We start from the raw sequence: 60,948 nt of genomic DNA, 5'->3' as shown, positions 1-60,948 counted from the left end.
AACACAGACACGCACACAATTTGTAAGGACACCAGCAAAATCACTGTTCCCTCTGAAAACCTGTTTTGGCTACGTTTATTATCTAACAAATATAATTCTAGTCGATACGTTTGGAGTAAGTTCCACAGATCCTCACTATCTAAAATAATCTGATCAGAAATTTTCTCACTCATGGTACTAAAACAATACCTCTCAGATTCATCAGATTAGTTAAAGTAGAGTTGAACTCTATCTAGACTTCTTGTAGACCCGTCCAAAGGACTGTGATCCACCTCAGGATAGTCAAATCATGAAGCGGTGAGATCATAGTATTGTGCCTCTGAAGTGGAGCTAAGTGCTAGGAAGCCTTAGAAATGGAGGAGACGCAGGAATATTTTTTCGCATATAACCTATATGAAGCCGAGATCCATGTGGTTCAGTTTCAGAATGGTGTCAAAGAAATACAGTCCATCATAAGAAGGAATTTCAAAGACTCACATTCTTTAGCTGAGGTTCTTGGAAACCATGAAGAGAAGGCCAATATACAGCACACTGCAACATTTATCTACCCGTGTCACTCATAGCAGGCTGCACTTGTTCTGAAGCATCTCTGGCCGCAATTTCCCCATGCCTTTTTCCAAACCGAGTCCCACACTTGGGTCTTCCCTCTCTTTCCTTCCTCTCTTTTTCTGTCTCTTGATTGTGTACTTTGATACAACCCCTTCTCCAGTAATTAAAAAAGGAATAAAGCCATTCCCCATTTAGGAAGGGAAGGAGGGAGGAAATTGGACAGGCATGACAGCATTATTTTTGTTATCTGGGAAAGGGAGGGAGGTTGCAGAACAATCTTGATTCCACTGAACATCCTCCCTGCCAAAGAGAGATAAGAGAACTTAATTTATACTGAGATCAGGGTGGGGAACCCAATTCTGAGATAGAAATGAATCCCGGGCCACACATTCATAAAAAGTGTATCTTACAATCATCTCTGTTGGTTGATGTATTATTTCTTTATTGTAAGAAAGTGAATATAAGATGTTAAACAGCTCATGCTTCGAAAATTAAGAGGGGGCTACATAAAACTCGTCTTAATAAGTGCACCATATAAAAATAACAATAATAAACTATAAATGCTGATATATAGATATACAGATATAGATATATAGATACATCCAATTATCTCTCTTACCTTTAACAATGTGAATAATAGAGACAAATTAACTTGAAGAAGGTCAGATAAAACAATGTTCTCCCTCACATAAAGGCTACACCCTAAACTGAACAGGGGAAAACATCATGTAATTTATCTCTCGTAAATCCCAGGAACTATGCCAGCTTTTAGAGCCAAACGAATGTTCCAACATTTGTGAAACCAATTTTATAATGTTTTAAATCAAAATTTCAAGTAGAATCTTCTTATTGTGCACACACACTGGGGCAGGATTTTACTTCCTTGATCCAGGTTGGGTCTGGGGAGGGACCCCTTGAGGAATGAGGTCTGCTGATCTCAATTGCTCAGCTTAGCAGAGGCATCAAAACTGGCAGAGGAGAGAGGCCAACTCTCCTCTCTCAGAGGGTTGGGGCCCCCACAAATTACTGGAAGCCAGAAAGGTGTGGAGAGAAAGAATAGCAGGAACCTATGTCTGAAGTGGCATTTCCAATGGGCATTCAGGCAGCTTCCTTCACCTGAGTGTGGGTAAAGGCCTCCCTTACACAGAACTCACACTTCCCTCTGTGAACTGCTAAGCCAGGGCAAGATGTGCAGCCTTTGGAAGCAAATAAAATGCCCCCAACTGCAACCTAACTTCCAAACAACTCAGCCCAGCGTTGTGCTTCAAGGGCCCACAGCTCTGCCCTGCAAAAAAGCTGAAGAGCCCTGCAGCCCAGCCAGTGACTTCATCCTCAAGAGACAAGGACTTGATCCTGGCAGGAGAGTGGTGACGCACTACAGTGCAGTTTTAGTCTGCACGAGCTGCTATAACAAATTGTCATAGGCTAGGTGTCTCAAACAGTAGAAATATTTATTTCTCACAGTTCTAGAGGCTACATATTCAAGATCAAAGTGCCAGCAGGGTCAGGTTCTGAGAAGAACCTTCTTCCTGGTTATGGCCACCTTCTCCCTGGGTCCTCACATGGCAAAGAGAAAGAAAGAAGCAAGTTCTCTCATGTGTCTTTTTATATGGGCACTAATCCCATTCATGAGGGCTCCACCCTTATGACCCAAACACCCTCCCAAAGGCCTCACCTCCTAATGTCATCATATTGGGGTTAGGATTTCAGCATATGGATTTTAGGGGTAACCAGTCAGTCCATCACACACACACACACGCACACACAACTTACAGACACAGGACTCTAAAATCACACAGTGTGGATTCTCTTGACAGTCAGCAACATTCTCTGCCTGCCTATCTAAGCAGAGGTCTATATTAAGGTCAAAAGTTTTGGGGTTTTGTTTTCAACGAGGGGACACTGCACTTTGTGAAAGAGGCATCGTAGGCTAAAGGCAGCCCTAGTGGTGCTGCTATTTATTTTCTTGGGGAAACCACTTACCCACTCAGAGCTTCAGTTGGCTCATCTGAAAATTTGGGGATGAGAAAATCCACCTTGTAGGATTTTTATCAATATTTAATGAGTTAATTAATCTATGAAAAGCAAGCAACCAAAAGTGGTAACAAGCGACAGCAGACTTTAGAAAAAGGATTTGCTTGGCTCTACCACATGGTCTCCAAAGGTGAAAAGAATGAGGTTGGTGAGAAGGCGGTGGCTGGTTACTAACAAGGTTTTGAGAGCTGCCTGCCTGCCAAGTCTAATTTTGAATCTTGGGCTCTTAGAAGCTTCTATAAAGGGACAAGCCATCACAATGCCGCACCTTGTAGTGCGGCTGGCAAAAATGCTTGTAAAACGGGGGGGGGGGGGTGTGTGTGTAAAGCTCAAGTGGTAGAGCGCATGCTTAGCATGCATGAGGTCCTGGGTTCAATCCCCAGTGCCTCCTCTAAAAATAAATAAACCCCCCTCCCACCTGCCAAAATAAAATAATTAAATAATACAATAATAAATGAATTAAATATTTTTTTAAATGCTTGTAAAACACTCAAAGCCTGTTAAAAATTCCCAGCAGATCTCTTCTCCCGGAGCCTTCCCCACCCCACACCAATGCGCCACTGCACATCTAAGGGAAACAAAGAAGAAATTCTAAAGCACAAAGTAGCAGCCCAACTGTTGCAGTGGTTTCCCCCGAGGGGGAATGTGCCTCCTCACACGCTTGGCTGGAGCTGACTGGGAACCAGACTGCATTCACTGAGCAAGTGGAGAAAGATCTGTCTCTAGCCAGGGCAAATTATGACATCATCTTTTGGCATTTTAAATATTCGACTGTTTACCTTGAAAAGCCTCTTGCCATTCATTTCTTTTCTAGGTTGAATGGCGGAGGCTGACTTTCAGCTTGCATTAATTGCAACTCTTAAGGAAAGAAGACTTATCTAACCCATTTGAGAAAAACTGCTCATGGAATATTGGGACGAAGCACTGGAACAGAAGACCACAGACCTGGGTTCCAGATAACTCCATCGTGATGACCTGAAACAATCCAGGACACGTTCCAGCCTCCATTTCCTTGTCTGTGAGATGGATGGAGACATCCCTAAGGTTGCTTTCAGCTCTGAGAGCCACAGAACTTGGGGCAAATGAACCATACAGCTAAGGGCTTGACTGTCACCTGTGGTTTCTGCTCCTTGAAAGGAGTGGTGATTAGCTATTTAGACACAGGAATGCAGCGCTTTGATTATTCTGGTGTCTGTTTTCACAGGCATTGAAGCTGAACCCATCGCCAGCCGTGAGACCTGATGGGACCTCTCCTCTCCTTTGAAAGTGAGTAGGCCTGGCTGATACATGACACCACAGAGGTGCCCCCTCCAGCCCTGCGGTGTAAACCCCATCTTGTTGCCTACTGGGTGTGTGGCCTTGGTTAACCACAAACCCGCCTAACTGCCTCACTGACAGGCCAGCTGAATGCCGTTACTTCTTAGCCAGCCCGGAAGGGATACGACTAGAAGAGCTACTCAACTGTTAAGATGTTACATTCCTAAAGCCCTGGCTGTAACCCACAGGGACTCCAGGCAAGATAATGTCCCAGCCACTTCACTCCTGGATGACATAGAAGTCACCTGGTGTCCTGCGGGTGGCATGGCATAGAGAATGGTGAGTGAAACTAAAGCTCTTGGGGCACTTAACTGAGGTCCTCTGAGCAGGTGGCAAAGGAAGAAAGCACTGGCCTTACTTAAAGAGGCAATTAAAGTTCAGGGAGGAAAGGAAGTGTTGTTCTTTTTAATTTTTCACACCCTGCCTGACCCCTACCTCCATTCCACAAATAGCCAAGGGTACTGTTTGCTGCCAGCAGAGGTATACGGATCCCTCTGGAAAGCTATGAATGATTTACAAGCTGGGTCAATAATTAAGTTGCTGGGGAATGTGTACAAGGCATAATCAACCTTAACTCTTTAAGTCCCAGGAGACACTCCCAGGGCTGGCAAGAGAAGAATGGAATGGAAACAAAGCAAAATCCACACAGACTTGAGATGCTTTGAGGTAGTAAAGTGTATCAGTCTGTTATTGGGAAAGGCTGATGAGTAGATGGTATTTCCCATCTTGGTCTGAGATGAGATCCAGAACAAAGAAAACACGGTGTATTGGTTAAAGTACCCAAACCCCCCAATTCTCTTCTAGCTCTGTGCTGGGAGGCTGGGTGGGTGCGAGTGGGCCCTTCTCCTGGACTGGCTGGAGCTCCCTCAAGGACCTCTTCAATGACAATTTCAATGACATGGAAGACCCAGATGGTTCCTAAGGGAAAATCACCTACACGTTCGCTTGGGAGAAGGGAGCAGCCTCTCTGTGCCTGGTCCGTTGGAGGCGCAGCTCCAGGCATCCACTCCAAATAAGGGGTCACAGATAAAACCCCTGAAAGGGTCAGCAACAGGACCTGTGCACAGCGTCGAGAAGTTCAGAGAAGTCAGCCAGGTTTGGGGAGGCCTGTCAGGTTGGACAGGACTGGACCCAGGCCTCAAATGATGGGTGGGTGAGGGGCAGGACACTTCAGGGACAGACAGTAACTTCTTTCATATAATCATTCCAGCCACAAATCCATGTAGAGTCTTGCCTTCCAGAAACCAGACATGGAGTTAGGAGTTGGGGACACATGAGTGAGAAAGGTAGTGCCTGTTACAGGCTATGTTCCCTCAAATTCATATGTTGAACTCTTGGAATGGACTCAGTAACTCAGAACGTGACTGTATTTAGAAATAAAGCCTTTAAAGAGGCGATTACATTAAAATGAGGCCATTGGGTGGGTCCTCAGCCAATCTGACTAGTGTCCTTATAAAACCCAGCAGGACCCTCTGGGGCCCTCCTGGGCACAAAAGCCTTTCCACTTCTTATTGGCAGGAAAAAGCCTTCAGCCTCCTCAACCTTCCTGAATACCAAAGAGCAGATTCAGACAGTTACTAGTCAGAGAAGTAAAGGAATGCAGAAAGAAAAGAGGAGCTGGGGAAAGGGAGAAGAGTATAGCACGTGTTTAGCACATACGAGGTCCTGGGTTCAATCCCCAGCACCTCCATCAAAACAAACAAACAAACAAACAAACAAACAAACCTAATTACCTCCCCCCTCCAAAAAAAAGAGTAAATAAAACCAAAAAAAAAAAAAGAAGTATTAAAGAAAAAGAAACAGGAGGAGCAATCAAGAAATGCTAGTGCAGCAACTAAAGCAGGATCCTGGGTTCTTCCTGAAGGGATATACATAACAGTATCTTTGAGTTCTTCTGCAGGAACTAAGGCCCCCTGCCCAGGTGGAGGATGACAACTTCAGGCTGAGCACAAGATTCCTGGAGCACCACCCTGTGACCTCACAGCAACCAATCAGAAGAAAGTCACGCAACCTGCAGCCCTCACTCCACATTTTGCCTGTAAAAACTTCTCCCTGAAAATCATCCAGGAGTTTGGGGGCTTTGAGCATGAGACACCGTTCTGCCTGCTTGGCCCTCTAATAAACTTTCTCGGCTCCAAATTCCGACATCTCTGTTTGCTTGGACTCAGCTCTTCATGGGGCATGTGAACTTGCATTCGATAACTCGTACAAGAAGAAACTTGGATACACAGGGAGACAGCAGGAATGCAGGTGCACAGAAGGAAGACTATGTGAGGATACAGGGAGAAGGCAGCCATGTGCCAGCCAAGGAGGGAGGCCTCAGGAGAAGCCAAACTGGCCAACACCTTGGTCTTGGACTCCCAGCCTCCAGAAGTGTAAGAAAATAAACGTCTGTTGTGTAGCCCCCTAGTCTGTGGTGTTTGGTCATGGCAGCCTGGCAGACTGACACAGTGCCCCCCTCACAGGGCTTGAGTGTGTGGAGGAAGACAGACAATAATTACACAATCAATTCTTTCATGACCACTGTGCCAGGTACTAGGAAGGGAAAGGACAGGGTGCTTTGAAGGCACCCAAAGAACAAAATTGGGCAGAGGGAGTCCTGAAGCCCAGCCGCAGAGGGGCAGGGAGCTCAGAGAAGAGGCGGACCTGGGTGGACCCCGCAAGTGGTGGGCAGAGAGGCTGACCAATGGGGAGCTCCAACTGCAGAGCCCCCTGACGTGGCCGGATGAAGTCATGCTCCATCTCCCCGGCAGTGTGGAGCTATTTCTGGTTTCCAAGCAGAGAAGAAGCACAAGGACAGCAGGACTTTGAGGAGATTTTTCTTGCAGGCATGTGCTGAGGGGCTGCAGGGCTCAAGGCATGGAAAGAGGGGCACAGGGAGGAGGGCTGAACCAAGGTGGGGGCCGGCAGCAGGATAAGAGGGGAGAGACTGCACACAGAAAGCATTGTGAAGAAGTGACAGGTATTGGTGATTGACGGGAAGCTCTTTTTTAATTGCCTTGTCCCTGCACCAGTCCATCCAGTGATGCTACTGACCTACAGGAAGGCCCTCCACAGACCCATCTCCAGGGTCGGTGGTGACCAGGGCGCCCAGTGTCGTGTGAGGGCCTTAAAGACCAAATGGGGAGTTTACCTGATGCCTTCCTTCTCCATCCCCTGGGTTGTACAGTGCTGAGACCCACAGAGCTTCCCAAATCTGTGCAGTGGGTATCATCTGAACAGTGGTGGGAAGGTACTGATCATGGCTTGGAGACTCAGTAAGGATACTTGGACAATGTCCATAAAGTCATATTCCAGATTTCTCTCTAAGGATCTTCCAGCATCTTGCTGCATTTTCAGCTGTTCACAGCGGGGATGGGGGCGGGGGTTGGGTTAAAAAAAAAAATTCTTGAAGGAACTGAACCTCCCATATCTCCCCATGAAGGGACACTCCTATCTGACTGACAGAAGTGGCCAGGAGTCGCTTAGATCTGCTGGAAAGGAAATGAAAACAGGAAAAATACTGAGCTAACATTTCAGAGTGCCTGGTGGCAGCCAAAGCCCATTGACTTGCAGAAACAGCCAGATGGAGAAAGCTGTAAGACAATGTGTCCTGGACTGTCAAGTGCAGGATGAAGTTTGTCACCAATGTCAAGGAGGGGGGTTGCCAAGCCCCTGGTCAGGAAACCATGGTTCTATAAGCCAAAGTTCACAACTGTAGAGAGCTACCAAGGCCAAGACTACCACTGCAGGGCACAGACAGGAGAATGTCAGCCTCATCTGCCCTCCGTCAGTGGCTGATGGCTAATCTGGAGATCAAGTTAGAGACACTGACCTACTGTAGAGCACAGGGAACTATATTCAATTTCTTGTAATAACATATAATGGAAAAGAATCGGAAAAGAAAAAATATATATGTATGTATATGTGTAACTGATCACTTTGCTGTACACCTGAAACTAACATCATAAATCAACTACACTTCAATAAAAAAATTTTTTTAAAAACCTAAAGACACTGCTCTCTGAGAAACCCACATTTGAAGTACTAAGTAAAAGCTAATACAAGCAGATGTGAATAAAACACAGGCAAGAGAGTCCAGCAACAAATCGTGGCCTGGTGAGTGACCCTAAATGCGTCCTCAGGACCCTGCTGGGGATGGGAGGAGCATTTTTTAAAGAACAGACCATTAAATAAACTATTTGTGCATGGTTGGCAGAGTTTATTATTTTACTATTACTTTAAAAAAATCTCTTAGAACTATGTGGCTTTAAGATGCTCCATTTGCCCTGGCCAAAAAAGCTGGTAAATGTTATTTGTAATCAGTGCCGTCTGAGGACCAGCTTCATTGGCACTGCCCAGGAGCCTGTTATAACTAGAGAGTGTTAGACCCTAGCCCAGACCTACCAAACCGGAATCTGCCTTTGAACAAGATCTCTGAAAGCTTCACATGCACATTAAAATTTGAAAAGCACCGCTTTAGAGGAGGTTAGGCAACTGGAGGGGTGAAGGGTAATAGCTCAGTAGTAGAGCATGTGCTTGCATGTACAAGGTCCTAGGTTCAATCCTCAGTACAAGAAAGAAAGGAAGAAAGGAAGAAAGAAGGAAGGAAGGAAGAAAAAAGAAAGGAAGGAAGAAAGGAAAAGGAAGGAAGGAAGGAAGAAAAAAGAAAGGAAGAAAGAAAGGAAAAGAAAGGAAGGAAGGAAGAAAAAAGACAGACAGACAGAAAGAAAGAAAGATTTAATAAATAAAAATTAAGATCATTTAAAAAAAAAAAGAAGAGCTGAAATGGACTGATAGCTAAGTGCTGGCTGGCTTTAAACAAAGAGTGAGGTTACAGCCAGCTCAGTGCCCACTTCCACTCACTGGGCAGGAGATCTAGCAACAGCTCCTGGGCTGCATCAAGGTGGCGTAGGCAGTAATGAAGAGGCAGAGGAAGAGGGCCTGGCTTCAGCGTCTCAACTCAAAGGACAACACAGGTGCCTCTCCCTCTAGATGCCGTCTTACATTCTCACCCTTTGCCCACAGAAGGCCAAGGCCCCTCTGATTATAGTTCATGCAAAGGAACCCCAAGCAATGTAAAAGAAAACATATATATGTGTGTTTTTCCACTTAACAAAGGGTAATGGGCCTCTTCTGAAACTTGTGCTTGGCGGTATACGCATAGAAGTAATTTTCCTTTTGCTTACTTTTCCAAAGAAGCTGCACTATGCAGTCGAGCTAATTACTTCGCTTTCAGTCTCATTGAGCAGTAACTGTTCATGGCACGTAGGCTTCCTACCTGTAAGATTCACTGAGAAAGGGATTTTGTTCATCCAAAGCCGTGCTTAAATCCTGGCTGTCCCAATTGCCATGTGACCCTGGACAAGCCTTTTATTTTCTGAAATGGAGACAGTAAACCATAAAACGCTGAGTGTTAATTACAATCCATTACTCATCGCTAAGTGGAAGCACAGCAGCGCAGCTTAGCCTGGCCTGACTGATAGTAGCCACTATCACCCCAGAGTTACAGTCCAGGAGACTAAAGCTTTCAGAGCTATGGCGCAACATCCTCCAGCAAGAAAGTGACAGAGCCCCAGGATGGGAGATGCCAGCACCACCTCTCTTAAGACCCCTGAAGACGGTAACCTGAAATCATCACCCTGATGCACAGAAGGCACACAGTCTCTCCCAGTGCCTTCCAATCTGCCTGTAATTGATGCTCCCACACTTTAAGATGAAATCACAAGTGAACCAGATTTACAAAGGATCATCATCGACAATTTAAATGTTAGGAGAGTCATCAATGTTCACATCATTTCTCTTACTACCCTTCTGACTGCAAAAGTCATCACTGATATTTTAAATTGTGACCTGTTTGATTTTCACTCACCTTTGCTTCTGAGTCATTTGATTTTTCACCCTGGAAAAATCTAACTCTTCATGTCAACAAGAAAAAATCTCAAAACAAGATGGTAAAACAAACATACTATTGACTTTTAGACTATAAAATAACCTCTCTTTCTCCCTCCCCACCCCTCTATTCCCCCTCCTCCCTGCTCTTTTTTTTGTTTTGTTTTGTTTTTTAAATGAAACCAAGCATAGATTCCAGTCACCCAGACTGGAGAATAAGCATACTCTTAGCTTGAGTGAAACAGAGAAGGTTGAAACTAAAAGATTGAATAGACTTGAATTAAAAAAAAAAAAAACTTTCTCTCAAACAATAGCATTTAAGAGAATGCAGCAAAGGTTAGGCATGCTGAGAATGCTGTATTTTCTGGTATCATCTGATTCGCTTTTAAGATAATAAGTGGAGATGAGAGTATTGCTTGAATAACAAACACACTTCTGGAGAGAAGCAGGAAGGAGACAGCTGAGAATCCTGAGCAGTAGCTCTGCCGGCTCACCCGCCTTATTTGTATCTCTAAATTCTCTCTGTGGCTTCAGTGATGTCTGGGTGACCCCAGGGGCAAGACATTGATATGCGGGCTTGGTGGCATTCAAACTCTGAGTACTTTGCAGGCATTACCCTTAACTATGCATCACTCCCCTCTCCTGGGGGAGATACGTGCTATCCCTATCGCAGGAAGAGGGAAATTGTTGCACGCACACTCACAGTCCTCTTAACAATCCAACATGGTGCCTACTATTATTATTTCCATTTTGCAGATGAGGCAACTGAGGTCTTGACAGATTTAGTAACTTTCCCAATACAGTTCAATAAGTATTGAAGCTGGAGTTAAACCCAGCTCTCTCTGACTCCAGAGTCTGAGCTAGAATAACAAGTAACATTTCTGCCTTATCTCATGTCCTTGTTTTACATCTGCATTTCCACAACTGCAAGACAGCAGAGAGAAGCAAAAATCATCACAACAAAAATGTCGTGAGTATTCCCAATAAACAAAAGGCCTCTTTATTTACCATCTGGCTGGCCAAGCTGCCAAGCAGGTGCCACCGGCATAAATTTTCAGCCAACTCTGGTTTCTACCTATCTTTTGTCAGATGTGAACTACTTCTGAGTAACATTCATAATTTTTCATTTTTAGAAAAACCTCTCCCAACATTGCCACATTGTGAGAGAAAAAAAATTGGCAGTTGCTGAGTATTTGGTGTGAGCTGTGTTAGCACACAGCCTGCCACTCAACCCCTCCCACACCTCACCAGACACCATTAATCAGTCGTACTACACTTCCTAGTAAGACTGAAACAGAGCTTCAGAATCCTTCCTAACAAAATTCTCTAGATAAAAACTAGCAACCAATTAGAGCTGGCACACAGACAGGGTGATACCTGTTTGCTCTTCCTTGTCTAAAAATGTAGCTGGGTACTTTCCCATGGTCCTTGTTATGTGAGCATTCACTACCCAAGTTTCACTTGTGAGGCTGCACAGAGAAAGCAAAAGTCATCACAAAACAAAGATATTCACTAAAGGAACTGACCACTTTTCTATGTCACACCTCCTCAGCCATCCCTCCCCCACTTTTTACACAAGCCAGCTCCCCTAAAGTAAGAATGTTGTGCTCTTTGTCAACGGTTTTGCAAGTGCCTGTTCAAAAATATAAAGATGGCTATTGTTGGGAAATATGAACTTCTCGTGAGGTGGCTGAAAGTGTTATTGGCAGACTGCTTAAATCAGACACATGAAGCCACTAACAAATGAGAATTTGGGGAAACTACACCAGCCAAAAATTGAAGAGAAAGTCTGTGGGTGATGACAAGACAGGTGCTTCAAAAGAGATCATTTAAATATCAAAGGATTGAGCTCAAGCTCTTGGGAAAACTGATAAAGCCCTGGAATATTTTTGCAAAAAAAATGACCTTGTTTATGCACATCCTGTGAAAACCAAACATAATGTGAAAGATTGTGCCATCCTCCTGCACAAGTGTGTCAGAAAACAACTCTGCTGCCAAAAAAAAAAAAAAAAAAAAAATCAACATGTCACTAATCACCACTGAATTCTTAATGAAGTCTTTCTGCAGGTAATTCTATACAAAATGAAGCAGACTCAGTCTTACCACTTACATTACATTTGGAATTTAATACGGAGTTTGGGATTAACTGGGGGAATTTTGATGTTGTTGTTTTGTTTTATTTTGTTTAAAAAGAAAAAACTTTTAGTCCAAAATTTTTTGCAGATGACGTGTAAAAAAAAAAGTCACACAGAGAATCATCAGTGATTTGCTGACATCACAGCAACCTAGAGCCCATAGTCCCAGAGACCCTGAGGATTTGTTAATTTAATGTTTTCTCAGTCATGTCTCTGATCTGAACCTAAATTCCTTAGTTCCCCAGAGGTGATAATGGAAGTGGTGAGACTGGATCTAATTCATTTTGTATAGAATTACCTGAAAATAAAACTTCATAAAGATTTCAAAGAAAAGCATATGTCCCATCTTCTGCCCCATCACATTTGTTACCTGTCATATCTCACGAGAGATAGGTGTTTCTGGATGGTTCCTTCCCAAATTGGGTAAGGCAGGGATGTGAAACTCAAAGGGAACCTTCTAGGTGAGGGCTCCTGGGTAGTATGCTGAATGGTTAAGACCACGGGCATTGAGTAAAACAGAATAGAGTGTGGCTCCACAACATATTAGCTGTGTGACCATGGGCAGGTGAACTAACCTCTCTGAGCCTCACTTCCCGCATCCGTATAGTGGAGATAATAATAGCCACTTCACAGTGTGGTTGTGAAGTGTAAGTCAGCAAATGCCTGCCAAGCAACCAAAGTAAGATTCAGTCCAAGGTAGACTCTTCCCATCCCACTTCTCTACTGTCTCATTTCTCTCAGTCTTGGTCCAGACCTTTAGAGATGCCGCCTTCTCCCCTGTTATAATGCTGCCAACTCGAGGCAGAGATCTGTGATACTGAAGGTCAGTGAGATGCAAGAGGCAGAATGAGCCTGCCTGGGATCCCACTGACCCCACAACCTATGAGCCCTTCTGACGGGCAACAGCTGAGCCCTTCTGTTAACCAAGCAGGATGCTTTTCCTAAGCTCTACTACTGTGCAGGGTGCTGAGTGGAGCCTCTCAAAGTCTCAGGCCCCAAATCCCATTTCCAAATAGCCTCTGCCCTAGAGCCAGTTCCCACAAACCTTGCCAGCATGGCCTGAGGAGGAGGCTGGGGCTAGGCTCCCTGCAGGTGGTCACATGCCTGCCTCCAAGGTCAGGAAACAAGGCGCTTGAGCGAAGCTGCATTCCAAGGCTGCTGTTCAGTCACACACAAGCACTGCAGCTGAGGGAGGAGGTAGGTGAAGGGTAAGGGTCCAAGAGGGTCCACTGTTCTTTGTCATCAGCAAAAGGGGTGGGGGGGGGACACAAGGCTATAGAATTTCACTGGGACACTGGCCTGGCCCTGGTGTACAGAGCCCTGTTCTGTGTGCTTGATTTGGTGACTATCTACCAAGTGTCTATTTCATTATCTGTAACGGTGGTTTTCAAAATGTGGTCCAGGGCCCCTAGAATGGAGGTCATACAGTCAAAACTATTTTCATAAGAATATTAAGATGTTGGTGGCATCTTTAGGATTTTCTGTGTATAGTATCATGTAATTTGCAAACAGTTACAGCTTTTCTTCTTCTTTTCCAATTTGGATTCCTTTTATTTCTTTTTCTTGTCTGATTGTTGTAGCTAGAACTTCCAATACTATATTGAATAAAAGTGGCAAGACTCAGCATCCTTGTCTTGTTCCTGATGTTAGTGGAAAAGCTTGCAGCTTTTCACCATTGAGTATGATGTTAGATATGGGTTTGTCATATACAGCCTTTATTACGTTCAGTATGTTCCCTCTATTCCCACTTTCTGGAGAGTTTTTATTATAAATGGATGTTGAATTTTGTCAAAAGCTTTTTCTGCATTTATTGAGATGACCATACGGTTTTTATTCTTCAATTTGTCAATGTGGTGTATCACACTGATTGATTTGTGGATATTGAAATATCCTTGCATCCCTGGGATAAACCCCACTTCATCATGGTGTATGATCCTTTTAATGCATTGTTGGAGTTGATCTGATAGTATTTTGTTGAGCATTTTCGCATCTATGTTCATCAGTGATATTGGCCTATAATTTTTGTGTGTGTGATATCTTTTTCAGGTTTTGGTATCAGGGTGACGGTGGCCTCACAGAATGAGTTCAGAAGTGTTCCTTCCTCTGCAATTTTTTGGAATAGTTTGAGAAGGATAGACATTAACTCTTCTTTGAATGTTTATCAGAATTCCCCTGTGAAGACATCTGGTCCTGGACTTTTCTTCGTTAGGAGTTTTTAAATTACTGATTCAGTTTCATTACTGGTCATTGGTCTGTTCATATTTTGTATTTCTTCCAGATTCAGTCTTGGGATATTGTACATTTCTAGGAATTTTTCCATTTCTTCTAGGCTGTCCATTTAATTGGCATATAATTGTTTGTAGTAGTCTCTTATGATCAATTTTATTTCTGTGGTGTCCATTGTAACTTCTCCTGTTTCATTTCTGATTCTATTGACTTAGACTCTCTTTTTTCTTAATGAGCCTGGCTAAAGGTTTATCAATTTTTGTTATCTTTTCAAAGAATCAGCTCTTATTTTCATTGATCTTTTCTATCATTGTTTTTTTTTTAGTCTCTATTTCATTTATTTCTACTCTGATTTTTATAATTTCTTTCCTTCTAACTTTGCATTTTGTTTGTTCTTCTTTTTCTAACTTCTTTAGGTATTAGGTTAGGTTGTTTATTTGAGATTTTTCTTGTTTCCCAAAGTAAACTTTTATCGCTATACACTTCCCTCTTAGAACTGCTTTTGCTGTGTCCCATAGATTTTGGATCATTGTGTTTTTATTTTCATTTGTCTCCAGGTATTATTGATTTCCTCTTTGATTTCTTCAGCAAGTCAGGCTTGTTTTGTGGCCTAGCATATGATCTATCCTGTGCACTTGAAAAGAAAGTGTACTCTGCTACTTTGGGACATAATATATATATAAATCCATCTTGGCTAATGTGTCACTTAAGGTCAGTGTTTCCTTATTGCTTTTCTGTCTGGATGATCTGTCCATTGATGTAAGCAGGGTGTTAAAGTCCCTTCCTATTATTGTGTTACTGTCAGTTTCTCCCTTTATGCCTGGTAATATTTGCTTTATGAATTGAGGTGCTCCTGTGTTGGGTGCTACAAGGATATATTGTACAGCACAGGAAATACAGCCAATATTTTATAGTAACTATAAATGGAGTATAACATTTAAAAATTGTGAATCACTATGTTGTACACCTGAAACATATAATATTGTACAGCAACTATACCTCAATTTAAAATAAGAACACTTAGATGTTACTTGGGGTTTTTTACTCTTAATTTCTCACTAATGTACCGTAGAATTTTCAGTGGCTACACAATGCTCCAACATCATCAGTTCTCTGATGGATGATAGAATGTGTTTGTGTTTTCTTGTGCTTTCAAAATTTCTGAGCTTCAGTTTTTAATATGGCAAATATCAATAAAGTAAGCCCATATAAACTAAAGTTCTTTGGGATCAGTAATAATTTTAAAGACTGTAATATACAGGCACAAATGTGTAGACAATGAAAAGCAGACCTTCCCTTTCTATCCTGTTCCCCAGACACCATGGTCCTCTCCCCAGAGGCAAGCATGTCATCACCTTCCTGTGATTTCTGAGATGTTCAAAGCATGGACAAACATATATGTGTCCCTGTGATAATGACACTAATAGCATGGCACCATACACCTGCTCTCATCTGTCTTCCAAGTCATCTTGATGATGGCTTCCCACCACTGCAGGTCTGTACCACAATCTGCTCAACCAATCCTCTGTTGAAAGATGCCTGGGTTGTCCTTCCATCTTTTGCAACTTATAAACAATGCTGCAATGACTATGCCTATTAAAATACCCTTTCACATATGGGGCAGTACATACCTACCTCTATCTTGCACAGTGTTCCATCATGGAAAGGTATATAATGTATTTAGTCAACTCACTATTGAAAATCATTCAGGTGATTTTAAATTTTTTGTGTAACAGCTCTGTAATGAACATCTTTGTACATAAACCTCTTAGAATAACTCCTTCCAAAGAAATTACTAAGTCAAAATGTGTTTGAATTTAAAATTTTTGTTAATATTTTCAATTTTCCCTCCAAAGAGATTATACCAATCCACATATCTCCCCACTATGTTTGAGTGCCTCTTTCCATGAAGCCTCCCCTAGACTGTTCGCTATAAAACCTTTTTGATTTTGACAATCTAACAGGTGAAAAATATTACTTTGCTGTTGTTTTAGTTAGGATTTAATTATTCATGCACTTGGCATTCTTCTTTATGTTTATAAATCATTTGTATTTCTTTTGTCTGCCTCTCGCTGTTCTTGACCCATTTTTCTATTGAGTTGTAGGCCCTTCACTTACTGAGCTGTAAAACTTCTGAAATATATACTCAGTAAATTAGTTCTTTGTCGCCTCCATATATGTCTCAAATATTTTCCTGAGCTTTTATTTGTATTTTGAATTTCTTTATGGCAATTCTTTGCTATGCAGAAATTAAAATTTTTGATGCAGTCAGACTTACTGGTCTTTTCTTTTATGGCTTCTAGATTCTGTGTCTTAGCCTCAGAAAGTCTGGCCTCTGTGTGGGATTATGAAATTTTAAAATTCTTTCATGTTTATTTCTAACATTTTAATGATTTTGCTTTCTTACACTTAAGTTTGTGATCCATCTGGAATTTATTTTGGTATAAGGGGCACCCTGTGCCTCTCCCTCCTGGGGCTCACACTACCAGCCTAAGGTGGTTCAGAGACTATTTGGCAGCCACAAATAAAACTCCTAATGACAATATCATTTCAAAAATGAGCACTGTGAATGATGTAGGAAGGGCAATATATGAAACTTCATTCACAATCTTGATGTAAAAACTTAAAGGAAATGGAATTTGGAGATGTCATCAACAGAGAGGCAGCCAGACAGGATACAAAGTGCTTGGGTGAAAAGTTGGATCCTGGCCTTCTGTTCCAGCCTTCGGGCCTTGACACGTCCCCTCCCCTCCTCATCTACAAAGTGTGGAGCTTGTGCTAGAAAAGCCTGAGTTTCCTTCAGTACTGACACTTGAGATTCCAGAATTGCCTTGGAGCCTCTTTCCAAAGTTTTTTCTCCATTTACATAGACTCCTTGCTGAGATTCCCCTGAACTCACTCTCATGCTCTGGGGCTTCCTTGACTTTGCCTTGCCCTGGAAGCCTCAGATAGTGACCTAGAAGGAAGACCCTCCTTTGTCCTACCATTATTTTCAAAAGTCTTTTCAAAAACTTCTCATGAAATTAGCAGAGTCTCCCACCTTCCTGGGTCTTGCTCTTTGAAAGAAACTGTAAACTAGGGTGGCCACCCCAACTTTAACAAGCTTCTCTTTTTGGCTAAGATACTAGAACTGAGCGACATGAACATATATGGTCCCTGGAGAGCATTCAATACTTGGAAAAGAGGAAATGCTGAGTCCATTTCTTGATGAAGAAAAAAGGCCACTTCTGGGGACCTTCGATGCAGGCTACATGCACAGTCAAGGGTGCAGAACCAGGTTACGGTTGTTTCCACCCTGAGGCAACCAAATCAGGAAGTTCTCAAAGCAGTTACTTCACATGGCATTTTGGGGATTTGGAGTGTGGGAAAGATTACTGCTTTTTTTTTTTTTTTTTAAATAATTAGGATTGTTTTCTAGGCATCCAGAAGTACACATTTCACATATAAGGCTGAAATTAAAAGCCCCAAGCGTTCCTTGAACCAATCTTGCTAAGGGTTCATTTCAACAATGGGCTGCACAGATCCAGATGGGACTGTGAAAGAGGAATGAGGAGCATTAAATACTGTGAATTTTGATGTGTGTGAATTTCTGAGCAAGTGAAGGTTCTCTTTAGACATATTTATTAGGACTTCACATTTTTAAATAGGATATAGAAGTAAAAGAAAAAAAATGAAAAGAACTGAGCCTTCACTGCCTTGGTATTGATAACTTGATGGCATAGTCTGGTTGTGCAAGAAGCTTCTGGATTCCACATTTGTGGATACAATGACTCAGCACTCAAAGACCTAAGTGCCATTCATTCATATTGCGCAGTAAAAGGTCTGGAAGGACTCATTTCAAACACCAGCAGTGTCTCCCTTGGGGAAAAGGTGAATGGAAACCTTTACTTTTTACTTTATTGGTGTCACATGTGTTTTATTTTTCATAACAGATATTTATTCCATTAAATGTTGCAAACACATTTTTTAAAGACCTCATTGAGGTTATTCAACTCCAGGAAACAAAGAGGTGCTGGAACAACGCATTGGGAAAGAGGGTTTGGCCAGAACTGATGGTCTCTGATTCTCTAATCAGAGCTTCTGGTGTCAGCTGAGGCCACCCCATGCCTTGGCGCTCCTGTCCCCTCTTCCACAGAGATGATTTGCAAATGAAGTTCCTTTGCCAATCTGCCCTTGAGACGGAGGCGTGAGTGCAGGGGGAGGAAGGGCAGTGTGGAAGGTGGTCCTGGTGGGCTGGGCAGGGAGTCTGGAGGTAAGAGAGACAAGGTCAGCCAGCAAGGTCACAGCTGGAGACACCACACCTTTCTGGGACTCTCCACCTCTGACTTTGCCAGATTCTAGTCTAGCACTTTCAAGGCAGAGACCAGGACCCTCCTCACCTCCCGTGAGGTTTCCAATCTCACAGGAGAGTAGGGAGCAATTGGAAGTGCTCCCCCTGTTAGGAGGCCAGCGAAGCTCTAAGGTGCTGCAGATTTCTTGCTAAGAGAAATGAGAGACTGGTCTTGACCCCAGACCTAGCACGCAGCACTGAGAGGGGCTCAAGGTGAAGAGAACAAGGTAAATCTCTGACTCCAACCCCCAGTGACTAGGAGACTGAGTAGTTCTTTCAGGGGCCCTGCTGCCCAACTAATGGGTGTTGTTGTTTTTTTTTCCAGATCATTAACTCTCTTTTCAAAATTCTGGGTTAAAGTGTACCCTCCACACAATTTTTTACCTGTCAGGGAGGAGGGTACAGTGGGATTTATGTGGTTTAATTCCCATGTAATTAGTCTGTGTCTTTCTCCCCTTTCCCCAATAAAAGTTACATCATCCTTGGATGTTTTTTGCATGTATATTCTACATGTACAAACGCACAGAATTCTCTTCTGGGTTAGACTTCCCTATGTTTCTGCTGCCCCAACAACCCTGCTCTTTGTCTAAGTTCGTCTCTGATGCCTTCCTCCTGCTTCCATCATCTTTAGCCTCAAATCCTGCACTCAAATATTGAGACTGGATATTTTAGATAGATCTGTAACTTGATACCCAACCCCTCAGTGTTCTTTTAAAACTTGAATCCAAGGTAAAAACCCTTCTACTTCAACAATCTCTTCTGAAACAGAGTCTGTTTCAGACTCATCAGTGGCATCAGATTGATGACACTGACCGTCCTTTTTCATGAGTTTAGATGGTCTTGGGGATTTTCAGGTGGTCTCTGATAGAAACACATGTGGTCCTCCCATAGAACACCTGCCTCTTAGTCTTGCCTCTTACAGAAGAAAAACGGAAGTTGAACTAGAGTTTCACGTCTTGCATCACGTCCGTGGAACCCTCAAGGGACTAGAGAATGCTGAAGACCAATGCCCTGACCAGGCAGACTCCCAGCTCAAGGATGACAGGAGGGACTTAACCTCAGTGAAAGGCCTAATAGTTGCTGATGGGACCTATCCCATTCTTCCAAGTTCCCAGGCCTATTTCTGCTCTGCTTCTCTATGCCACACCCCATAAAAGCAACAACTTAACCAGAAGCAGACTTGAAAATAAACTGCAAAACATAGAAGCAACAATGTCTTCAGCGCCTAAACCCAACGTCACTGTAACATCATACCCCAGACAAATAGGTAATACAGAATTAGAATTTTCTTTCTTTCTTTTTCTTTTCTTTTTTTTCTTTTTGTCTCCTTTTGCATCTCTCTCAGGAAAGCTGAGCTAATTAAAAAATAAAAGTAACCAGCCGGTAGAGATCTTGGATCTGTGCCTTGAAGCCAAGGTAATAAGCGTTTTGAACAAACTGTGAAATAAAGGACAAGGGGAAAATTCAGAGGACTTTTGCACAGATTCTTTCTTATCATTTCATGACAGATATTTAACAGCCCATCAATCTGATCGTGGTACAATTAGTCCCACTTCCAAACCTGATTAGCTACTCTGGTCTTGTTTCTTACAAAGATTAATTTTAGATTTTTCTCAATTAGGATTAAATGTCAAGCAAAATGTAGTACATGAAAAGTATTATTAAAATTATCATAATAACAACTTATGCTCCCTCCACATTAAAGCACATAACACATTTGCCTACAACGTGTGGTTGAAACCCTTTTCTTCTCAAACTTAAAAGAAAAGCAAAAGATACTGGAACTGAATATGAATGAAACATTCTGTCAAAAGCTTTGCAAATGCTGCCCTAATTCATGCAAAATCAAATTAATCTCCATTGGATTAAGGTTAACTGGTTCAGGTCCACACATGGTTGCCAAAGATGGGGTGTTAAACTCCTTAAAAAAACAATAACTTAGGAAATATCCTTTGGATTCTCACACTTTGCTATTTGAACAGTCAGGGACCCTTTATGCATTAGCAATGAGATTGAACAGTGCTGATTTTCCCTGGGAATTATAGGAGATATTCTATTTTTAACCAGAGGCTTAAAAAGTGTGATGAAATCAAAGCTTTAAATTCAGTCTGCCTAAGACCTCAAGAAAATGTTCTCTTGAAAGTAACCAACAAGACTGCAAAAATGAGGAGCAGATTGAGGAAATCCTGGCTAAAATTCTTGATAGACAATAGTTGCTGTTATTTCTCTTTGCCATGAAAGTCTGGTGTCTGAATGATGGTTTAAGAAAAGAAAGGAAATGAGAAACACGACTTCCACGTGATCAGCCAGGAACTAGCAGAAATCCCCAGCTGCTGGCACTGACGCTAACCTCAGCGTTTTTATTCCTAACCAGTTCTAAGAATGAGATCTCAAAGGTAAGGCCTGGGGTTTTAGCTGACAGAAAAATTGAGCTAAAGACATCTTCAATTTACATTTTGGAAAATGAAGGAAAGTATCAAGAAAAAAATTAAAATTATGCGTTATTCAACACCCCAGGAGTGTAGCTATAACAACTAATTCTAATACTTCAGGTGTCTCCAACCAACATTTTTGAGAAAGAGAGCTAGATCAGAGAGTGTGTGTGTGTGTGATCTTTTAAAAACAAAACTGGGATCCTACCACGTATAAATTTTACCATCGATAATCATTAAAGGGCTGTCCCTACAGGCCAAGCTGTGAGAGGCTGTTCCTTCGTCTCTAACACCAAGGGATGCCAGTCACAGCACAATGGTGCAGGTACAAAAACAGTTCCTATGTTTCTCCTCAGAGCACAAAGGCTGATAGGATGAAGTGACCGTAAGAGTTAGTGTCCGATACAGATAGCCAACCGCACATGAAAAAATGCTCAACATCACTAATTATTTGAGAAAATGCAAATCAAAATTACCATGAGGTATCACCTTACACTGGTCAGAATAGCCATCATCGAAGAGTCTACAAATAATAAATGCTGGTGAGGGTGTGGAAAAAGGGGAACCCTTCTACACTGTTGGTGGGAATGCAGCCACTGTGGAGAACAGTAGGGAAGTTATTCAAAAAACTAAAAACAGAGTTGCCATATGATCGAGCAATCCCACTACTGGGCATATAGCCAGAAAGAAAACCAAAAACTCTAATTCAAAAAGATACATGCACCCCAATGTTCACAGCAGCACTATTTACAATAGACAAGTCATGGAAGTAATCTAAATGTCCATCCACAGATGACTAGATAATGCAGATGTGGTATATATACACAGTGGAATACTGCTCAGCCATAAAAAAAAAAAAAACAAAATAATGCCACTGGCAGCAACATGGATGGAGCTAGAGATTATCACACTAAGTGAAGTAAGTCAGAGAAAGACAAATATCATATGGTATCACTTATATGTGGAATCTAAAAAGAATAGGACAAATAATCTTATTTACAAAATAGAAACAGACTCACAGACATAGAAAACAAACTTACAGTTACCAAAGGGGAAGGAGTGGGGAGGGATAAATTGAGAGTATGGGATTAACAGATGCACACTACCATATATAAAACAGATAAACAACAAGGGTTTGCTGTATAGCACAGGGAACTATATTCAATATCTTATAATAAATTATAATGGAAAGCAATTTTTGAAAGAATATATACAATGTATAACCGAATCACTTTGCTATACACCTAAAACTAACACAATATTGTAAATCAACTATACTTCAATTTAAAAAACATTTTTTTAAAGTTCGTGTCTAAAGGTGGAAATTCAAGGTGATATGGAGCCCATCACCTCACAACAGAGAATCATCAGGTTCGCCATGTTCAATTAAGCAAATCCTACCCTTACAAAGCATGGCAAAGTCTAGTCCTGGGAGGCTGTGATGTGTTCAGGAACCTGGTGGCTGATATAGGAAGAAATGGACACACAGAGGAAAGGCTCCCTGCCTTTACTGTGAGTCTTAGGACCAAAAGTGGAGGAGAAAAGAAAGCCATCATGAGCACCACTCACCAAGTGCTCAGCCAGCCATTCTATTAATACCATTCCCTGCAGCCCTTATGGCAACCTTGGAAAGTAAGAATTTCTTTTGCTGTTAATAAAACCAAGGTTCAGAGCCCAAAGTCACCAGCTACCAAGTGGCAGAGCCATAACTTAAATCCAGATCTCTCCATCACTGAACCTCACCATTATTCAACTTGTTAACACCGGAACTGGGTCCTTTTGTCTCCTCAGTTACACACAGGATGAAAAGGGGACTCCAAGCGTCTGCAGAACCTCATAATCCAATAATATCATCAACCCATTCATTCACTAATCACTAAGCAGCTTCTGTGTACCAGCCACTCTTCTAGATGCTGGTGATATAGGAGTGAGCAAAGACAAAGCCCTTGGTTTGCATTCAAGATAAAGAATATACAAATGATTAATAGATAGATAGATAGACAGACAGATATAATATGTCAGGTGCTGGTTAAGTGTGCACCTTATCAAAGAGTGAGGGTAAAGGGGACAGAGAGTGGTGGGGAGCACAGTATAATGTATAGTTTCCTGCAGCTACCATAACAAATTACCACAAATTTGATGGCTTAAAATAACTTACTCTCTTGAAGTTTTGGAGGCCAGACATCCAGCATCCACATGATCAGCAAGGCCTTGCTTCCCTGGGAAGCTCAGGGAGAGCCCCTTTCTGGCCTTTTCAGCATCTGGGGGCTGCTGGCATTCCTCGTGGCTGAATCACTCTAATATCTTCCTCTGTCTGCACATGGCCTTCTCACTGTTTGTCTGTCTCAAATCTCCCTCTCAGGGGAGGGTATAGCTCAGAGGTAGAGTGCATGCTTAGCATGCACGAGGTCCTGGGTTCAATCCCCAGTACCTCCATTAATCTCCCTCTGTCTTTTGTAAGGATATTTGTCATTGGCTCTACGGCCCACCCAAATTATCCAGGATGATATCCTTACCTCAAAATCCTTAATTACATCTGCAAGGACCCCTTCTCCAAATAAGGTCACCTTTATAGTTCTGGGGATTAGGATGTAGACATAACTTTTGGGAGGCCACCACTCAACCTGCTATAGGTCGCTGTTACTATTTCTCATGGGGCTGTCAGGAAAGCCCTTCTTATTAAAAGGGCATTTTGCAGAGAGCTGAATAAAGTGAGGAACATATGGGGATACCTGGGCCAGTGATTAGAGGGAGGAGGAAGCCCAAGAGCCTTGAGGTGGGAGTGTGCTTGGGGTGTCTGAGTCGTAGGAAGGAGGTCGTGTGGCTGGAGTAGGGTGAACAACAGGTGAGTGACATGAGGAGAGATACATTGTGACGAAGGACCCTGTTGCCACATATGATGGCATAATGCCTGAAGGTCACAAGCTGTTTCCATCGTGTGACCCACAAGAGGCCAGCGAATCTACCAGTTGGTGAGATGACCATCCAAGGACAGCACACAGACACATTTATTCAAAATCGTTCAAGAGCTCTGGCAGTAAACTTTATTATCAAATTATAAATTCCAGTCTATCAATTATATCCCTACTATTTTATAAATTGACACCTCTGAAAGAATTGCCCTGACCCACATCCCTGACCGAGTTAGATAATCTTCATTTTCGTTTCCTTAGAACCCTGTCCACAGCTGTCTCACACCCATCGTGATGTGCTGGCATGGGTTGTCCCAACCCCCTTAGGCTGGTGTGTCTCCCTGTCTCATCTCCAGGCTTCTTGAGAGCAGGAAATAATTTTTATTTATTCCCCACACCTATACATGTCTAGCATACAACAGGCAAACAACTAACGCCCATTGAATGAGTGAATGAATGAATGAATAGTGAAGATCTTGTTTCGTCCATGCTTGGAATGCCACCCAATCACACTCCAAAGAAAGTTTTAGCACTGAAGGGTTTATTTAACCTAGTAAGTGTAACTAAGAATACATTTATCTTCATAACTGAGATGAATAAAACAAGAGACAGAGCTTTGCTTTTTATTATCACAATACGGACACTAGGAGGCAGGAGACCTTGGTTCTACTTCTATCTTTGCCAATAACTGTGTGACCTCAGACAAATCACTTAACTTCTCTGGGCTCTGGGTCCTCACTGGCAATAAGACCCAGAGTCAGTTATTTCAGCCAGCTGCCCTCAACAATTCAGGCCCTTTCTGAACATCCAAACTGAGCTTGAGAACCTCCTCCTCCATGATTCTCACTGCCTAATCATCTCATTTGGTTTGTTTCTCACACTTCTCTGCTGAAATAAGCCCCAAAGCAGAAGAGAGCGAATGACTTACAATTCTGAGCTGCCCTCAGAGGCTAGAAATCTATGTATATATTTTTAAAGGAATAAATGTTTAAATCTGAGCTGAATATTTAAAATTAATGCATGAATTTGTATTTTACTTTGTATTTTATCCCACAGTGTATCTGCTTGTTTAAAAAATAATGTATCTTCTCCACCAAACCTTTGAGGGAAATTATTACACAAAGGCACTCTGCAGAGTGGGATGGTTCTTTCTTTCTGGATTGTCATTCAGGAATTGGGGAGCTTCTTAGGAATTAGAAAAAGATTGCTTCCCTGGGCACACACAAACCCCAGCAAAGATTTCCGCCCTCCTGTTGCTGGAAGCACCCTTGGGGCAGGCTTGGTTTCTGTCCACTCACCCCCTCAGCCACAGGCCTTGGCAGGTCACAAAGAATAACTGAGGCATGTGGGGGTTGGGGAGCTTCCCTGGTGCCTCTGAAATCCCCCTACAGGGGCAGCAGTCTTCTCTGGCCACCTACAGTGGACCTTGTTCTGGGCATTCCTGGACCAATATTATGGATTACCTTGGGTTTTCCCTCCTGGTTATAAAACCTCTGTCACATAAGTTCCTTTTGCCGAGTTGTTTTTAGTCCTGACCCTAAAGCAAGCTTACTTTTATTTCTTTCACTTTTCACCGTTGGCAGAAAACTCTTTTCCCATTTACCTCTTATCTGAAAACATTTATCCTCTTACTGTTCCTCTATCACTCTTTTCTTCCTAGCAACTTCTTATCTTTTGCAACCCCCGTCCCCCTCCAGGGGAAGAGAGCCGACTCTCACTTTTGAGCATTTACCAAAAGTCTCTGGTTCAGGCACCGGGGGAGGGGCTGGCTCCTTCAGGCGGACGTAGAGGCCTCTAGACTTTCCCTGGACAAAGGTCCCAAGGAAGGATGACCTAGAGTAACTGGGTTTCTGGGGAAAGCCAAGAGGCCCTAAAAAGTCCTTCCAGACAGTTCTCTCCACGCTGCCATAGATATCAGAAATAATTTCTTTAGCACTGATCCGTGTACGACTCTATCAAACACTGTTTTGAATTACAAATGAAGAAGTGTTCCCATATACTTCACCAAACACACATGTTAAAAATGGCAAAGACTAGAGTTAACTTAGAAATTTTTGTAATTTTTGTGAACAGTTGGTGAGTACAGGCTTGGAGTGGGGGGTGCAGTATAGAAAGGGCTCCAGAATACACTACTGGGGCAGAAAAATTATTTTCAGCAGAAGGCATTTGGGTTCCTAAAGTCTCTTATCTGCCTCAAAGTAGAGTCAAAGAAGTAAAAAAAAAAAAAGTCAGTTGTCATAAATTCCTTCCCCCTGGGGGAGCAACTGGAGATAAGAAGTCTCAGGCCACACTTACACAGACACTGTCACAAAACGATCATATCTCCCAGCTATTCTCCTAAGGGCTCATTTACCTTTCTAGAAAGTTATGCTTTCCTGTAAACTTTGTTCTCCCTCTCCCCTTCCCTATTAAGATGGTACATAAGCCCCAATTTTTTAAACTGTCCCTTTGAGTCACATTTTTCTGTGAACTCCTGTACATACATTAATAATAATATGTGATTAAATTTTGTCTTGTCTCTTGCTACTCTGTCTTTTGTCAGTTTAATTTGCAGGCCTCCAAGAACTAAACCTAAGAAGTTAGAGGAAAAGGGTCTAGGGTCTAGGCTAGATTAACGGAAGAGAAAATGCTAGATACTTAATTACTCTATGATATATAATACTTTACAAAGCATAAGCAAGTTGAAAGTTGAAAGATTCTTTGGTATCTTTAAAATGTAAACTTTATACAAATCATGCAAATCATACTTTTATACCCCTCTTCAAGTTATTTCTGGCATGTGACATTTTGCATAGTACCTCCATTAAGCTTGTTTCTTGATTAGAAGGCAGAACAAGAAAAAAAGTAGTGCATTAGGTGTTAAGACTGGATATTGAAAATCCAGGATCTAAAATTGAAGAACACTATTACCTCCCACTGAAAGATTATATAAATACTACTGTCTAGTTTTCAAACACAGGTAATATTTCTTTTGATAATTATATTAACTTTTTAAAAATTTACACTAAGTGTTGTTAAAAATGGACAAAATACCCTTGGTAAAACATTTAGACAGCAAGCAAAATGAATGAACCAAAACAAACAATGGGATGAATCTCAACAATTCAATTAATAGTAACTAGAAAAATGTAAGTGTTAAAAAAAAAATGTTACATGAAACATTACTCCCTTTTCATAGAATTTAAAACAATGACAATAAAGAGATACAAGTTTTAGGAACCCATTTGCTGCAATTAAACTCTATTAAAAGGAAAGCAAGACAAGAGAGTGGTGGATTCAGGATGAAACAATCATGGCTGGGGAGGTGGTGGCAGGGGAATGAGATGGGAGTGAGGGAACCATGTGGTCACGTGAAAGTTATCAGAAAGATTCTAGTTTTTATTTGGGATGGTGGCTTCACAGGTACCTACTACAGTATTTAATAATAAAAGGGAAAAAAAAGAAATTGAAAAAGTTCAGAAATGCACAAATATGTTATATATCATAAATATGTAATATAAATACTAACTTTCCAGTCCAAAATCCCAAAAGTGTCCACTGTATCACCTTCTTGTACATCCTTCCAAAATTTTTCATCTTAGTATTTGAAAGCATATTCTAATTCCCCATTTAAAAAGCAACAAATCACCTGCAAGCCCAGTCCAAAGGAAAACAAGTAAGTCATGAGGGAGGTTGCTGGTGTTAACGGTGATTGCAAGAAGAGACTCTTGAGTAACTTGCACAATATACAGTGCAGTCAAGTCTTTGAAAAACAGAGTAAAGTCTTAAGCAAAGGGCCTGGAAACAATTAGTAACAGAAACCACAGCTTCCCCTAGGCTCAACCCAGGCTGCTCTCCCCTCAGGGCCGCTAGACAGATAAGTCTTGAAATGCTTTCTGTCTGCCCTGAACTCCTAAGATTATATTCAGAGTAATCAGAGAGGCTGGTGAGGGCAGAGGACTCTGAACAAAGTGTCAACCACCTCTCCACCCTCCAGAAAACCAGACTTCTCAGGTGCAGAATCCAGCAGAGGAGAGGTTAGAATTTCTCTTTTTATAGGAGAACTGGGTATAAAATCTTTGTAGGTCTAGACCCCAAATGGGAGGAACATCTTAATTCTTTATTTATAATCTCTTCCTGGGGCAAAGGTCAACTTGGTCCTTTCAAATGGAGAACCCAGCTCTCAGTCTCCAAGCAAGCTACCCCTTTAGCCCCTCCATAAAAACAAAGGTCCCCCAGCCTGCTCCTCAGGCTACTTCCTCAATCTCATCTCACACCCCCACTTGACCTGCATGTGCAGCAACTGGGAAGGAAGTAGAGCTGAAAGAGGAAATTATATCCCTCACAACTGCAGAGGGGCTTAGATGTTGTAGCCAGGTTCAGGGTGTCGGAATTCTACACCATCCCCACTGTCCCTCTTCACCAACTGGGTTGCCACCATTTCTTCAATGAGCAATCAGATTTCACTAACATTTCACCCCACATTTGGACTGTAACCAGTAGTGTGCTAGTAAGTGTTTAACAACTGGCTGTATGGGGAAAAGGAATCTGTAATATTTGTTGATTTCCATGGTGTAATTACTCCCACTATGGCCAATTTCAAGCTACCAACATGATGTCACTGAATGCAGAACTGGAAAATGACATACACATCTCACGAGCTGGTTTGAGCAGGCTCCCTTATACCACAAACTCCAATACTTTCATTATAGTTTATTATTATTTGCGTAAGTAGCTCTACAATTGGTCAATATTTTACAGCCATGCCCCAGTTTCTTCATTTTCAAACATGGGAAAATAACACCCACTTCTCCAGACTACTGTGAAAATTCAAGTTGCAGGCACATAAAGATTTAATTCATATCAGTCCTGTTTCTCTCATCTCATTCCTTCTTATCACCTTCATTCCTCTCCCTCATTGGGAACACAATCCTTCCATGGACCAAAGCCCAGGGAAGGGCCACCTGGAGCCCAAGAGATGGAGAAGGGCTCCAGTTGATGGCCAGCTGGAGTGCCAAGAGGACCTTTTCTCATAGAAAGATGTTAGCAAATGCTACATAACATCGAGGTCTATGCCATGATTGGGTCTCCCTGTAAAGGGTTCTGTTTCTGTCTGGCATTCCCGATTATGGTGCCCTTGGGGATCTTTGTGGAAATGGACAATGGGTACTACCTGGTGACATCCTACACAACAGGGAGTTCCATATGGTGGTAGATTCTACAGTAGCACTCATCCACTCTCACAATTTTGATTAACACCTATATTCTTTTGAAGGCAGGTAACAGTTCAAACTCTCAGAAGCAGTTGAAGAATGTATTGCTCATATAACTGCATGACAGGTCCAGGGAGGAGGGTTATGGCTAGGGTAGCTCCCAGAATTCCTACAAGATCTGCAAGACCCCAAGGACTAGCAGCCAGGACACAAAACTACCAAGACATTTCATCTCCAAACACTGCTTATCTCTGCTTGCTCTGGTTTCTCTTTGAGTGTTAACCACATTCTTTTCCTGCTATAGACAGACTCTGCCAACAAGCTGGAGAAGATAGCACCATATCTGTCAGTCCCACTGAGCCCACACTGAATGGTGAAGAAGTAATCCTGCCAAAGATGGTGGATGGATGGATGACCCCATCTCTGGTCTAGTGCTGTCTCCTGAACTCCAGATCTGTACATCCCAGACATTTCCAGTTGGATAGACATCAGGCACTATGTTAGTCTGCTAGGGCCGCCATAACAAAGTACCAAAAACTGGTAGACTTAGAACAGTGAAATGCATTGTCTCACAGTTATGGAGCTCAAATATCCAAAACCAAGCTGTCAACAGGGCCCTGCTCCCTCTGAAGGCACTAGGGAATAACCTATTCCATGTCTCTCTCCTAGCTTCTGGTACTTCTTTGTCTTACGCCTGCATCACCCCAATCTCTGCCTTCATCTTCACCTGGTGTTCTCGTGTGCATGTCTGTCTCTGTGTCCAAATTTCCCGTTTTTATAAGGACACAGTCATATTGGGTTAGAACACACACTCATGATCTTCACTTGATTACACCAGCAAAAATCTTATTTCCATGTAAGGACACATTCTAAGGTACTGGGGGTTAGGACTTTTATATGTGAATATCAGAGGGACACAACTGAACCCATACCAGGCACTGTAAGAACTCCAGTAGAGAATTGATTGTCTTTGTTCCAGTCTCCCACCCTGTTCCCTAAATGGGTTCCTTTCCCGAGACATGTTGTACTGGTCATAGATAACCACTGCATGCCCTGTCACACAAACCAGGAACCTGGAAGTCGTTTTAGTCTTCTCTTTCCTTCTACATTCAGTCTTCATTAAGTCCTGCCAGGGCTACACCTTAAATGTCTCTTTAATAGTTTCCTCCATGTCCAATTCCAGGGCGACACCAGTTTAGCTCAGGTTCTTATTTCTTCATGTCTAGAATGTTACAAACATCTCCTAAATGGTCTCCTTACCTCCAGTTTTGGCTCACTGATCTGCACACTCCACTCCTGCCCCTACCACCAATCCATTCAATACCCGGAAGCCTACGTGATTTGTCAAAAATAGAAAGGTTTTTTTTTTTTTTCAACCATTTCAGAATTTTTTAAGTCCCAATAAACAAAGACGAAGCACGAAGTTCTTAGTAAAGCCCCCCAAGGCCCTGATACTATGATTCCCTTATAGTCTCACCTTTGGCCATTCTCCTCCCTAACCTTCAACCAGACTGAAGTGGCCACAGTTCCCCTAAGATGAGGGCTCTAATTCTCCCCACCTCTCAAAGGCCTCCTCATCCTTCAAGGTGCAGCTCAAGAACTTTCTCTGGAAAGCCTCCTGCCTCAGTCTGCTGACGCTGCTGTAACAAAAAAAATCCTCAGACTGGATGCTTAAACAACAACCATTTCTTTCTCATATTTCTAGAGATGGGCAAGTACACCGTCAAGGAGCCAGTAGGTCGGTGTCTATTAAGAGCCCGCTTCCCGGCTTGCAGTGTGGAAGGGAAATCAAAATGGAGTCAGCACTGCTACGAGAGCTCTCTAAAATGGAGCTAGAAGGCCACTGAGGATGTGTGATGATATGCACATCTCAGTCTGGGTGGAATCTGACCTGCGACACTTACTGTCCTAACAAAGGCATCCAGAACTTCCGACAGAATCTCAAGACGACAGAATCTCAAGACGCTTATCAAACCCTTAACCTAAATCGACTCATCACAGCCATGCCTTGAGGACAAATAATTCCCTTCTGGCATCAGAACACAGATTCATGGCTTTTGCCTTTTTAAGCCCCTGGTTCTTTCTCTTCCCCAGAACACTCTTTCCATTTTACCCAAATCTGTGTCTCCCAAATTGCAATTCTTAAAACCCCAAATTTTAAATTTTAGGACATCCAGCTAGTGTCCAAGAATTGCTTGTTGGTGTAGGAAAACTCCTTTCTTCATCGGAATTGGAGTCAGAATTCTGTTAGGCATTGGTCATGCCGAGCAGCAATGGATGAGGCGCTAGAAGCCGTCCCAGGGAGTCCTCTCTGGCACAAGCAGGTGGACCAGCTGGTGGAGGCCCTTCTGCGGGCAAAGGGAAGCTAGACAGTTGGCAGGCAATGATGATTCAGCTCTCATCGGACCAGGACCGTGTCCTGGCTGAGGCCCTTTGCTAGGTCCTTTCACCCAACTCTTCCCAGCAGGACACCCCCTCCCTTCATGGGCAACTACAGAACAAACCAGCTAAATGTCAGTAATAGAGGAGCTAGAATATTCAGTTCCTGCCATGTGACAATGGCCTCTCCTTTGGACCATAAGCTAGGAAGGACAGGGACTGTGTCTTCAGCTTTGCAGACCCAGCACTAAGCACAGGGAGGGACACTTGGAGGCTAATATTACCAGCAATGGCCATTTACTGAGCACTATCTATGTGCCAGACACTGCCAGAGCTTAATGTGTACTCAGTCTTTTAATCTTCACAATTTTATGAGGTTAGGGCTATTATTACCTCCATTGCATAGATGGCGGTACCGAGGCACAGAGAGGTTGAGAAATTCACCCAGTGTTGCACACCTAATAAGAGGCAGACCAGGGATTTGAACCTGGGCTCTCTGGCTCCAGAGCCCACACTCTTAGCTTGTATATTCTAGAGCCTATCAAGTAATACTGATTAATCTTTATAAATAAAGTTAAAACATTAAATACTCTCATTTTATTTAAGTACACACAAAATCACTTCTGGGGGTCCTATGAAGGTCACTTCAAAGCTATAACTTCATCCTTTAAAGCAGCTGAAACATGAAACCACTATCTGGGCAGCACAGGCCATAAATACTAAGAAGCCATAGAGAGAGATCTGCCCAGATGGTGGAGTAGAAAGACCCTGAGCTCACCTCCTCTCACAGGCACACCGAAGTCACAACTACTTACAGAACAACCATCAGTGGAAAAGACTGGAACCTACCAGAAAAGATCTTCTACAACTAAAGATATAAAGAAGGAACCACAATGAGATGGGTGGGAGGTGCAGAGATGCAGCACAGCCAGGACCCATGCCCCTGGGGACAGTGACCCACAAACAAGAGGATAATTACAAGTGCAGAGATTCTCCCTGAGGGAGCAAGGAGTCCAAGCCCCACACCAGGCTCCCCAGCCCAGGGGTCCTGCACTGGAAAGACAAGCCCCCAGAACATTTAGCTTTTAAGGCCAGTGGTATCATCACTTTGAAGAGACTCAAAAGGCCGTGGGAAATAGAGACTCCACTCCTAAAGGGCATGCACAAAATCTCACACACTCTGGGACCCAGGACAGAGGCAGTCATCTGAAAGGAGTCTGGGTCAGATCCACCTGCTGATTTTGGAGAGTCTCCCGGAGAGGCAGGAGGCCACTGCAACTCATCCTGTGGACACAGACACTGCTAGCAGCCAGTTTAGGGAGCTCCATCTACCACGTTGACCCTGTTGCTGGTAAGCACCATTTTCGCACCCTCCCTCTAGGTTATTAGCGCCAGGACCCAGCCCTACCCCTGACCAACAGCCTGTAGGCACCAGTGCTGGAATGCCTCAGGCCAAGCAAATAACTGGGTGGGGACACAGCCCCAAACCACCAGCAGACAGGCTGCCTTAAGACCCCCTGAGCCCACAGCCACCCTGGGGCACATCCTTGCCCATCAGAGAGCCCAAACCAGGCTGGATTTTTATTAAGGGATCCCAGAAATGTTTATAACAAAAGCTATCTGATTTTATAAACATGCAAGTACTAAATATACAGAGTTACCGTGTCTAATGCTATGAGTTAGAGGATTTTCAGAGGAAATTCATCTTTTTACTAAAGCCTTCCTGAAGTCTTCCTTCTGATAAAAGATAACCAGCAATGAAACGCAGGCCTCAAAAAAGATACTTTTAAAAAATTAATGGATTTCAGTACTCAGGTTGCAGGTTTATTAAATTTCTTCTTATGTGCTCTTGAATATAATCTATAACCACCATTTCTTTTATGTAGTTCTTATGACTGCCCTGTCAGTCACACTGCTGATTTAGGTCATATTTACTTTAGCTTTAGTCAATATTTGATATTTTCAGTAAATGTTATACTCTTATACTGCTTAAACATTTATTAAGCAGCTAAAATTGAGTCTTTACCTCATTTAGTATTTATCTTTGAACAGACCAGGAACAGCAATGATGATCATAGGATTCAGAACTCATTTTAGTCGGCTTGACCAAAGTCACTCTGCATACTTGGAAATGTGTGTGACCAAGGCACTTCAACAAAGAGAAACCAGACTGTGCAAGAACCAGGAAGCCCATTTATCAGTGATTCTACCACCTCCAACCCTTGCTGGAAGAAACTAGTCAATCTTAAAAGAAAATTGCAAATTAACTTCTAGTTAATCTTGAAGTCGAGGCTGAGTAGGTCAGTGTACTCAGAAAAGTCCTCCTCCTTGAACAATACCTCATAGGCTACATTTCTTTTTTATCAGGTAAAATTCTGAAAATACAATATTTTTCTCCAATAGCCAGAGTGACACAGCCTCTACGTGACCTTGTAGAAGGTGGGAAGAGAGAGGTGGGACTCACTTCTTTAACACCAGTAAGTGCCCCGAGTCCCACCAAGAAGGAGAGGAAGACCACCCTCCAGTGAAGAGTCGTGGATCTGGAACCCAAGCTCATTCACCCTGCAGGCATTTGTGAACCACCTACTATGTGCTACTGGGTGCCAGGAACTATGCGAGGGGCTGAGGCTCAGGTGCTGAACAAAGGAGACCAGCTTCCCGCTGCCTTGGGGAGAGACAGAAAATAGGCAAATAAACAAGAAAACATTGACTTGCTGACCATTTCAGGAAATTTTAAGTAGGATAATTTGATAGGTAGTTGACTGGTATCTCCTCTGGATTGAGCATCAAAAAAGAGCACCTGTGTCTGAGGTGGTGACAGCCGAGTCTGAAAGCAGAGCCAGATCCAGCCATGGGAAAAGCAGGGAGAAGAGGATGCCCAGAAGAGGACACAGTTACGCAAAGGCCCTCAGGCAGGAAGGAGTCTGGCAGCTTCTGGGAATGGAAAGAAATGCAACTCCCCCCCTCCCCAATGTTCACAGTGATTGTGTATTAATTTATAAAAAGAGAGAAAAAAATGTTATTTGGCAGGGGAAAAGTTCATATCCTTTAGCATTTGTGGACATCAATCAAAATGAAATTCTGAATAAAGAAAAAACTTTGAGGGGAAAGAGTATAGCTCAAGTGGTAGAGCACATGTTTAGCTTACACAAGGTCCTGGGTTCAATCCCCAGTACTTCCTCTAAAAATAAAATAAATAACTAAAACTAATTACGTCCCTCCCCTAAGCCTCCAAAAAAGAAAAAATTTTTAGGCACACTGATACTCATAGCAGCATCAATAATAATAATGAAAAAAAATAGAAACGACCTAAATATCCAACCCTAGCTGAGCAGTCACATAAATTGCAGCATGTCTATTTGTTGAGGATTATATAAAGCTTCAAGAATTTTGAGATAACGCTAAATGAAAACAAGTAAATATAAAATGCTCTCAGCTATATGGAAGTTTAAAAGGAAAAAAAAGGAAATATAAAATTGTTTTTAAAATTATGTAGGGATAGAATTATTTCCTACTCATTCTCTATTTTCATGCCTTTTAATAATCATGAATTACTTTCATGATTTAAAAAAATGCCTTCCTTAGGAGTTTGGGATTAACAGATACACATGACTATACATAAAATAAACAACAGGGACCTACTGTATAGCACAGAGAACTATATTCAATATCTCAGTAACCTATAATGGAAGAGAATCTGAAAAAGAATATATGTGTGTGTGTGTGTGTGTGTGTATAACTGAATCACTTTGCTGTACACCTGAAACTAACACAACATTGTAAATCAACTATACTTGAATAAAACAAACAAACCCTAGTGCCTTTAAATAATATACTCCTTTCTCTCCTCTCTCTTTTGGCTCCCCCAAAATATTTTTCCCCTTCCCATCCTCCACCCTAGCTTTTATTCAAGAGTGGAGGCGTGCATGGATTCTTCTACTCCACTGCAATAGACAGACCTAACCGTGGACAGGAGTATGTACGAGTGACTATGTAAACACCAATGAACCACACACCACGTAAATCAGTGGCTATGACTGCTGACTTATATTGGGCTGTGCCATCTGCCCAGACACTGCACCGAACAGTTAACACCTGAATAATACATGAAAAGAAAAAGGCAGTGGTGGGAGGGGAGAAGAGGTTTTGATATCCTGGAGGAAGTGGAACTCCCCTGCAGGGTGGGGCACTAAAGACGGGAAGATTAGCCATGAGATCTTGAGAGAGGGCGGTTGCAGGTCCGGAATTCAGAATCATAAGAAAAATAGGGTTTGGGGAGTGTCACAGATCTGATTCGCTGGAAAACAGAGAGATTTGCAAGTAGGTAATTCGTTGGTGTTGTGGGTTGAATTGTGCCCTGCAAAAAGATATGTTGAAGTCCTAACCCCCAAACCTATGTATGTGACCTCATTTAGAATAGGGTCTTTGCAGGTGAAATTAGTTAAGATGAGATTGTACTGGATTAGGGTGGGCCCTTAGTCCAGTATGACTGGGTTCCGAGCTTAACAACAACAAGGAAACTCCTGCTTCACGGGTTTATACTCTAAAGAAGAAAAGACAAGGGAACACCTCTTCTGTGACTAGCACAACCAACAGCAGTTTGAGGACAGAGATCAAGAGCTCAGGACATGTAGCATTACACCGTCCGGATTAAAATTCCATCTCCACCACACACTCGCAGTGTGTCTGTGAATTACTAAATCTCCTGACCTAAGTTCATTCATTCACAAAAGGGATAAGGACAATGCCTACCTCATAGCACTGTCGTGAGGGATTAAGTGGATTCATACCCATGACACCCTTGAAACAATGCCTGGCACACAGTAAGTGCTCAATGAAAGTGGCCCGTGACTATTACCATTATTATTACCATGAAATTAAAGACTCAATGGGAAAGCGAGGCATCGAGAATGATGCTCAAGGTTCTGCCTGATCCACTAAGGGGAGGGTAGAATGTTCACTGAGACAGGAACACAGGAAGAGGAGCAGCCTGGGATGGTGTTACTTTTTTTTGCACATCTTAGGTTCAAGGGAATGATAGGACATGAGAAAACAGTTGTCCAGAAGCCACTGGATATAAATTTCTGGAGCTCAAGGGACAAGTGTGGATTGGAGTCAGAAACTTTCATAACCTCTTAGCATCTTAACCACCCTTTTCTGGACACTCCCTATGTTCTCAGCCTCTAAAACGAGGTGTTCAGAGCTGGACACAAACCTTCAGATGTGGTCAGACCAGTCGAAGGCACACGTGTGTCTAGGAACAAGGGGCAGTTCAAAGTCAAACACAGTCAAAGACAGCGAGCCCCTACCTTTGCCAGTGTTGTGCTGGGTGTCAGGCACATGGTGATCAGTGACGCACACTCCTGCTCTCAAAGAGATTGCTGCCAGTAAATCAGTCATTCCTGAGGTGGGGCTAGAGCTCTGTCCCTAATAGAAGAAAGAAAATGTTCTTTGGATTTTTTTTTAATCTCAATTTAATTTCTAGTGGCAGCCCCCATTCTGTTGGGTGGCAGAAACTCAATTTCAGTCCATTTGGGTTTCCCTTGCCCTGTCCCTGGGTTGTGTCTGTCTAGGTTCCAGGGAGTCTCCAGGAGCATCCAGAAGGTGGTCTTGGAACTTTGCTGTCAGCTGTGTGTGCTGACGTTCACTGAGATGGCTGTTAATTTCTCTGGTGCTAAGTTTCGGGTCCACACAGCACCTACTGAGTGGTCCTTCTGTTCCCCTCCTCCCTCAGGGCTCCTAAGGTCTAGGACTCTCTTGGTACCCCCTCCCTCCCTCCTTTCCTCCTTCTCTCCATCCTTCGCCCTCAACCCCATCTCCCTGTCTCCACACCTCTCTGAGGTGGTCATGGGGAAATGCTGGGAGGCCAACTGAGGTGCTGTCTAGCTAACACACCACAAAGCCATTTCTAACATAGGTCCTCTAAGGAAGCCTGAGCCCCAGAGAGGCACAGTCTGCAAAGGGAAATTTATCAGAGACCCACACTGTCTATCTACTCATCAATTCCTCTCCAAAAGGGGTCCCCCAAATAAAAGAAATACTGCAAAATAAAAATATTCTTACTATTCCCAAATATTATCATACTTCCCAGTTCACCCCGTCTCTGCCCATTGAAGCCAGGTGGATCCACCCACAAGGCTAGACTCTGCAGTCTTTAGAGTCTCATGTTTTTAACCCAAGGTCCTCTCTCCATTGCTAGACTCCTGGCTCCATGAGTTTTCTTCTATTCTGATTATTCCCAACACTCTGAACTTGGCTCAGTCAACCTCACTCCAGCTCAATTGGTTTCACCACCTCCAGTGTCTTCCAGTGTTTGAGGCAGGAGAGTGAGGTGATCAAAACTAGGGGAAGGTAGGGAGATCAGAGAATGTTAACCGCAATCCAGGCAAGATGTGATGAAGGCTTAAACTTGGGCAGGACCAGTGGGTGTTCACTCCCCTTCCCTTGGGGAATGCCAAGGGCACTCCAAGCAGCTGGCTAGAAGGTGTAGTGCCATAATCAAGGCTAAGAGATCAGGAGAATCAGAAAAGCTGGAAGCAGGTCAAGAGGGATTCTGAAAGTAGAATAGAGATGCTCCTGGTGGCTTTGGGCAAGATCCTCCAGCAGACCCAGGTGGTATAACAATTACATTTAAAGGTTGACATAGGACAGTCAGAGAAATGAAGCCAGTGAAGAAGAGACAGATTTATCTACAGAATCTGGTAACCAGTTGGTGTGGAGGGCAAAGAACCTGACAAACCCAAATTTCACATCGTAGGGAAGGAAAAAAGACTTCTCTACCCTCCACGTTCAGTGCTAGTTCTGTGACTGAGACCACAAACTAAACTGACAACAGATCAGATTAATAGGAGAAAGGCATACACATTTTATGTGATGTTAATGTTTTCATTTTTTTTTTACACAAACAAGAGGACTTACTAGATAAGAAGTGAAGACCCAAAAAGGTAGTTAGACCCAGGGGCTTATCATCCATTCTATGTGAAGAAGTGACAAGACAAAGGGACAGAGTTTGGGCTTCCAGGGGTGGCAAACTGCGGGAAGGTAAACATATGGGGGAGCTAACAGTAGAGAAGGGTTTTTTAGTAAGGTTTATTTGTGCAGACTCATCACAGTGACAACTGTGTCTCTAGGGATAAGTGGTGCTCTCCCCTGGTATGGAAGAGGAGAGGGTGAACACCTTGACAAGGGGAAACTTATGTCCTATGTCTAGACAGAAAGCGGGAGAGCAGAGTTCTTTCTGCATTTTTACCTCTGTCGCCTTCAGCTCGAAACAATTCTTATGCTCTAGTGGCATATGTTGGGCATATTCCGATCCCATTCAATATTCGAGTCTTGGGTGCTTAGGGGAGGGGGAGAACATGCCCAGGTTTCCAGCTTGGAGCCCTGTGAGAAGTGGTGGCATTCATTAAAGCAGAGAAATTAAGCAGGTAGGAGGAGGGAGAGGATGAGCTCAGAATAGGTACAGTGCGAGAGGCAGGGAGCAGGGGCTGGAATTGTGGGAGACGGTGCTCGGAGAGTGTGATGCTGGAAGTGTCCCAGGAGAAGCAGCTCTGAGTCATAGGAGGTCCAGAATGTGGTCATGATATTGAAGGAGACAAAACTCCTTAGCAACAAACAGGCCCGGGACCTGAGGGCTCCGGGTGTCGGGTGGGTCGTCCACATGGACACGGAAGCCGTCCCAGACCGAGGCTGCCCTCCCTGACATGCTGCTTCACCTCTCTGTAACCATACAGCATGTCAGCCATCCCTCCCAGCCTCTGTCATCCGAACAATCTAGGAACATTCCTTTTACATTACTCTTCAAGTCACTGATAGAAATACTAAGCAGACCTGAGCTTGAACGTGCTCGGGGAGTTCCAAATAGGTCTTTAAGGTTACGGACGATTTTGCTTTCTATAGTCAGGAAGAAATGTCAAAATAATGTTCTATGTATTCAGCTGACTAATAGCTCACCTCTAGTTACTTTCCCATGACAGCTTGATCACAGGGCACGGCAGAGAAAGAAGGCTGGGACATTCATCTTGTGGTTTATTTCCTGGATTTTTTCATGTATTGGTAAAGTCATATCTCCTGGAATCTGCTGAGCTCAGGCCCCACAGATAATAAAAAGCTCTGCTTCTCTCAATAACATTCATGCAGAAGCAAAACGGCCTTTGGGCTTTCTAGCAGCGATGGGTTTTCTGTTGCACGTGGACCTGAGGAACTCAAATTTCATATTCAAGCCTAGGATGGTAAAGAGGATGGGAGAGGAGCAGGGAGGAAGCATGGGGAGATGCTGTTGCTGGTGAACAGCCTGGAATGAAGACAAATTGAGTCAGAGATGCTAGATCCTCCGGCTGGGCCCTGCCCCTCTGAGCTCTGGGAAGCTGCTGGGTCACTGAACTCTGGTTTCCTCTCTGCTAAGCAGGGGTCACACTTCTTTACTATGCCTGGCTTAGTAGGTTAGCATGGGAATAAAGGTGAAACAAGGGGGGGAAAAGTGCTTTGTAAACTCTTAGCCTTTAGAAATGTGCATTGTTTTCATTAGGGAAGAACCACGCTGGCACTGCAGACATTCAGCACGTCTTTGTTGCTCATAACTCTTTGCCTGTCACTATGCGTAATCCTTCCCATCCAGCAGGATCCTTTGAAAACGCGGGCTGTCTGAAGAACTGCTTGATTCTGGGTGCTGAGAAAAGCTTCTCCTGCCAAACTAACCTAAACCCGGGCTACCTCCAGGCCCATCTCAGCACCAGGTGGCAGGGGCAAAAATCTGAATGTAAAACATCTTAACGAGTAATTTTAAATTTCCTGATGGCAGCAGGGTGCAGCCTGGAAGGAGAAATTACACGCCATCGGAAACACTCTCAAATCCTCGTTAGACAAGCCTCTTGCCAAAGCCTGTCATTCTTACTCCCATTTTTCATTCTTACGTGGATAATTTTTAGATGCTTCTCTCTGCTCATGACCCAAACCACCCAACAGCTCAGCTTTGCAGGTACATTAGAGCAAGTGCTGTGAATACTTAATTTTTTTTTTCCTGATGACACTTAATTTTCCAGGTCACTGCTTCTGCCTTGAAGCTATGTATGTGTTGTGCTGGACTCAGGATGCTGGCAAGGGGAGAGAAAGACTTTCAAGCCTTCACCTCCCACCCTCCTTCAGCCCCTGGACAGAGCTTGCTAACCCAGGGAAGTGCCTGCTCTCAGAAGCTGGAGTCTCCAGGTGGGCGGTTGGGACCATGCTCTCATCCACCCCCTCCCGTCTCTCCCCATAATAACCACTGCTCCACAAGTTTGGGTCCCCAGGCAGGTAAGTGGCCTATAAATTGTTCAGTAAAGGGTAGCTGTTAAGATTACTTTGTGCTGCAGGGTAGTCAAGAGAAATAGGACCCAAGGAGACTTTTAAGATCTATTCATTGAGGTGAATAGTGCTTCTCGGGTTCTAATACAGAACCTTCATTCAATCTGGCAAAGACCTTGGGGAAACAAAAATCTAGTCCTCTGCCTTTCAGTTAGTTTGCATATGAGGCTGGGACAGGTTGAGTAATTTTCTGAAGGTCACTCATTTGACAGGGCCTAGACCCAGGTCTCTGTCTCTTTTGGGTGGGGGGGGGGGCAGGTGGTAGGAGTAATTAGGTTTGTTTATGTATTTACTTAAATGCTGGTACTGGGGATTGAACCAGGACCTCACGCATTGTAGTTATGCACTCTACCACTGAGCTGTACCCTCCCTCCTAGAATCATGTCTCTTAAGGAGGCCTTTCAGTTCTCCTTAAGACAGCATTCACACGCTCTTGAGAGAAAGTAGCATTTGCCTTCTAAAAGTGTCAAGTACAAAGCTGTGAAAATTGATCACTCTATTGTTTTGACTCCCCTTAAGATATCTGGGTCATCTCAGACTGCGGCTAATTAAACCCCCGGAGCTATGTCTCCAAACCAGTGGGACAGAGGCTGAAGTCGATGCCATCCATCCTGAGGTTGACAGATGTACCATCACGAGGGAGAGAGAAGAAAATGTAGTGAACAACAAAACAGCAACGTGACAACAAAGGAAAGCTCTTGACTGTATTAACCACATTTTCTTTTTTTAAAAATGTGGCAAGGTGGGAAAAGGAAGAAGTAGGATGTAGCCTCGAGGACTGTAAGTAAAAAGACATAAGACCTGTGGGTAATTGCTCAGAAATCAATGTAAAGAAATACAAGATGAGGTCAGACTCCGCCACTACAAGAAATCAGAGATGAAGCTCCTTCCTTCCTTCCTTTTGGTCTCTCTGGTTTTCAGGCAGGCACTGTCTCTCATTACACACACACACATACACACACGAGTGGGGTAAATATTATGAATGCAGCACAAGCCACCACATCAAAGCTCATGATCAGCCTAGTTCAAGATTGCTACCACTCCAGAACTTGAGATGGTTTATTTGAGGAGGTTTTTAAATGCTACAGGCTAAAAAAGCCTCTGGACCTTTCTATTTCTCGCCTTGAAACTCAGTTGAAAAGTCCTTTTCTTCTTCCCCTACCTCCCCGAGATGGAAGTCTGTGATTCTGAGGGAGGCACAGAACTAGGGAACCGAAACTGGGACTGTTGTCTAGAGAATCCTTTAAAAGTCCACATTTAACCTATGCCTGAGGCTTAGGTTGGCTTGCTAATGGAGGGAAGCTATCCTATGGGAATAGAAGGTCCCCCCCTGCTTAATCTTGATGGGCCACATTGTTTGAAGGTCCCACCTGCTTAATCTTGTTTCTACAAAGTGCTTGCTCCACCACAGAGCAGAAGAAGCTGGAAGAATAAGCAGAGGAATGAGTGTGAAAAGGGCAGCCAAGGAGGAGACAAGAAGCCACAAAGAAGAACAGATAAAAGGACCCAGCTGAGACCCCAAGAGCAGGGGTTCTGAGGTCAAGCCACCTGGGCTTACTGCACCCCTGCTCCAGCGCCCCTTTTCCTTCTCCCTTGAGTAAATAAAGCAGCTTTAATTCTGTCCCTCTGCCTCAGCGGTGAATTCTTCCCCACCTGCAGGCCAGAACCCACCTTTCGTGGGCTCTCCATTCTAAGGGGGAGTCTCCCATCTGCTAACAATACCATTAACAGTTCTCGAAGATGGAGAACAATGAAGTGCTGTTCAGCTGACCAGTAACTGAAATCCACTGGCTGGACTCCTGCTGGTGAAAACACTGCCTCAAGCATCTGCCTTTGTGGTGGCTCAGAAAAATTCAGATCAGTGTTGGCCGTACTTTCCTTGATCCTCTAATGGCATCTTTCTTCCCACACTCTTTTCAGATCATCTTTTCATTTTCTTTGAATTGGTAGACTTTTTTAAAAAACAGTTTTAGGTTGGGGGGAGGGTATAGCTCAGTGGTAGAGTGCTTGCTTAGCCTGCACAAGGTCCTGGGTTCAATCTCCAGCACCTCTATTAAGAAATAACTTAGTAAACAAACTTAATAACACCCCCTCAAGAAATGAAAAAAAAGTTTTAGGTTTATAGAAAAATTAAGCAGAAAGTACAGGGTTCCCATATCCCCCCTGCCCCTCTCCCAGTTCCTTTATTACTAACACCTTTCGTTGGTTATAAGCTAATATTGGTTACAAGCCAATGTTGATATGTTATTATTAACTAACCTCCACAGTCCACATTAGGGTTCACTCTTTGGGTTGTACATTCTGTGGACAAATATACAATGTCGTATATCCATCATTACAGTATTACACAGAGTAGTTTCACTGCCCTAAAAATCCCCTGTGTTCCACCTATTTCTCACTTCTCCCCAACCCCTGCCAATCACTGATCTTTTTATTATCTCCATAATTTTGCCCTTTCCAGAATGTTACATAGTTGGAATCATACAGTATGTATGCTTTTCAGATTGGCTTCTTTCACCTAGCAATATACACTTAAAGTTCCTCCATGTCTTCTCACTGCTTGATAGCTCATTTCTTTATAGCCCTGAATAACATTCTATTGTCTGGATGTCTCACAGTTTACATTTTCACCTACAGAAGGACATCTTGGTTGCTTCCAAGTTTTGGTAATTATGAATAAAGCTGCTATAAACATCCGTGGGCAGGTTTTCGTGTGAACATATCTTTTCAACTCCTTTGGGTAAATACCAAGGAGCATAATTACTAGATCATATGGTAAGAGTATGTTTCATTTTGTAAGAAACTGCCAAGCTGTCTTCCAAAGTGGCTGTACCATTTTGCATTCCCACCAGCAATGAGTGAGAGTTCCTATTGCCCCACATCCTTGTCAGCATTTGGTGTTGTCAGTGTTTTGGATTTTAACCATTCTATTAGATGCGCAGTGGTATCTCATTTTCATATGCAACTCTCTAACAACACATGATGAGCATTTCCATATGCTCATTTGCCATCTGTAGGTCTTCTTTGGGGTGTTGTCTGTTCAGATCTTTTACCTACTTTTCAATTGGTTGTTTTTTGTTTCCTTACTGCTGAGTTTTAAGAGTTCTTTATATATTTTGGATGCCAGTCTTATCAGATGTGCCTTTTGCAAATATTTCTCCTAGCCTGTAAATATTACCTCCCAGCCTGTGGTTTATCTTTTCATTCTCTTAAATTTCCATCTATTTTTTAAATCAGTGTGTTCTCTATCCTTTTCCTCCCTGTTTCCTTGGCAAAGTCTTCTCTGTCTGAAAACTGGAGAAAAGGAAGGCTCTGTATCAAAACTCCCAAGTTCCTAGGACAGAAGCCAACAAACCCAGGAGTCTTGAGACAACCTGGCAACCAGAGCCCTAAGGAACATTGACTCCAGGCAGCTATAGCATTGGGCCCAGGCAATAAGACCTGCTCCTGCCTCCTCGGAGCCTAGGATGGGGCATCCTAGAAGAATCTGGATGCCCTTTGCAGATTTTTAACTCCCAGTGAGACAGGAAGGAAGGGGGCAGGGCACAACCATTAAAGCAGTGACACAGCAATTGAAGACAGGACAAAAGCAGGTTAAAAACCTGACTAGGCGCAAGATGGAAGAAAACTCAACTTCCAGGAGACTTTGAGCCTCATTATATGCTCACTGTAATATACTAGCCTGGTAAATACCACTCCCACAGACGCCATGACAGTTCCGAAGCTGACCATAAAAAGCCAAAAAGTGGGCAGTGGCCCAATTCCTGGCAATCCCCATTCCTTCCCCAGAACAACTGAAATAATCCTCCCACTCGTGAGCATATGAAATTACCAAGCCCATAAAAACTAACGACACTACACCCCACAGCCTCTCTCTCTGGCTTTCTGAGACAGCCCACACTCTGCGGAGTGTCTATCTCCCTGAATAAATTTACTTTCACTTTACTTTGGCTCACCCTCAAATCTTTTCTTTTCCCCTGAATTCTTTCTTCTGTGCAGCCAAGGACCCTCACTTGGCAGGGTGCATCCCATGTGGCCTGAGACCTGGGACATGGCCATCCTCTCATGCCCCATTTTCCTGCAACACCAGGGAGAGAGAAAGCTCCAAGCACATGCACTAGCTCTCAGTTGCCAACCCTCCTTTCACAGTGTCAAGGAAAGTGGTGGCTGATGAGCACACGACCAGCCAGCCCTCATCAGACCATGAGTACTGCGTGCAAAAAGAATTAATAAATCAAATTTAAGCAAGTTAAAAGGGGGCATGGTTACATTTTCATGATAAGCTCATTATTTTCCACATTGGCTCAGCTCTGGACTCTATCAAAGAAATTGATGGTATGATCTAATGCAGCCCAGACACCAGAAGGGGTGCCATGGGCAGGATCACGCATGCACATAAGCACGAGTAGTTTAAAAAGATCAAGAAAGCAATTTTAGATTAGACAGAGGCCCAAGAAATGGGGATTCCAAAGAGAAGTCTGAACTGTCTTCTTTAAACTTTACAGCCTCACATTCGCCCTGATTATCCTGTGGAAACAGGATGAACTCGTTGGGTAGGTTTTACCCGTTTGTTGTTCTTTAACTGTTGCCAAACATAGGTCCCAGGAATTGTGCTTGATCACTTACTCTCACCTTTTTCAGGCTGTCTTGGTTACATACTGTGAAGTAGAAGAAAATAACCCCTTTTACAGTCTAATAAGAGGCACTTTTATAAAATCAGCTGTCATCTGGGGAGAGGATAGCTCAGTGGTAGAGTGTGTGCTTAACACACACGAGGTCCTGGGTTCAATCCCCAGTACCTCCATTTAAAATAAATAAATAAATCCTAAATACCTCCCTGCTGCAAAAAAAAAAAAAAAAAAAAAATCAACTATAATGGATCTAGTCTGACTGGGCCATGAGTTGAGCAAGGAAGACCAAGAAAATTCACCTAAAAATGCACTGTCCCCACCCCCATAATTCGAAATAAAGTTAAAATTTAACAATAAAATAAATGTTGGAGAGTTTTAAATATTCTATATTTTTTCTAAATATTGCAGTCTTAATAAATATTTTATCCTAAAAGTGTAATAAAAACTATTCTATTTCTTACGATGGCGACATCAATTTTTTTTATTTGTACAAATAACATATTATTTCCAAAACCTCTCCTTCTCGGTCTGTGACGGCTGCTGGTGACCTCAATGTGAGTAGTGTGGCTGACTTGAATGATCCCACAGGAAGGGCTCAGCTACACCCTGGGTTCCACTGGACAACCACCCAAAACCCAGGAATGGGCCAGCCCAGTCCTGAGGTGACCGAAGAGTGCTGAAGAAGAACACTTATTGACAGATGTTATTAATTCTTAGCTATTTTTTTATGGGCTGCCCTATCTTTTCTATCACAAACTAGATCAACGTTTTATGGTAATGTGATTTTATATGGTGGTGGCTGAGAAAGGAGGGGTATCTCAGACCCCTGTAGAGTTGCCTTTGCCTGTTACTAGACACTTCTTCCAGGTAGCTGACAAATCTGTAAAAATAAAACATTTATTTCTATGTAGGAGTAATAAATACTATTCTGGGGGAGGGGAGGGTAACAATAGCTCAGTGGTAGAGTGCATGCTTAGCATGCATGAGGTCCTGGGTTCAATCCCCTGTACTGCTATTAAAAATAAAAATTAAAAAAATAATAACTACTACTCAGTTGTGCCATGTTCTGGCTTCTTTGCCATTTGAACAGGAAAATGTGAAATTTTAAAAAGATCCATTTTTAGACACTTTCAGGATTGGGAAATCCTAATTTTCTACTCAATCTTCAAACTGTCATTTCTTTTTTCTGGCAAGATATAACCTTTAAAATGCTTTTCAAATTAATCTGACTTTGTTTTGTTTTGTTTTTTTGGTTTTTTCCCCCTTCCTTCTCTTATCCTGTTCACAGTTTTGCAGTGGGGACTGACAATTTCTTATCTTTGGAGCCACAGCCACCCAGCACTCCAGGCCTCTCAGCCACCCCAGGTAGGGAGCCAAGCGTGGCTCCCTGCAGAGAATTGAAACGTAAAATGCAGTCCATCTTAGCACAGGGGTGGGGTTACTCAAGGAGAAGTGGATATTTCTTTCCCTGGAGATTCTTTTAGAAATAATTCTCTAGCCTGACAAACAGGTTGGCTCAAGATACTGCTCTGCCTAAATTCTGAGCAAGACAAGTTCGGAGACTTCTTTCTGCCTGACAGGTCATTTACCAGCAATTAGGGCCACTTCTGATTAAACTCAGAATGCAAGGTGACTCCCCCATCACAGATGACCAACCCACATCCCTCACCTGAAGGAAAAACCCTTCAGCTTGTTCCTCACAAGGTTACAGAATATATTCATGACTACCAATGGCATCATTGAAGAAGGGATCAATTCTACCCAAAACTGTGGGGCAAAATAATCAGCATAAGATGAAGAACTCATTCTCATTTTTATCAACTTGCTTACTAAAATTCCGATTGCTGTGACAAAGTAATCGTGCAGTACAGGAGCTATTTATTACAGCTGACATTCAAATAAAGCAGCAGCAGGGGCCAATCCACCAATGTTATTGAGTAAAGAATTGTAAGTTGAAGTAAAATTGAAAATAAATGTCTCACTGCTCTTACCTAGTTTGGACACACTAAAATTAATGACTAGGATCTGGTGGTGCAGTTAATGTTGATAAAATGCTCAATGTAGTCCGCGGGCTTAACAGACAAACCCACAAACAGCATGGGGAGGGGGCTCCGGACTTAGAGCCTGAGCCCCAGACCATAGTACCCAGACTTACCTCTTAGCTAACTTTCCCCAAATCTGGAACTAACTGAATGATGCCAAAGTGTCCACCACACCAGTGCTCAGAGGATAAAAGGGTTCTTTTTCAAGCTGAGGAATTTAAGGGATTGCTAAACAAATGCAAATTCCACCCTAAATACCGGGACCAGCTCATCACCGCAGCAAAGGTGAGAATTTGGGGATCCATTCACAGGAAGGTTTACCATTTCTAGAACAGAGATAATGTTTCAAAACAACCACCTATCCCCCAACAACCTCAAAATGTAATTTTGTATAAAATGTAGTTATGTATAAAACATTAGCTCTTTCTCTAAGTATTTGTGTTTTCATAAGGATTCAGTATCTGTTCAAATACAGTTCTAAGATTATTTTCAACAGCCTTTTTTTTGCTATCCCCTTCTGCTGCATCAAAGCAACTGAAACTCTGTATTTAATTTTAAGAAAGCATTCTAAAATGTCCAAGTTCTTAAGCCCCAAAGGAGAACAAGACAAAGCTAAGCCCTTCACAAACAGGAACAGAAATGATCTCATTAAGCATCACTGTCCAAACACATCTGCTCTTCAAACAGACCAGGTAGTGAAAGATTGAATGGAGGTGCTGATTTCTATTTTATCTCCACCTAAAGGTTTCTCTCTTAAGCTGAAACTGAAGCTTATGTTCTTCACAGAGTTTGCTCAATTTAGAAGGAAAGAAAAACATTCGAAAGAAATTACCCTAAAAAAGAAAACTTAGGGTTTAAATAATACTATTGCCGTTGGTCACAGCTGAAATACAAAGTTAGCAATACAAAAAGACTCTTTACTTTTTTGTGGTGGGGAGGGAGGTTTATTTATTTTTGACGGAGGTACTGGGGATTGAACCCAAGACCTCATGCATGCTAACCATGCACTCTACTGCTGAGCTATACACCCCCCCAAAAGACTCTAAATACTCACACTGATTTTCCCCCAATTTTGGCTTCCCTGATGTACCCTCCCCACCCTTCCCCCATCATTTAGGGCAACACAAGCACTCTCTGTTCACAGCAGTTGTTTCAGGGGAAAACAAACCTCTATGCCACTTAACCCATTAGGAGCTAGTTAGTAATTTGAATGATTCAATTCAACAAATATTCTTGTGCTTCTACTAAGTGCTTGGGATATATCAATGAAATAAATAATCAAAAATATCTCAACCCTAGGGGAGCTTACATTCCAGTGGGAGAAGACAAACAATAAACATTATAAACAGCAAACTTTCCCATACACTTGAAGGTATTAAATAGAGTAGACTGGGTAGGCATCATTGAGAAGCTGAGGGAATTCACAGAGTGGACATCGCATTGTAGGGAAGAGCTTTCTAGGCTGAGGGAAGAGCTGGAGCAAAGCCAGAATATTTGAGAAACAGTGAATGTCCAGTGTGGCTGGAGTAGGGTGAGCAAGGGTGGTGGTAAGAGAATTTCAGAGAAGTGGAGGGGGGTACATTAGAGAAGGATGGCAGAGCGTATTGTGTCATCCCAAAATATGCCTCTTCGGCATAAGGATTATTTTGAGGAAGAGCAGACGCAGGAGAAGTTCATAAAATAGAGTAGAAGTTCCCCTTACGTAAGGGAAATTTACATTTATAAAGAAAATTTCCATGTGTAAGTGTGTCTCCCTCTCTGTACCAAGAATAGAAGGTTGACTAAATCACAAGGGACTTGTCAATGGAGAAGGCACCACTTACAACTGCACAACAAACCTTACCCTATTTAGCATACTTTCCGTGAGAACTTCTTCATAACTGGCCTCTCTATACCTTTCTTTCATCTTCATCCAAGGATGGTATTTAAGCTGGAGTTCAAGCCACCTCAGGGAGTTCCTTGTTTTCCCCTAGGTGTCTCCCATGTATCCATGGGGCTATATGTGTTAATAAACTTCTGTTTGTTTCTCTCATTAATCTATCTTTTGTTTATGGGCCTCAGCTGAAAACTAAGAAAGGTACAAGGAAAATTATTTTTCCTCCCTTACACAAAGACCCCAATTTCTCCTTCACAAAGACTTTTTGCCAAGACAGTCTTGGAAAGGTGACACATCTCATGGCAGATCCCCAGAGTGCTTGTCCCATGTCTTGGACCATCAGAAGAAGAGGCATGGTTTAATTTTTCTAACATGCGTAAGTCACCCTGCAAATCTCCATTTATTGGTGTCCTTAGTCCTTAACATTTAACTTGGAAATGCTTTCCAGAGATAGCTCTTTCTCTTTATTTGCAGAAAAGATCTTCATTTGGGAACTTCTTGCCCTTAGATGAACATAGTAAACTTTACTTTTCTGCTGTTCACAAAATTGTTGGCTCTTAAAAATGGCATTTGCTTTTAGTTCAGACATAAACTTTCTTCTCCAGGCACACTTGCATCACAATTGTGAACTTTACCAAATAAGACGTTTTATCTCTTTCCAATTCTCAGTCTCCAACCCTCTACCTTCCACTCCCAACTTACTCCTCAAGGTAAGGGTTCTTTTCTGTGCCATCCCCAAAGGGCAATTATCTCCCCATTATTTGAAGGGGAGGGCTACCCGTCTTATGGCTCATTCATACCCTTTGCTCACTAACTTCTCTTCCTGTTTTAGTCATTTCAAAATATCATGACTAGAGAAAAGCTAGAGGTAATATATTATAAAACTGATTTACCTACATGTGATAGAGACAATGCCATTATTTCATCAAATCTTGTCTTATTTTCCTCTTACTGGGCACTTGGGAAACTACATTTTTCAGCTTACCTTGACATTCTTTGGGGCCATGTGACTCAGTACTGGCCAGTGGGGAAGGGATGGAAGTGACATAAACCCCTCCCAGGTCTCAATATTAAATATCATGCAGTCCTGCATCCGCTGTTCCCTCTCTTCAATAATCTTAGAAACAGGGGAGGGTGTAGCTCAAGTGGTAGAGTGTGGGCTTAGCATGCACAAGGTCCTGAGTTCAATCCCCAGTACCTCCTCTAAAAATAAAGAAATGAACCTAATAACCTCCCTCCTGCCCTCCCTAAAAAACCTAAATAAATAAATCACTCTTCAAAAAATATATTTTAAAAAAATTACAGAAGCAACATGTTGAGGCTGCATCACAGGATGATAAAAATATGAATCTCAGGGTTTTCAGAAGGAGGAGAACACCCACTGACTCACATCTGAACCTACTTTGGTTGTACTAAACCACTGAAACCATTGAGTTTCAGGGTTTATTTGTTTCTGTAACACAATCTAGAGTATTCTATTACCATATTCTATCTTACTTAACCCTTGTTTTACTCTCCCATCTCCCCAAAAAACATTCCACAGATAGGGAAACCAGGACTCAGTTAAGCCCCGTCATTTGGCTAAGGTAGCTCACCTAGTAAATGAGGCAGCCAGCCCTTGGTCTTCTCTACACCAGAACTACCCTGTTTCTGGGGCTCTCAGTATTCACTTTCTCTTCTTTGTCATGCCGGGGACAGGAAAAAAAAAATGTTTTCCCTCTCCTCTCCTAGGATCTCCGGGTGGTACCCTATAAATTTGACTGATAAAAGATTAATTAACAAGATGGAGAAAACACAGCCGTTTAGTAACACATGCGTTGTGCTTACTTACTGGATCACTTAGAGATGAGTAACTCAAAGAGGTGGTGAGAATTTGGGCTCATATAACATCTTAGCCAAAGAACAAAAAACATTTTAGAGATGTGACAAGACAAAGGAAAAAGACTTTGAGTTTCTAGGGCAGCAGGTTGTAAGAAGGCAAATATATGGGGAAATGAATGGAAGATAAGGGCCAGTGAGTCACATTTGTTATGTGGATCTGTCTGGTGTCATCTCTGGGCTAATAAGGGTCTAGGGCTGTCTCCAGTGATTAGCTTCTGTCCTTCCTGGTAGAGAGGGGAGGGGGGACACATTTACAAATTTTTGTCCTTCTCTTAGGTGAATAGAGGGAGGGCAGAGGGCTTTTCTTATCTGTCTTCTCTTCATTGTCTTTAGCTCAGAATAATCCTTATTCCAAAGTGGTACAGCTTGGGGTGGCGCATCCTGCTACCCTTCAGTAACGGGTGCCCCTCGTCCCAAATTATCCTACACTTAATCTCTTCAGAACGGCCATTTGTTCCTAACCCCCATCATGCTCTTTAATACACAAGACGAGAGGGAAGAGACACACTCACTGCAGCTGTGACCTAACGGGGAAGAACGGCAGACCCCACTGATGTGCAGCTTATACAACCAGAACAGCCACAGGTTTCATGCTTCTAACCAATAAGGCAAAACAAATAAAAGGCCATGTGTCACAACTGGTACTGCAAGGAAGGACAAAAGCAAAAGTCACCAGGTGCTATAAAAAGGGGCTGAAGCAGATCATCATTATCCAGGCTTCTCCTGTGCCATGTTGTATGGAACCATCTCCTCATTTTACAGCACAGTGCCCTTTATAAATCCCGACACCTCCCAAAAGACAGGGCAAACATAATTCTACATGTATGGGTATGTGTGGATATGCCCAGACTTTAGAGATAACTCTGCAAACGTCCTGTATCTAGCCTCCCCTCTCCATATCAGTATTACCAGCTACCCAGTTATCAGAGCCAGGAATCTGAGTGGCATCCCTGAGTCATCTGTTTCCTTCACCCAACATTTCTCAGCAAAAATGATCTAAAAACATAAATCAGATCATTTCATCCTTCCACCTAAATTTTAAAAATAGTTTTCTTATTGCACTTAGAATAGAATCCAGACTCTGCTCTATGGCCTCCAAGATTCTGCATGACGTGAGCCCTGCCTATTTTTCTCTGGCCTCATCTCACAGAGTTCTCCCTCTCCCCACTCTCCAGTCACTGTCCTTCCAACAGCTCCGTCTCCCCTTTGCTTTGGGATTTGCTCTTGCCTCTGCCTCACATTCTTTGACCTGGCTTCCCTTCAAGGCTGTCTTCTTATCCCTCAGCTTGATTTTTAGACATCACCTCCCCAGGGAGGCCACTCTGACCACCTACATGGAGGTACCCACCTCCATTATTTTCTATTATGGCATTCAGTCGTTTCAGAAAACTCATCACAGTCTGCAGTGATATTATCCATCTTCTGTTTACATCTTCCCCACCAGAACGTTGTACCCATAAAGGTAAAATAATAGCTCATATTTTTCTTTATCCCAAGCACTGTCTTAAGTGCTTTATATATGCAAGTGTAGCCTGCCAGGTATCTCCCAGAAACAATACCTTTTGTTTTTTAATACCCAAACTTCATAGAATATATGTATCTCTCAATTACAGAGTTTGTTTGTTTTAAGCTGGTATAAAATTTTATATTTATGTCTGCAAAAATTGAATGTATTTTAGCCAAACAATGTGGAGGCAAGCTTTCCAGATACCATCCAAATTCAAGTGGTAGAACAGCAGCAATTGTAGACACTTTGAAAAGCATGGCAAGTATCCACAGAGAGGATGTAGTCTTTGGATGTTGCTGATGCTTACAGTGACCTCAGAGCATCGTGCTCAGAGTGAGTCACGCTCTGTCACTGGCACTTGTCCAGAATGCATTTACCAGTGCTTTCCATATTGAGCCATTGTTGTTTTTTTTTAACCCAGAGCTGTACAATGAGTACCAGAAAAGCTGAGAAAGTTTGAAGAGAATGGTGGATGAAGAATTAAAGGAATAAAAATACTGTTTACAATGGAAGAGATGTTACTGTACAGAAAGCAACTGTTTTAATTTTCCTGGTGATCAGTATTTTAAACATTTTGCACCCTAATGTGCCCATTGTTACTAATACTTTGGTGTGTAAAGGAGGAAAAACTTTTTCTCTACCCTCTTAGGCTTTCTCTTGGGGACGTGCAAATTAAATTGACAAAAGACAGATTTTTATTCATGCACATATGTGGGAGTTCACAGAAAACTATCACTCAAGGAGGTGGTTAAAATAGTTTATATACCATCTTAACAGGAGATGGGAAGACCAGAGCGGCACTTCTGGGAGAACAAACAGCTTCTTAGCAGGAGGGGAGAAAGCGCACTTATACAACGCCATTTAAAAAAAAATAAATGTGCCCTCGGGAGAATGGAGGGAAGGCATGAGATTTTTGTGACAATGTCTGTCTGCAGGTGGTGCAACTTCTGACGTCTCATTGGCAAGACGAGAAAATTAGGGTCACTCTAGGGAGGGAATTTATGACAACTGAACTCTTTTGTGAGGCTCTGCTTTTAGTCAGGTAAGAGAATTCAGGAACTCTGATGCCTTTGCTCAAAGTAATTCTTATGCCAAAGTGGCACATTTAGGGGTGACCTATCCTGATGCCTTCAGATGCTTCAGTGTACTGTGGTTATCCTTTAGGAAACTGGTTGGGGATTTGGGGTTGATGTATAATTTATTATACTTTTTCCCTTTTAAAATAATGTAAATTGGAGCCCAATTAGCACCTTCACACAGAAAATCTAATTTTCAGATGTGAATTACTGATATTTATTGAGATGTTGGTATGAACTCATTTCAAGCAAATGTCTCTCTTCTCTGGTAGGCATTTTTATTCATCTTCCTTCCTTCCTTCTGTGAGGCTTGTAAAGGGTAAGTAACATGCACAAGATTCCAATGGGAGTAAGTATATCTGGGGCCTGAACCCAGCTATACTGAATCCAAATTCTGGTTTCTGACCCATTACAGATGCTGTAAGGGCCTCTCCCAAGGGAAGGTACACATCCATCTCGTGCACCTTATATCCCGATGTCTGACAGGGCTTGGTCCATGGTAGACAATCAATTACTTGTCCCAAATGAATGAATTTACTGATAGAAGGAAACCAGAATGTGTCACCCCAAAATACGCCTTTTCGACATAAAAATTATCTTGAGCTGAAAGGCATTTAAGCAGCAACAAATTCAGGAAAAGGTCTCTCTACACTCCCCCTGTTTTGGGTGAAGGCAGGATATACATTCTCCTCTGAAGGCAGATCCTTACCAGATGGCACCAGAGGAATCTGCAAACAGACTCACTCCATCAGTTTTCTCCCATATATTTACCTTCCCACAGTTCGCCACCCTTGGAAGCCTAAAACCACTTTCTTTTGTCCCAACACTTCTCCTCAAACTTATTGTTCTTTGCTGAAGATGCGAAGGAACCAGAGCTGTAAGCCACCTCTCTGAGCTACTCTTTCCCTGAGTTTCTCCCAAAGAAGAGGCATACATGTTAATAAACTTTTGATTTTCTCTTCTTAGCCTGTCTTTGTTACAAGGGCCCCAGCCAAGAATTTAGAAGAGTAGAGGGACCAGAATTTTTTTTCTTCCCTTACAGAAGAATGAATGAATAGATGAAAACACGTTAATTAAAATTTGTCAAAATGTAATCTTCAAAAATGTTCTGGAGGAACACTTTCAGATTGAAGAAAACCGAAGAGAGATGACAACTAAATGCAATGGGTGATCCTGAATTGAAACCTTTTGCTCTAAAGGATGCTATTAAGGCAACTGTCAAAATTTGAATGGAGACTATGGATTAGATGGTAATGAATCATGGGACTGATAACCTCCTGAATGATACAAAGATTACTTGAAGGTGGAAACTTCTAAGCTACAATCCATGCAGAAAGAACTCTTATCTCAACTTCCCTTATCTGACTGGCTTTATGAGAATCACATAGCCCCGCCAAGGAGATTTCCAATCAGAAATCTGGTGCCTTACCTCAGGTACCAGGAAATTTCAAAAGATTGTGTAAACAAGCCTCATCCCAACCTTCCACCCTTTGAAGCCCTAATCACCACTAGCCCCCTCCCTCATTAAGCTGACATGTAAGCGCCTCCCTCTGGCATTCCAAGCTGCCTCTATCTGAAAGCTCGCACATGCATAAACAAACTTACCCTGTCAATCTGTCTATTATTAGTTAATTCACAGACAACCCCCCACCACCATTTAGATATAAAATGGTAAAAGAAAATTTTCTTCCCAACATGATCCATCTGTTAGGTTCCTGACTTTGATGGTTGTAACATGTTTATGGAAGAGATTGTCCTTGCTTGTCAGGAGGAAATTGGCTTCTATGAACAATTTTGCCATGATAGCTACAGTTTGGGGCCTTTCTTTCTTTTTCTTTCTTTCTTTCTTTCTTTCTCTCTCTCTTTCTCTCTTTCTCTCTTTCTCTCTTCCTTCCTTCCTTCCTTCCTTCCTTCCTTCCTTCCTTCCTTCCTTCCTTCTTCTTTTTTTAGGTTATGAAATGAATAAAGCTTGCACTCCCTTACAAGGGCGAAGGGAAGGTTATTTGGCAGCAGAAGGATGAGTGATGACGGCCCCATATATCAAGGCTTGAGTCATACCTGTCAACACAGGCCAGAATTGGTGGAGCCCAGGGAACTCCTCCTGGCTCAGAGCCCCGAAGGCCAGGTGCTTGAGACACTGGGTGGAAAGTGAATCAGGAGAAGTGCAAAGGGAAGACTTGGAGTGATTCTTACTCTTGTGCACATTTGCGTACCCCCCATCCCACTGCGTGCGATTACCATCACCTGTGCAGCCCCTGCAGGGCCCACCTGGGCTCCCCAGAGAGACACTGAGGGTAACGCAGGCTTGAGTGAGCAGGTTCAGAACACTCTGCCCCAAAATATGCCAGTTTGCCATTTTGATTATTTTGAGCCTTGTCAAGGCACTTGAAAAACAACAGGTGTGAGAAAGGCCCTCTGACTTGCCCTTTTCTTTCTGAGGACAGGAGACAAAACTCCTACAGGAAACATGCCTGGAGGAAAAGAACATTTTCATCACCAGAGATGGGGACTGGAGGCCAAGAAGCATGTGTACCAGGAAACTTTGTGAAAGTAACTCTTACCTTCCTTTAGTCTCCACATTTATTTTACTTTCTCATAATTACTACCCTTTGCTCCACCCAGTATATAAACACCTAGGCCTCACTGCTTTTGAGGTTTCCATTTCCCTTTGAAAGCTCCTATATATATATATTTATATATATATAAATTAAATTTGTATGCTTTTCTCCAGTTAATGTGCCTTATGTCAACTTAATTCCCAGGCCCAGCTGGAGTTACTAAGAAGGTAAAGGACAAGTTTTGCCTCCTCAATAAACCCTAATGAAGTCCACAGGGGAGCAGGGGAGGGGACACTCTGAAAATCATGGCCACCAAGATGGAATTTTCCTTTTCTTTTTCAGAACATTGGCTACCATACACTTCCCTTGGTTATTCTTGACATCAGCTGACAGAGGACAGAGCAGCATTGACCACATTTATAACATAGTCTGCTTCCCATAACCAATGAGTTAATTTGAGGAACAGCTTAGATTCTTGGCTCTCTGATTCCCTGCTGACACCAAGATAAATGCTACCAGTCTCAGGGATTTATTTTCATTCACTTTTATATATTAATCTAATATAAAGAAATCATTAACCCCTCCACCCTACCTTTGTTCTCCCCCTGCCTCCCTCTGCCCCAGGGTATCTTGTTGATACCCACAGATGAGTGAGGGGGGCCCTTAGCTTGGATACATTTGAAAGGCCAGTGGGGCTTCCGGTTTCTCCTAAGCCTCACAGTATCAGTCATCATGGCCTCAGTTTATGTTCTATTTGCTGACTATGGCTCTACGCTTTATTTTCACTGTGTGGAGGATTTTATTACCCAGAATTGACACAGTTACTATGCCCATTTAATTATATTGCCTAACTTTCTTATTTGGATAAGTCTTTCCAAATCTTAAGAAGGCATTCTTAGAGAGCAATCAGACTGGTTCCCAAGGTTGAATTCTTTACACTTAAGAATTTTATTTAAAATGAGCATGGTTGTAAAAAACAAGACAAAAAACCACCCCCAAAACATACCTACACATAGAAAAATTACTGGAGATTGTCATTCTAAGTGAAGTAAGCCAGAAAGAGAAAGAAAAATACCATATGATATCACTTACATATGGAATCTAAAAAAAAAGACAAACGAACTTATTTACAACACAGAAACAGACTCACACACATAGAAAACAAACTTATGGTTGCGGGTAGCGGGGAGAGGGTGGGAAGGGATAAACTGGGAGTTCAAGATTTGCAGATACTAACTACTATATATAAAATAGATAAACAACAGGTTCATACTGTATAGCACAGGGAACTATATTCAATATCTTGAGTAACTTATGGTGAAAAGGAATATGAAAACAAATATATGCATGTTCATGTATGACTGAAGCACTATGCTGTACACCAGAAATTGACACAACATTGTAAACTAACTATACTTTAATAAAAATATATATATTAAAAAATGTGATTTCTTTTCTTTTTAATTTTCGATATGAGTTTATATAATATTCATATTGGGAAAATGCAATTACTTTGTTAAATAGATTAAACACAGAACATTATATTTCTTTTTAAAAAATCTTAATTCATATCTTTGGATTAAGATGAAGATAAGATAGCCCTGGTTTGACACAAAAAATTAAAAAAAAAAACTGCAAGGAATATTTCTCTGATGTAAATCTTATTTCCTGCCAACTCTCACTATAAAATTACCAGTGTGGTCACACTGAGAAAAATTCCCTCACTAAAATGAGGTTTTAAAAAGTTGAATAAGAAAGAACAGTCTCACTAGTGATCATGTAGCACCTTTAAAACTTGTAGATGGACTCAAATCAATGAATAACGGAGTTTCTGTTAATAGAGGGCTCATCTGTCTCTCCATCCATTCATTCAACAAGTTATCCAATTCCTGAGAGCCCTGAGGTCTCACGGAAACAGCTGTAAGACAAGTCTATCCTCACCACTCTGACGCTAGCGGGCTGGGGTACAATGGCGGCAGTGACACAGGCCATGAGGAGAAATTACACGGCAGGTCCTGGAACCCTGAGAGCTGAGAGAGGGGCAGCTGGGAAGAGTGGACAATCTCTTTGGCCAAAGTCCTGGTGAATTTACCTAGAATTTCCTAGATGAAAATTCCTGGATAAATTTTATTAGGCCACCCCTTGACTAGAAGCACGGCCCCCAGTGGCAGATGAAGCTCTCCTATCATAGCCCCTACTATAGGATATTGATATTACTGCCCCCTCCCCCCACACACACACCCCAAGAGCTATACGTCCAATTCACTTAGTCATCTTGGTGACTGGCTCAGGGCCTGGCCCAGATAACACATTTAACAAATGTTGAGTGAACTGTTTGCTGATAAGTAACAGGACCATATGTCCTTGCCTTCTGTCAGGGTATGTGGGACTCTATGAACCTACGTAATGATGAATTAGTGAGAATTATTACTCACTACTGGTGGAGAACAGAGGTAGGGAAGCCTAAAAGTATTACTTGTTAAGTGCAAACATGTAAAATAGTTCACATTTATGTAACCTTGTGAATGCTTCTCCCAATCTTATCCACATGTGGCTATGAAGGTGGCCTGAGATAACCCAGACACAGAGACAGCCTCACCAGGCCAAGGGCCACCATACAGCCTCATGTGCATGCATGCCAGGGCAACATGTGTTGTCACTGCTGAATTTGCCAATTTGTCTGCTCCCTTATTTTGCCAGCGAGGATCCCAACATTTCTGGTCCAATTTCCCTTCTCCTCAGCTGTACCCCAGCCTCTAAGGACAGGCCACCCCACCACACTTCTTCCTGGACATTGTGTGATGGGGAAGGCGAAGGAAGAGGGAAAAAGTTTGTAGAGGAGGAAAAACATCTTCCTCCTACTTTCCTAGGTTCTCTAGCTGGAGCCTTGTAAATTAGACTGACAAAAGATTAATAAGAGAAAAACAAAAACCAAACCAGAAGTTTATGAACATGTGCTTCATGCATACACATGGGAACACAGTGATGAGTAACTCAAAGGGGTGTTTAGAACTTGGGTTTACATAGCATCTTAACAAAAGAACAACACATTTTAGAGAAGTGACAAGACAAAGGAAAAGGACCTTGAGTTTTGGGGGTGGCAAATTGTGGGAAGGCAAACACACAGGGAAAGTACTGATAGATGAGTGCTAGTATTAGCAAGGCTGGCTATTTGTGGTGCAGATTCCTTCGGTGCCACCTGGGCTGACACAGGTCTAGAGCTGTGTCTGCTGCTTAACTTTTGTCCTTCCTGGTAGAGAAGGGAGGGGGGCTCCTTTACAAATTTATGTCCTGCTTTTAGGCAAATAGGAGGAGGCCAGAGAACTTTTCTTCTACTGGCTTCTCAACTGCCTTCAGCTCGAAATAATCCTTATGCCAAAGTGGTACGTTTTGGGGTGGTAGATTCTGCTACCCTTCAAGTTCAAACAGATTTAGTCAGTCTACAATCTGAAGAAACTTCGGGGTTGGGAGCCAACACACTAAGGATAAAGAGAAAGAATGTTTTGAGGAAAATGTAGTGGCCAACGAGAGGCTCTGAGAGATTACAACAGCTTGTGGAGGAAAAGAGTGGAAGAGGCCTGCTAGGGGTTAGACTTGAGTCTTCTTTAAGGTCCTTGAAGAGACCAGAATAAAGGAAACAATGTCTTGTTTGTCTAGCCACCTGTCCTAGTTCATTCGGGCTGCTATAACAAAATACCAAATACCAGCTAACATAGGCAGCTTATAAACAGTAGAAATTTGTTGCTCCCAGTTCTGGAGGCTGGAAGCCAGAGACCAGGTGCCAGCGTGGTCAGGTGAGGGCCCTCTTCTGGATCAGACCCTAAATTTCTTGTGTGGGCTCACATGGTGGTAGGAGCTAGGGCGCTCTGTGGGGTCTCTTTTACAAGAGCATTAATCCCCTTCCTGAGGGCTCCACTCTTATGACCTAAGCACCTCTGAAAGGCCTCATTTCTTAATATCATCCCCTCTGGGGGTTAGGATTTCAACTTATGAGTCTGTAGGGAATGTAAACATGCAGACCATAGAACCATCTATCTCTCTACTGTGTCTTTTGAAACAGTTCTTATTTAAATGACATCCTTCCAGGAATCAGTGATGCAGTCACAGCTTGCCTATGCGTCTCTAGTTGGTTCTGATAAGAACTAATGAGCATCTCACACTTAGCATGTCCAGAACCGAACTCCTGACCCTCTCCCACAGCCTGCTCTACCTGCAGCCCACTCCTCAGCTGATGGCAACTCCATCCCTCCAGATACTCAGGCCAGACCCTTAGCATCCCCCATGTCTCCTTTCCTCTCATCCCAGTGTCCAATTCATCAGGAAGTCTTCTAGGCTCTGCCTCCCAAATACCTCCAGAACCTGACCACTTACCACCACCATGGCCCCTCCCAATTTGAGCATCCATCATCTTAGGTTACAGTAGTGCCCTCCCAACTGGTGTCCCTGCTTCTGCCTGCTCCTTCCCCCAGTCTATTCTCAGCAGAGCAGCCAGAATGATCTTTATACACCTTCTAACAAGGTACAAAATAATTTAGCTCATTTATCTCCTATGCTTAACATGCTGCAATGGTTTTCCTTTCCCTTAAGATAAAAGCCGAAGTCCTTTTAAAGGCCTAGACGGATGTGTTCTGCCCCACCTACCCCACCTCATCTACTCT

General features: G+C 42.7%; 1 long non-coding RNA gene across 3 annotated transcripts; it reads left to right on the top strand.

The window, feature by feature from the left end:
* The first annotated feature begins 3,199 nt into the window (after positions 1 to 3,199).
* Positions 3,200 to 7,876, top strand: LOC116154367 (uncharacterized). Of its 3 annotated transcripts, none has more exons than XR_004138244.2 (4): positions 3,200 to 3,627; positions 3,788 to 3,849; positions 4,089 to 4,179; positions 5,801 to 7,876. It is a non-coding gene; the product is annotated as an uncharacterized LOC116154367 (long non-coding RNA). The 3 variants fall into 3 exon arrangements; XR_010381454.1 differs by having other exon boundaries at positions 5,790 to 7,876; XR_010381453.1 differs by having other exon boundaries at positions 3,982 to 4,179.
* Positions 7,877 to 60,948: the final 53,072 nt, after the last annotated feature.

Source organism: Camelus dromedarius, chromosome 6 (assembly GCF_036321535.1).
Source record: "Camelus dromedarius isolate mCamDro1 chromosome 6, mCamDro1.pat, whole genome shotgun sequence".
NCBI classification, from domain to species: domain Eukaryota; kingdom Metazoa; phylum Chordata; class Mammalia; order Artiodactyla; family Camelidae; genus Camelus; species Camelus dromedarius.
This window is presented reverse-complemented; position numbering and strand designations above follow the sequence as displayed.